Genomic DNA, 72,089 nt, shown 5'->3' with positions numbered 1-72,089 from the left:
GAAACAACAAGTTTAGTGAAATCAACATTTTCAGAAGAGGCAATGGGTTAATTTAAGGTAGACAATGGTGGGTTTACATTTATGACCTTTGCTTACACATGCGACAATATGTTGGCACTTGCAGTCATATGTTGGCAATCTCTTCAGCAACACTTCCTTCATACTGCAACAATGTCTGTGTCACTCCCTCAGCAGCTCAGCACACTCTCCCAGTTCTGGTCACTACATCAGTCATGATCACCTCTATTGACAGCAATGACCTGCAAACTGTACACACTTTTCTACCCTTCACAGTTACTACATCACATCGCCTTACACAAAGACACAAGTAACCTAGCTGTCTCTGTTGTGATACTCCTCTTCAAAATTAGTTGAAAGGTTTCTCTGGTTTCCCTGCTTATGGCCCCTCTTTGTAAGATAACCAAATATCGAGGTTATGTGATAGACTTATTGCAATAGAAAGATGATTTTATTAATCAATTTAATAAGCAAGATAAGATAATAAAAGATTGTGACCAACTTTGCCAGGCTCGCCCATTTAATTGTGCTTCGTTTTGACATTCTTTTTAATCTGCCAAAAACAATGGAGCAGATTATTTTCAAAAAATAGTCTATGGCTATTGGCTCATTTTCCCAAGTTTTCCCATTAGAAGGCGCTTCAGGAAAAGCTGGTGGTCATTTTCCTGAGACAAGTTTGTTGGGTTTGTCATCATTCTTGTGGCTGCCCTGCCACTGGCGTCTTTCTCTCTATACTGTCAATGATAGATTGGGTGACTTCTATGCAGAAGTCACTCAAAGAATGAGCATATCACTTCTTTAAACCGCTTTAGGATTTCTGAACCTTGAAGCAGTTAAAAGAAGTGACATAGGACAGAACATGTGCACAGCAAAATTGTTTTGACATTGCTGCGCACCATGTTCATTTTATTGGGTGCCTATGAGGACTAGAGAAGTGGACCCTCTGGGACACGGCTTCAGAGCCCCAGAGGGCGAGCAGACCCGATGGTGCCACCCCCTGTACAGAAGGCATTACGGACAGGCCCAAGGAGGGTGAAGCTGCAACTGCCAGAGCCAAAGGGACGACTGAGGATAGGACAGAGGGAGAACAGAAGACGGAGGGAGGTCGGAGCTATAGAGGAGACCAAAATGGCGGAGGCACAAGACAGACAGAGGCAGTGAGACAAAGTAAGATGAAAACAAACGTTAGATGGGCGGGGCACGACTGGAACACAGGACTGGCAGGAATGGCAGGAACACAGGACTGGTAAGTACAGCAGGAACACAGGACTGGTAGGTACAGCAGGAAACTCAGGACAGGCAGGAGCGGCAGGAACACAGGACTGGTAGGAAAGGCAGGAAACACAGGACTGGCAGGAACACAGGACTGGTAGGTACAGCAGGAACACAGAACTGGTAGGAACGGCAAACAGAGACAAGTAAGAGTCACAGCAAAGGATGCAGAGACCGGAGCCAAAGAACCTAAGGAGATGCTGGCAATAAGCCAGCGAACGCAATAGACTCAAAGGCGTCTAAGCAGGGCAGACGCTGGGAAGAAGTACCCGATGGGCGCCGCCATATTGGAGGCAGAGCCACCGCGTCACGACCTCCCAGAAGGCTCAGCGACAAGAGGAGCGCGTCTGTGCATGCAGGGGCGAGCGCCGGAGAAGCCAAAAGAAGGAGAGCAGGAAGGAGTATCGGGAGCGCGCTGGTCAGACAGGTAAGTATGAAATAGCGGCATAACAGTGCCCTTGTGGCACTTTTTCAGGCAGTTCTGGGTGGAACAGAGAGCAGGTAGCGGAGGAGTGGCTCAGACTTTTCACAGTGCTTCCTATGAAAAAGAAAATGGGGCACTGATGACAGATGGAGACAGCGATGTCAGAATGGAGTGCATTAGATTTTGTGACCATAGATTGGAAATATATAGTAACATTTAATATTGGGGGTGTAGGGTGACTTTAAATATATTTTATCATTACCTCTATTTCCACCCAGATCCATCTTTTCTGCTACAGTCTAGAGGACGACATTCACTATCGAAAGTTGCCACAACTATTGTCCATATTGCAGGAAAAATAACTTACCAAGTTAATGGAAATGTTATGCAGGTTGGTGTAATCTCTTTCTGTATTGGCAAAGTTAAAGAACATTTTTGTGAAATGAATTTGAAAAAAATAAAAACAGTGCTACACTTTTATGTATATTTGAAGAAAAAATGCTTAGTATATTGAGCCAGCAGCAAGAAACATACACATAATGTGACTCCTGCTCCTCATAGTAAGGTTAAGCCCTGCCCCAAGAGCTAAAGACCGCCCCCGAGGATGCACTGTACTTTACCATGCGGTGTAAAGCCCAACATTTCCATCTTTGAGATTCAGTGATTCAAATATTAGCTTCAACTTTTTGGTGCAATTTATTTTTGCTGTTTTATTGTATCATTTCTGGAATTATGTTTAGTATGTTTTCTCAGTTTGTAATACCATTCTCTGCAGCTCTTGTATGTTTTTGGACAGTAGCTGAATAGTTCTCATTTGGGAGTCTAATATGAATATTCTTATCCATTAAAAGCTTGATTAATTCATACTTTTCAGCCGAGTCACAAATGTATTGTTCAGGCTATAGTTGGTGGTAATGATTTTCCACTTGAGAATATTCTTGTTTATGTAAGATTTCTATCCACTTAGATATCTTACTCATTCATGCCTTAACTTCTGGCTCCTACGCCCAGTGATTCGACAAGTTATCTATTGGGGATGGGTGGTGTCCCAAAAATATCTTTAGTAGGGGAATATTCTTAAAAAAATTCTTTAGCTTTCTTTTTTTACAAGCAATAAATATTTTATAAGTAGATTTATGTGAAACTTGGGACCTCATCTTAAAAGGTTTAACACCCATTGACTTAATTTCTGTTATGCAATAATCTCCACACAGAACGGTGACCTTTATACAAAAACGAAGCAATAGCTTTATAAAATCTGTTGTCTATTAATGATAACATTACATGTATCATAATAAAGAAGAAAACGAAAAGTAGAGGACATGAACATTGTAAAACTGACGAAAACACGGTTGTCCGACCAACGGTGAAGCCAATTTTTTTGGGTGTCTGCACAAAAATAAACTATTAATCATTTTTTTTTTTGTTAGAATGTTGTCAGAGATGGTGGATGATAAATTACTTTTAATGCGTTGCTATAAACAATGGATCTGGAATACACACAAGCTGTAGTAGGAAAATGAAAGTATAAAAGTAATCATTATTAATATTATTTTTACAGTGTATAGCGATGATGGCACAGGATGATATAGGTAAATTGTTAGGCTCATCTGGTGAGGTGAAAACACAAAAAAGCACAGTAAAACCAAAAACACACTGTTGCAAAAAAATCACAGTGGACAGCAAGTGCCAGTAAAAAGATGGAAAAAACTGGGTATTTGGTTGATACGTTTTTTGCAAAAAATGTATATTAAACCACTCTACCAAACATCAAGGTATACCCATATCAGAGCAGTCCTAACTAATGTATGTAATCCCTATCTGATGTATTTAAAACCTGGTCATATGTACAAAACCTGTATGAGCAGGATTCAGAAAAGGAATGTCCATGTGGACACGCTGGACAGAACGGCTCCTGTGCGCACAGCTCAAAAAAAGAGGGGTGGAGGCCTCCCCAGTCTTGTGGATACAAGAAACCAATTATGTGAAACCAGAACACATGAGTTGCGTGCACAGACTGCTCTGATATGGGTATACCTTGATGTTTGGTAGAGCGGCTTAATATACATTTTTTGCAAAAAACGTATCAACCAAATACCCTGTTTTTTCCATCTTTTTACTAGCACTTGCTGTCCACTGTGATTTTTTTGCAACAGTGTGTTTTTTGGTTTTACTGTGCTTTTTTGTGTTTTCAAGTCTCTTGGTGGTGTTAACATGTATCTACGGGATTGTTCACTGTGCGCGCAGCTCATGTGTTCTGGTTTCATCTGGTGAGGTGTATCCTCTAAGCCAGGGGTGGACATATCAAAGGGGCCCAAAAGGTAAGGTGGCCCATTTCTACCTTCAAAGCAGGTGCATTTTTGTATTTTTAGGAGCTCTTGGGCTGCAAAGGGCCCATATTTTGATCTTACACAAGTGCATTTTACTGTCTGTGTCCGGCAGTGCTCTGAGCTACACATGGACCCCAGTGGTTGATACAGTGAAGCAGGGAGGCACGTGGAAAGCGAGGACTTGGCTCATTCAGGAATCTCAGGAGCAGCAGGATGGATGAAGATTAACCCAGCAGGGATGCAGGAAAGTTAAAGAACAGTATGCACAGAAGATGGAGCACACCAGACAGGGAAGTCTACAGTCTCACTCCCAAGTCACAGGTGTGTGTCTTAATGGGCCAAGAAAGATTATGTCATTGATCTACTCCAGGCAACTTGCAAAACCCGACATGGAGCACAACTAATAGCAGCCAACCAGGGGGAAGGAAGCGGATCCTAGAATACCAAGGACATGTGTGTGACACAAATATATAGGATTGTTATTTGGACCATGTAAGGCACCTGAAAATTTGATATTTAAACACCATATGGCATGTTTTTTTGTATATTGTGTGATGGTACATTGAAATAGAGGTACATAACGGCACCACATAAAAAAAATGCAACTTAAGTTTTAAAAATGTACGCTCTATGCACAATGCCATATTACACTACTACGTATGTACAACCTCCGAGTTTTATGTACTGTAACGCAGCACTCATGAAAATCTATGGTGCTCCAGACTTAGCGCCTGAATTGTTATTGTATTTGCTCATTTCTTTGTCTAGTTTTTGGTGTTTTTGTCCTGTTTTTGATTTGTGTCAAATTTTCCTTTTAATTTGCTCCTTTTATTACTCTGTTTTATATATGTTTCCTTTGTAATTCAGATCGGTGTGGATATTGCAAAATAGCGGCTTCTGGTCAGCATTTATGTAAACCATAATGTGCCGTCAAGAGTTTAAAAAAACATCCTTATACTCACCCCAACACTCCCTTCGCTCCCTTCATAGCTCACTGTCACCCATTCAATCCTCTCTGCATATTCTGATTGTCCGCCACTCACATTGGAGATCTCGGGTTTCTTACACTGTGCTGTGCATGCGAACAAGCAGATCATGGTGCACGTTGTGTCGCCGTTGACATCTCGCGAACTAGTGCAGAATCCTTCCAGGTGCCATCTCAGCTGGACGTCCGGTCTAAGTCCAATGTAAGAGGCCTGACAATTCCAACTCGAGTTTCGGGGATCAGGAGATGTGGCAAGGACCTACTCGGTAGCGGTGAGAAGTGGAAGGGCCACAGAGGTGAGCAGAGGGTGAGCTTAAGCATTATTTTTACTTTTTACATGTTATGTTTATTATGGAGAGAGCGCACAACATAATAAGGAACATTAGATTTTTAGCGAAGAATTTCTATGCGAATCGATATTCCTGAGAAATTCCACGCAAAATTATTTGGCCCCTTTAACTTAACACTTTGGTGCACCATCTTTTGCTGAGATTACAGCTGCAAGTCGCTTGGGGTATGTCTCTATCAGTTTTGAACATCGAGAGACTGAAATTCTTGCCCATTCTTCCTTGGCTCGAGCTCAGTGAGGTTTGATGGAGATCGTTTGTGAACAGTTTTCAGCTCTTTCCACAGATTCTTGATTGGATTGAGGTCTGGACTCTGACTTGGCCATTCTAACACCTGGATACGTTTATTTGTGAACCATTCCATTGTAGATTTTGCTTTATGTTTGGGATCATTGTCTTGTTGGAAGACAAATCTCCGTTCCAGTCTCAGGTCTTTTGCAGACTCCAACAGGTTTTCTTCAAGAATGGTCCTGTATTTGGCTCCATCCATCTTCCCATCAATTTTAACCATCTTCCCTGTCCCTGCTGAAGAAAAGCAGGCCCAAACCATGATGCTGCCACCACCATGTTTGACAGTGGGGATGGTGTGTTCAGGGTGATGAGCTGTGTTGCCTTTACGCCAAACATATCTTTTGGCATTGTTGCCAAAATCTTTAATTTTGGTTACATCTGTCCAGAGCACCTTCTTCCATATTTTAGGTGTGTCTCCCAAGTGGTTTGTTGCAAACTTTAAATTACACTTTTTATGGATATCTTTGAGAAATGGCTTTCTTCTTGCCACTCTTCCTTAAAGGCCAGATTTGTGCACTGTACGACTGATTTTTGTCCTATGGACAGACTGTCCCACCTCAGCTGTAGATCTCTGCAGTTCATCCAAAGTGAACATGGGCCTCTTGGCTGCATCTCTGATCAGTCTTCTCCTTGTTTGAGATGAAAGTTTAGAGGGACGGCCGGGTCTTGGTAGATTTGCAGTGGTATGATACTCCTTCCATTTCAATATGATCGCTTGCACAGTGCTCCTTGGGATGTTTAAAGTTTTGGAAATCATTTTGTATCCAAATCCGGCTTTAAACCTCTCCACAACAGTATCACTGACCTGCCTGTTGTGTTTCTTGGTCTTCATGATGCTCTGTGTGCTTCAAAGAGAACCCTGAGTGTTAGGACTGGCGGAACGCACCAAGACAGATGATATAGATGCGTTCGCAGTCCGGGGTCCACCGTGCAGGTGAAAACCTGCTGCTAGCAATTTGCAGACTATATGGCGGTACACTAAAGTATACACGCGTGGGTTAAACCTCACCCAGCGTGAAAGAAGCAATCCTGTTAAGTCACAGGACCGCGGTACCGCAACTAAAGCGCGAGCAAGTAGTCAGCGAACTCAACCCCAACTAGGATTGAAGTCCGATTAGACCCTTGCTGGCACAACACCGCAACTGGGTGTGTAAGGAAACTGAATAACAGTATTAAGACACAAGAGTGCATGCGGTGCCGCACTGACGAACGCCACTAACCACCCAGGCTTGGGTAAGGAAAGCACAGAGGAAGTGCACGGCGCCGTACTGGCGGTCACAGCAACTGGACGCTGTAATGTGTGATTCGTGCTGTAGGATAAGTCGGGCGCTGGATAGCAACCATACACCTTCCGCGAACAGACATTCAATAGGGTAGGGGTATCCAAAGACGACTTGCACTCACAACATACACACATTAGCAATTGTAAGACAATACTAGCGCATGGCCGTGCGGTCATGCGCAGTTTATATAGTTGCAGCACAGGAAGTGGCTACAGCACTTTTGCCCTTCCAAGACCTGCCAAGAGGACCAATGGAATGTGCTGCAGAGCCTGAGCACATGACCCTCGATCTCCAACGGGAGATCTTACCCTGGGCATGCTCAGTACGTGCAGACAAGGACTTAGTCCCAGAGAAGTCCGATCGCTGCTGACCAGTACTGACTTTAATGGCAGAGACTGGAGAAGCAGCGGTAACTCTCAGAACAGAGTGAGAATGAGCAAGATGCTGGGACCGACGTCTTTGCTGAGCAGACTCCACTGCGGCTGGATAAGAATGGGAGACCACAGCGGAAGTGGTTCGAGATTCCCCCTGAGCAGAAGCGGGAACTCGACCCCTAACATTGCCCCCCCTCCTTGGGCCTCGCTACGTTCGAAGGCAGCAATGAACTGCGGAGCCTGAATGTGCTCAGCAGGCTCCCAGGATCTATCCTCAGGACCGTAACCCCTCCAGTCCACCAAATAAAATTTTTTGCCACGAACCACCTTGTACCCCAAGATAGCGTGCGTAGACGAACCCGACGTCCCAGTAGATGACTCAGAAAACCGGGACATGTAGATGGGCTTAAGGAGGGACACATGAAAGGTGTCGGTGATACCTAGGCGTGGAGGAAGGGCCAGACGGTAAACCACAGGATTAACCTGTTCGAGGACCTTAAAAGGACCTAAGTAGCGAGGTGCAAACTTGGTAGACTCAACTCGCAGCCTGATGTTACGGGCGGAGAGCCACACTAAGTCGCCAGGAGCAAAGGTTGGAGCGGGGCGCCGATGTGCATCGGCGGAGGACCTCATTCTCTCCTTGGAAGCCTGAATGGCATCCTGAGTGCGATCCCAAATGTCCCGTGCCTCCACAGCCCAGTCTGCCACCCTGGAATCGGCGGAAGACACGGGCATGGGCACATGTACTCGCGGATGCTGACCATAGTTAAGGAGGAATGGAGTCTGTCCAGTGGAATCAGCGACAGCATTGTTAAGAGCAAACTCCGCCCATGGTAGCAAAGATGCCCAGTCATCCTGCTTAGCAGAAACAAAATGTCGCACATATGTGACCAAGGTCTGTTTGGCTCTCTCTACCAACCCATTTGTCTCGGGATGATAAGCCGAAGAGAGATTCAACTCGATACTGAGAAGACGACAAAGCTCTCTCCAGAACTGAGACGCAAACTGGGGATCTCGGTCACTGACAATTTTGTCTGGCATACCGTGAAGACGAAAGATGTGTTTGACAAACAACGCTGCCAAGGCCCGTGCAGAAGGTAACCGGGGAAGCGGCACCAAATGCACCATTTTAGAAAAATGGTCGGTGATTACCCAAATAATTGTACAGCCACGAGACTTGGGCAGACCCACAACAAAATCCATCCCGACCATCTCCCAGGGCCTGTCTGCCACCGGCAGAGGGTATAACAAACCAGCTGGCCGTTGTCGGGAAGACTTATTCTTGGCACAAGAGACACATGCCTGAACGTAGTCTCCGACGTCACGAACCATATGTGGCCACCAGTACATTCTCGCCAGTAACTCAGATGTCCTTTTTGCCCCAAAGTGTCCACCCACTCTGGACGAATGAGCCCAAGAGAGAACCTCCGGACGCAAATTGATGGGAACAAAAGTCTTGCCCGGGGGCACAGACTCTAGCGAAACCGGAGCTACAGTTCTCAGACTCTCCGAAGGGACAATGAGCCGAGGCTCGTCCTCCTCCTCCTCAGCTGACACGAAGGAGCGAGAGAGAGCGTCAGCACGAATGTTTTTCTCCCCGGCGAGATAATGTAGGGTAAAGTGGAACCGGGAGAAAAACAAGGACCATCTGGCCTGACGAGAATTCAGCCGCTGGGCTGTTTGTAAATAGACCAAATTCTTGTGATCCGTGAAAACTTGGAATGGGAACCGAGCACCCTCCAAGGGATGTCTCCACTCCGAAAAGGCCAACTTCATTGCCAGCAACTCCCTATCCCCGATGGAGTAATTTCTCTCCACTGGTGTGAAGGTCTTTGAGAAAAAGAAGCATGGGTGCTTCTGACCCTGAGCATCCTTTTGATAGAGGAGTGCTCCAGCACCAACGGATGAGGCATCCACTTCCAAAAGGAATGGCTTACCCACATCGGGACGATGTAAGATGGGAGCGCTAGCAAAATGGGACTTTATAGAAGTGAAGGCCTTGGAGACCCCTTCGGACCACGATTTGGGATTCGCTCCCTTCTTGGTGAGGGATACCAAGGGAGCTACCAAAGTTGAGAAGTGGGGAATGAACTGACGATAGTAATTTATGAACCCCATAAAGCGCTGCACCGCTTTAAGAGAATGGGGTTCCTGCCAGTCCATCACTGCTTGTAGTTTGGCAGGATCCATAGCCAATCCCTGGGCCGAGATGATATAGCCCAGGAAAGGCAAGGACTCCTGCTCAAACACACACTTCTCCAACTCTGCATATAAGGAATTCGCCCGTAAGAGTTCGAAGACTCTGCCAACATCTCTCCGGTGGGAGTCAATATCTGGAGAGAAGATGAGAATATCATCCAGATAGACTACGACCGAGGTAGAAAGCATATCCCGGAAGATATCGTTGACAAAGTCCTGAAAAACGGCTGGGGCATTACAGAGCCCGAAAGGCATCACCAGGTACTCATAGTGCCCATCCCTGGTATTGAAAGCCGTTTTCCACTCGTCCCCCTCACGGATGCGAATCAGATTGTAGGCACCCCGCAGATCTAATTTGGTGAATATTTTAGCTCCCCTTAATCTGTCAAAGAGCTCCGATATCAGGGGCAACGGGTATTTGTTCTTAATAGTGATAGCATTGAGACCCCTGTAATCGATGCAAGGACGTAACTCCCCGTTCTTCTTTTGCACGAAGAAGAATCCCGCCCCTGCCGGAGACACTGACTTCCTTATAAACCCTCTTGCCAAATTCTCCTGAATGTATTGAGACATAGCCTCCGTCTCAGGGAGAGAGAGGGGATATACCCTTCCCCAAGGAGGTTCGGCTCCAGGCAAGAGATCGATAGGACAGTCGTAAGGGCGATGGGGCGGTAGAGTCTCAGCAGCCTTTTTAGAGAACACGTCTGCATAACACCAATAATACCTGGGAGGTGATGAAAGATCTGCGGGTACCTCGGTAGTAGAGACCTGTACACACTCACTCACACACCTGCCCAAGCAAGACTTACTCCAACCCAATATTCTCCCTGAGGACCACTCAATATGTGGGGAGTGGAAACGGAGCCAGGGTATTCCCAGCAAAATCTCATCCATTCCCTCAGGAAGGACAAGAAGGGAAATAATCTCCTGGTGGGAAGGAGATATGGACAGTGAGAATGGAACTTTCTGGTGTGTGATTTGCAGTGGGAGTGTCGCCCCATTCACAACTCTAACCGTTATTGGTTTGGCGAGCATGACTAGTGGTATAGCATGACGTGTAGCAAAAGCAGAGGACATGAAGTTTCCCTCTGCTCCTGAATCCACACAAAGCTCGACTGTTAGAGTGGAGGAGCCTAACAGGATTGTCCCTTTAAAGGACAGTTTGGAGGAGAATGCTGCTGTGTCTAGTGAACCTCCCCCAATGGTTACTAGACGCGATCGTTTCCCGACCGCCGCGGACATTTATTGGCGTAATGTCCATGTTGTTGACAGTTATTACAAACCACGGGTACTCGAGCGGCTAGAGATTTAAGTCCCGCTCGAGAAACCTCCATGGCCTCATGGGAATCTGACGCCAAGACAGGGGATTCCAGAGGTCTGGCGAAAGTTGGAGCCAGCCGAAACCTCTGCCTACACTGGGTCCGCTCCAACCTCTGCTCGTGAAAACGGAGGTCGATGCGGGTAGACACAGAAATAAGTTCCTCCAGTGTGGCCGGTATCTCCCTAGTGGCCAAGGCGTCCTTCACATGGTCTGCCAGTCCCCTCCAGAACACCGGAATAAGAACTTTGTCTGGCCACTCTAACTCAGAAGCTAGAGTCCAGAACTGGATGGCAAACTGGCTGACCACGGACGTACCCTGTGTAATAGACAACAATTGGAGTGCGGTATCGTGGGTAACCCGAGGCCCTAAAAAGACCTGCTTCAGAGTGTCCAAGAAGAGAGGAGCACTCTGTACCACACGATCATCTCGCTCCCAGAGTGGCGTTGCCCACTCCAATGCCCTACCCGACAAGAGAGATAGGATAAATCCCACTCTCGCCCGCTCCGTAGGAAAACGTGACGCCAGGAGCTCAAGATGTATAGAGCACTGGCTCACGAATCCGCGACAATGTTTACTGTCGCCAGCAAACTTGTCAGGAAGCGGGAGACGGGATAAAGTCGGAGCAGGGGTGGCAGCGGACAAACTGGCTGCGGCTACACTTGCAGCCTGAACAGCTACAGCAGTGACATCCACAGCTGAGGTTGTACGCTCAAGAGCCGCCAACCTTCCCTCCAGCTGCTGGATGTACCTCTGTAAACGCTGGTCGTCCGCCATTTTACTAGCCAGACCCTGGCACTAGTATTCTGTTAGGACTGGCGGAACGCACCAAGACAGATGATATAGATGCGTTCGCAGTCCGGGGTCCACCGTGCAGGTGAAAACCTGCTGCTAGCAATTTGCAGACTATATGGCGGTACACTAAAGTATACACGCGTGGGTTAAACCTCACCCAGCGTGAAAGAAGCAATCCTGTTAAGTCACAGGACCGCGGTACCGCAACTAAAGCGCGAGCAAGTAGTCAGCGAACTCAACCCCAACTAGGATTGAAGTCCGATTAGACCCTTGCTGGCACAACACCGCAACTGGGTGTGTAAGGAAACTGAATAACAGTATTAAGACACAAGAGTGCATGCGGTGCCGCACTGACGAACGCCACTAACCACCCAGGCTTGGGTAAGGAAAGCACAGAGGAAGTGCACGGCGCCGTACTGGCGGTCACAGCAACTGGACGCTGTAATGTGTGATTCGTGCTGTAGGATAAGTCGGGCGCTAGATAGCTACCATACACCTTCCGCGAACAGACATTCAATAGGGTAGGGGTATCCAAGGACGACTTGCACTCACAACATACACACATTAACAATTGTAAGACAATACTAGCGCATGGCCATGCGGTCATGCACAGTTTATATAGTTGCAGCACAGGAAGTGGCTACAGCACTTTTGCCCTTCCAAGACCTGCCAAGAGGACCAATGGAATGTGCTGCAGAGCCTGAGCACATGACCCTCGATCTCCAACGGGAGATCTTACCCTGGGCATGCTCAGTACGTGCAGACAAGGACTTAGTCCCAGAGAAGTCCGCTCGCTGCTGACCAGCACTGACTTTAATGGCAGAGACTGGAGAAGCAGCAGTAGCTCTCAGAACAGAGTGAGAATGAGCAAGATGCTGGGACCGATGTCTTTGCTGAGCAGACTCCACTGTGGCTGGATAAGAATGGGAGACCGCAGCGGAAGTGGTTTGAGATTCCCCTTGAGCAGAAGCGGGAACTCGACCCCTAACACTGAGACTATTACAGAGCAGGTGCATTTATACGGAGACTTGATTACACACAGTTGGATTATATTTATCATCATTAGGCATTTAGGACAACATTGGATCTTTCAGAGATCCACAATGAACTTCTGGAGTGAGTTTACTGCACTGAAAGTAAAGGGGCCGAATTATATTGCACGCCCCACTTTTCAGTTTTTGAATTTCCACAAAAATTTAAAATAAACAATAAATTTCGTTCAACTTCACAATTGTGTTCCACTTGTTGTTGATTCTTCACCAAAAATTTTGATTTGGTATCTTTATGTTTGAAGCATGATATGTGGGAAAAGGTTGAAAAGTTCCAGGGGGCCGAATACTTTTGCAGGGCACTGTATGTACTCTAGGGGAGCTGAAGTTATTGTATGTACGTCAGAAATTTTTGTGTACATTTTGCGACTATTGGAATGGAATGGGGAACTATTGGTCTAAAAAGGCACCAAAAGGTACAATACGAAAAATGAATATTTTACATTTTGTACAAAATTTATGAACCACTAGCGCCATTCTGATGAATTTGACGCTTAAAACTTAAGAATGAATACCTCAGGATAAAATAAGAAAAGGGACTTAAAATTCCCCGCGACTGATGAATCGGGCTCTTGGTAATGTTATAGAAAATCCAAGGTGGTCGATTCCATACTCTGGTCTCAGACATGGTAAGTTCATAAGGATGACAAATACACGTCTGCAGGGATAATGGGTCAGAGATAGGAAGAACCTACCTGGCTTACAGAACATACATGTCTATGATATTGTACAGGTGCCCGACTTCGTATATTACTACCACCACTTACCGTATATACTCGAGTATAAGCCGACCCGAGTATAAGCCGACCCCCCTAATTTTGCCACAAAAAACTGGGAAAACTTATTGACTCGAGTATAAGCCTAGGGTGGAAATGTAGCATTTACCGGTGAATTTCAAAAATAAAAATAGATCATTATTTCCCCATAGCTGTGCCATATAGTGCTCTGCACCGTTCATATTGCCCCATAGATGCTGCACAGATGCCCCATATAGTGCTGTGTGCCGTTCATACTGCCCCATAGATGCTGCACAGATGCCCCATATAGTGCTGTGTGCCGTTCATACTGCCCCCATATAGTGCTGTGTGCCGTTCATACTGCCCCCATATAGTGCTGTGTGCCGTTCATACTGCCCCCATAGATGCTGCACAGATGCCTCATATAGTGCTGTGTGCCGTTCATACTGCCCCCATATAGTGCTGTGTGCCGTTCATACTGCCCCCATATAGTGCTGTGTGCCGTTCATACTGCCCCCATAGATGCTGCACAGATGCCTCATATAGTGCTGTGTGCCGTTCATACTGCCCCCATATAGTGCTGTGTGCCGTTCATACTGCCCCCATAGATGCTGCACAGATGCCTCATATAGTGCTGTGTGCCGTTCATACTGCCCCCATATAGTGCTGTGTGCCGTTCATACTGCCCCCATATAGTGCTGTGTGCCGTTCATACTGCCCCCATATAGTGCTGTGTGCCGTTCATACTGCCCCCATATAGTGCTGTGTGCTGTTCATACTGCCCCCATAGATGCTGCACATAAATCTGTGCTGCCGCTGCTGCTGCTGCAATAAAAAAAAAAACCACATACTCACCTCCCTTGATTGCAGCTCCCAGCGTCCGGTCCCGGCGCCTCCATCTTCCCGGCGTCTCTGCTCTGACTGATCAGGCAGAGGGCGCCGCGCACACTATATGCGTCATCGCGCCCTCTGCCTGAACAGTCAGAGCGCAGACGCCGGGAAGATGGAGGCGCCGGGAAGATGGAGCGACGCCCGGCGGCTGGAACGCGGACAGGTGAATATAACATACTTACCTAGTCCCAGCGATCCTCGCGCTGTCCCTGCCTTCCTCCCCGTCTTCTGTGCTGCAGCATCTTCCTGTCAGCGGTCACCGGCACCGCTGATTAGAGAAATGAATAGGCGGCTCCGCCCCTATGGGAGGTGGAGCCGCTTATTCATATCTCTAATGAGCGGTCCCACGTGACCGCTGAAGAGGGGAAGACGCTGCAGCACAGAAGACGGGGAGGAAGGCAGGGACAGCGCGAGGATCGCTGGGACTAGGTAAGTATACCTCAGCGCCCTCTCCCCCTCACCCGCCGACCCCACCACTACCGTGACTCGAGTATAAGCCGAGGGGGGCACTTTCAGCCCAAAAATTTGGGCTGAAAATCTCGGCTTATACTCGAGTATATACGGTAATCGATTCTTCTCTGTAAATACTACACCAAATGTGTGACATTGTAAAATTATGTCCTTAGCATCCTATATATTAAATTAAAATATATATTCTTATTTGCATAATATTTGCATATTTAAAATAACATGAAACTTTGAGAAGCACTGACAAATTTAGGAGTTCTTGGATGGATCTACTACTCACAAGACCTAAAAGGAACTAAATCTCCAGTTGCAAGATACTGACTTGGCAGGGTAACAAATTCGACCAAGATACTGCCTCCTGGTTTCCCAAAAACCACCAACACCTACAGTTGAAGGGGGGGTACAGGGCCAGTTGCTGTGGACCAGATCTGAGTTCTCTTTGCCCTGAAACCCCTGTTCTAAACAGGAATCAGAGTTGAGTGTGATGTGTTATGAGATGCTTTCTTTACTCACTGCTTGTTCGGAGTCCTTGTTACCTCTCAATCCATGGGACCGGTTACAGCTACAGATAATACAGGAGACCTTAGGTCCAGTTCTAAATGTTCGGCTTTATTGTGCTATTTGAATATATGTGGTTCCAGCACACGGAGTGAGACAGAAATGCCTCCGAATGATGTTCCCTTTGTCCAGTGTACTATCAGTCCTTGGCTCCATTCTGCCCGACCTGCCCCAGCCTCAACAGCTTCTGTTGGTACAGGAACCTTCTATCTGGCATAGCATCTTCCCTGAGGCCCACCATCTGTCCCTTTCACTGAGACCTGGTCAACATCCTCCTCACAGAGGAAATAGAGATATGACACTCAATACCTCTTCCGGGTCCTAGGCCCAAGACTGCCCTGGAGTCCTCATGAAGCTTAAGATGTGTCCTCATACTGTTTGGAGACCAGCACTGACAGGACTTTCGCCTCTGCTGCATCCGCTTTCTTGGAATCTGTTCAATGCTGTCACTATCTAGCACCTCCTTTGAACTCCACGCATGTACTTGACTCTGAACCTTACTCTCTCCTAAACTCCACTGACTAAAGCAGGATGTACTTCCCTTAACAAATGATCTACCCCTTCCAACTAGTGGGCTAATCCCAAGCTGTTAACTGTACACTACTGTGTGCGATGCATACTAAATCCAATGTTTTGTAATTGTTCACCTAGTGGACAGACCTCCCAAATCCCCCAGAACGGACTTGAGGCAGAGCTTCCAGAAGAACCAAGCCACAAACTATCCATAAGGATAAAATGCAAAACTCTTTATCAAACATGTAAGCATAAATCATTCATTCTTGCCACAACATCATCATCTACTCCCCAACACAGTGACCATACCTTTGAAAGGTCCCTACTAACTTAATAATAGCCATCCATGATCTCCTTGATCCCAGCTCATGTGATTGGTGATACAAAAAAATCCAAAGCCATCACATCACCAACCAACATATCTATTTCAGGAAATAGCATCAGGCAGGTTGCTTGCTGGTCCGTGGGTCCATGAGTGGGATTCTGCAGCTCCACCTCTTCTTTATAAAAGTACCCATGACCATCCTTTTCTCCTAACCTTTTCTATGCTTATGTTAGAGAAAAGAAGGGGTTAATGTAGTCAGGCCTGCAAAATCTCACAGTTAGGGCTCATGCAAAAGACCGTATTTTTGGTCCGAGTTCTGTCCATAAAAAAAAAGACCGCACTCGGTCCAGTTTTATTCAAAGGGGAAGTGCAGATGAGCAATTTTTTTTCACTGACCGATTCTGCGTGTGAAAAATTATTTGCAGCCTGCACTAGTTTCTTCCTTAAATCGGATGAAACTCACCCACTCAAGTATATGGGTGCGCAAAAAAACAAAAGTATAGCATCTGTTTCTTACGGACACATTGCAATTCTATAACAATGGAAATTGTAAAAGGTCCTGTCGGTCGTTGTAAAAAAATATGAGAAAAAATCGTCACGCTTATCAGGATCAAACTCTCAATGAGTTTTTATACGAACGAGTATTTTTTTTGTTTTACTTAATATGAAGCATTGACTTTTACTTTTTGGTTTCATGTACCAACATGCCTACATTTAAGTACACAACTATTCATGAAGGGTATAAATACAAGGACACTCCCGAAGTCCTTGGAGATTATTGGAAATCACATGCTTACGTATTTCTTCTGTTCTCACTAGCGGTAAACTGGTTCTTAGATTTCCAAGTTGAAGTGGGAGCAACTCTAACACCAATAAGCATTTTCTTATCTCATCCCATAATATTTTCTAGCCTATCCCTTCCTCGAAGTCTAAATTACGCCCTTCTTGATGTCTGTCCCTTATTTTAGCTAACACGTGGCAGAGACTGTTGTTGACACTTTTTGAAACTGTGCTATTCCAACCTTTAGGAGACTTTATCACAATTTACAGCACTTTCGCAAGAAGAAAAAGCCATTTTTTTTCCTTTTCTTTTTTTAAAATGCGGGTTGATCTTAACGGGAAATTGTATGCCCTAACACAGCCCAACAAATTAATTTAAATTCATGGTGTAAATTATTTTAGAAGCATACTCATGTCTATGATTGAAGTACATTACTGTTCCTGGCACAGAGCAGCTGAAATTCATTGAGATGCCTACAAAAGGTATCCATGTCCTAAAAGATTAGGGGTCGGGTATTGATATTCAGCCCCAAAATGAGGTTTAAATTTATATTTTTGCATTCTATGGGTCCTTCCCTGTATTGCATACGACCCCGACTGCATGGATTCAATGTTCCACTACACAACTTCCTTTGCCCAAATTTGTCGAGAGGCCCATGACAGATATCTCTGTCCAAAAGCTTTAGGGGGCAGATATTGTTATTCAGCCACAAAATGATGTTTCATTAGACATTTTGGCTTGCTATAGGGCCATCCCTGACTTATGTATAACCCCGACGGTATGGATTCAATGTTCCGCAATACAACCATGGCCTGTATCCAATCTGTGATGAGATCCACTCATGTTTTGGCACGAAATATACAGTACATAAGGCCAACATGTAGATACCCAAAAAAGATGTCAATTCAGCCTAGGAAAAATTGTAGAAACCAATCAAGATGGGACGAAAAGTAAGAGTTTTTCAGTACGTTATTAACATAATATACAGTATATTTATATGACCAAGCAGTATGAGGGAGTTTTAGGCAAGTCGCTTAATGAGATTTCTCTTAGTCATTGGTAAAACTCTAAGAAATTTTAACAACTGTTATTAACATTATGCTAACCAGATGCAAGATATTTCCCAATGTATGATGATGTATGGCTGAGGAAGATAAGCAGAGAATGAAAGCTTTAACCACAGAATTCTATACTCCCTCTGAGGAACACTGTCCTTCACTGACCCGGATGATGGACCGTTTCTCTACTTATTCTCCGAAAGCTATATAACACCTCCTTAGATAAAGCATCTTTATACTTGTACACATGGAGCAGAATTATAGTAGTTATTTTCTTGTACATAGGGGCAGTATTATAGAAGTTATATTCTTGTACATAGGAGTAGTATTATAGCAGTTGTATTCTTGTACATAGGGGCAGTATTATAGTAGTCATATTCTTGTAGATAGGAGCAGTATTATAGTAGTTATATTCTTGAACAGGGGCAATATTATAGTAGTTATATTCTTGTACATAGGAGCTGTATTATAGTAGTTATATTCTTGTACGTAGGAGCAGTATTATAGTAATTATATTCTTGTACATAGGACAGTATTATAGTAGTTATATTCTTGTACATAGGGCAGTATTATAGTAGTTATATTCTTGTACATAGGAGCAGTATTATAGTAGTTATATTCTTGTACATAGGAGCAGTATTATAGTAGTTATATTCTTGTACATAGGAGCAGTATTATAGTAATTATATTCTTGTACATAGAACAGTATTATAGTAGTTATATTCTTGTACATAGGGCAGTATTATAGTAGTTATATTCTTGTACATAAGGGCAGTATTATAGTAGTTATATTCTTGTACATAGGAGCAGTATTATAGTAGTTATATTCTTGTACATAGGGGGCAGTATTATAGTTGGTATATTCTTGTACATAGGAGCAGTATTATAGCAGTTATATTCTTGTACATAGGGGCAGTATTATAGTAGTTATATTTTTGTACATAGAGGGCAGTATTATAGTAGTTATATCCTTGTACATAGGAGCAGTATTATAGTAGTTATATTCTTGTACATAGGAGCTGCATTATAGTAGTTATATTCTTGTGCATAGGAGCAGTATTATAGTAGTTATATTCTTGTACATAGGAACAGTATTATAGTAGTTATATTCTTGTACATAGGAGCTGTATTATAGTAGTTATATTCTTGTACATAGGAGCAGTATTATAGTAGTTATATTCTTGTACAAAGGGCAGTATTATAGTAGTTATATTATTGTACATAGGGCAGTATTATAGTAGTTATATTCTTGTACATACTGGCAGTATTATAGTAGTTATATTCTTGTACATAGGAGCATTATTATAGTAGTTATATTTTTGTACATAGGGGGCAGTATTATAGTAGTTATATTTTTGTACATAGAGGGCAGTATTATAGTAGTTATATTCTTGTACATAGGAGCAGTATTATAGTAGTTATATTCTTGTACATAGGAGCAGTATTATAGTAATTATATTCTTGTACATAGGACAGTATTATCGTAGTTATATTCTTGTACATAGGGCAGTATTATAGTAGTTATATTCTTGTACATAAGGGCAGTATTATAGTAGTTATATTCTTGTACATAGGAGCAGTATTATAGTAGTTATATTTTTGTACATAGGGGGCAGTATTATAGTTGTTATATTTTTGTACATAGAGGACAGTATTATAGTAGTTATATTCTTGTACATAGGAGCAGTATTATAGTAGTTATATTCTTGTACATAGGAGCTGTATTATAGTAGTTATATTCTTGTGCATAGGAGCAGTATTATAGTAGTTATATTCTTGTACATAGGAGCAGTATTATAGTAGTTATATTCTTGTACATAGGAGCTGTATTATAGTAGTTACATTCTTGTACATAGGAGCAGTATTATAGTAATTATATTCTTGTACATAGGACAGTATTATAGTAGTTATATTCTTGTACATAGGGCAGTATTATAGTAGTTATATTATTGTACATAGGGCAGTATTATAGTAGTTATATTCTTGCACATAGGGGCAGTATTATAGTAGTTATATTCTTGTACATAGGAGCATTATTATAGTAGTTATATTTTTGTACATAGGGGGCAGTATTATAGTAGTTATATTTTTGTACATAGAGGGCAGTATTATAGTAGTTATATTCTTGTACATAGGAGCAGTATTATAGTAGTTATATTCTTGTACATAGGAGCTGTATTATAGTAGTTATATTCTTGTACATAGGAGCAGCATTATAGTAGTTATATACTTGTACATAGGGGCAGTATTATAGTAGTTATATTGTTGTGCAGCGGAGCGGTATTATGGTAGATATATTCTTGTGCATATGGGACCATAAGGGGCATTACAAGAGGTGCTGGCTATGGGGACATAAAAAGAGGGGCTGACTATGGAGGCATAAGGGGCTCGCTATAAGGACGTAAGGAGCTGCCTATGGAGACATTCCAAGAGGGGCTTGCTATGGAGACATAACGGGCTGTGGGGGCATTCCAAGATGAGTTGGCTATGGGGTCCTTAATGGCTGGCAATGGGGACATTACAAGAGGGGCTGGTTATATGGACATAAGGGGCTGACTATGTGGACATAAGGGGCTGGCTATGGGGACGTAAGAGTTGGCTATATGGACAATACAAGAGGTGCTGGCTATGGGGACAAAAGGAGCTGGCTGTGGGCAGGATTTGGGGACATAAAAAGAGGAGCTGGCTGTGGAAGCATAAGGGGATGTCTATGGCGACATTACAAGAGGGGCTGGTCATGGAGACATAAAGGGCTCACTATGGGGAATTTACAAGAGGGGCTGGTTGTGAGGACATTACAAGAGGGGCTGGCTATGAGGACATTACAAAAAGGGCTGTGGGGACATAACAAGTGGGTGGCCATACTGTATTTGGTGCTGTTGGGGACCTAATATTGGGGGATGTGATGATCATACTGTATAAGGGATTGTGTGGGACATTATACTGTGTTTTTGGAGATGACAAAGTGGTGGACAGGATGAGGACATAGTGTTTGCATGGCGAGGGGACAGTGCGAAGCTAGAGAGAGTGTAAGGGAAAACAAAGGAGAGGGGACAGCCATGGTATAGGCCGTGGTTCATAGGGACTAACGGTGTGGCGGTTATAGCTGATAATGGCAGACAGCAGGGCAGTTATAGTTCATTAAGGCGGACAGTGTGGCGGGTGTAGTTCATAAGGGCAGACAGTGGGGTGGTTATACCTCATTAGGGCGGACAATATGGAGACCATATACCATAGGAGGCTTATTTTGGTCATAATATGGACATTTTATGCAGAGGGCATTTAACACTCTTATTTTAAGGACACCATATCATAATGTGCTGCAGAAGTCCAGAGAAAAGGGAAGTCTGCAGAGAAGAGCTATGGTTGTGAAAAGTTCCCATGACATCTGGACAAAATGGGGACAAAAAGAAAGAAACTAATCAATCAGAGAAAATGTCACTCATAAGGTCCCTGGATGTAAATGTTTACTTGTTGGTTCTGAATACATCTCATCAGTAGAGTTGAGTGAATTTCTTCGGGTTCCCTCTGCAGCTTATTCGGCATGCGCTATAGCTTGCCGAATAAGCTGCAGAGGGAACCCGGCATCCTGGATCGCGCCAGCTGATCGGCGCCGCAACTGTATGTGTCATGACTGTGTCACTGTCACAGCACATGCATGGAGAGCCCACACAGGCTCTCGATCAGCTGGCGCGATCCAGGTGCCTTGGTTCCCTCTGCAGCTTATTTGGCAAGCACTATAGCTTGCCGAATAAGCGGGGACCTAAAGAAATTCGCTCCCCTCTAGTAATCAGTACTGTTTTAGTGTGGTCCACAGTCCGATAATTAATGATAACAACAACTCCCAGCATCTTCTTACTATTAAGGTATACTGGGAGTTGTAGGTTCATGAGATAGTAATGTACATGAGCCTGACATGACTTTACATTTGATTGCTGTACTAAGCTTGGCGATGTATTCATGTACTAATGGTGATTCTGGTAATGTATTCATGTATTAATGGTGGTTCTGGTGATATATTAATGTACTGATGATAATAATAATAATAATAATAATAATAATCTTTATTTATATAGCGCCAACATATTCCGCAGCGCTTTACAGTTTAACAGTTTCAAACACAAAAGTCATAAGTAACAATGTTAACAATACAATAATTAAAGCAAAATAAGACGACCCTGCTCGTGAGAGCTTACAATCTACAATGAGGTGGGGGAGATACAAAGTACAGGTGTGTGTTTACAATGGTGTATTTACAATCATGGTCCAGCCATCTTCCGGGGTTGGGGAATAGATGGGGATAGTGAATGGGCTACACACACACACACAAACATAACATAACTTTGATTAGTAAACGTGATAGGCCGCTCTGAACAAATGTGTTTTGAGCGAGCGCCTAAAACTATGCAAATTATGGATGGTCCTAATATCTTGGGGTAGAGCATTCCAGAGGATTGGCGCAGCACGGGAGAAGTCTTGGAGTCGGGAGTGGGAGGTACGGATTAGTGCAGAGGTTAATCGAAAGTCATTTGCAGAGCGCAGTGGTCTGTTAGGCTGATAGATAGAAATGAGGGAGGAGATGTAAGGGGGTGCCGCACTGTGGAGAGCTTTGTGGGTGAGAACAAGTACTGGTGTTGTATTTATTTACTGACAGTGGTTCTTGTGATGTACTCATTGTGACAATTCAAAGAGGGAAAACGGAAAGTGGACCCTCTAGACCGCGACAACGAACCCCTCACCGACAAGCTGACCAGATAGACAGCCCCCTATACAGGCAGCGTTAGGGGCAGGAGGACACGCCACGGAAACTGGAGGACAGGAGAAGAGAAGACCAAGAAGAGGCAGAGATAGTAGACCACAGGATAGGAGAGTACTGCGGAGACACAGAACTGGCAGGTATAATGGAAACACTGCAGTGACACAGACCGTGCCTAAGCAATGCAGAGACACAGGGACTGACGGAGGTAAAGCAGTGGCACAGGGACTGATGGAGGTATAGCAGTGACACAGGGACTGACGGGTGTACTGCAGCAGAACAGGGACTGATGGAGGAATTGCAGGGACACAGGGACTGACGGAGGAATTGCAGGGTCACAGGGACTAACGGGTGAACTGCAGCAGTGCAGAGACTGACGGAAGCACTGAGGGAACGCAGAGGCTGGCAAGGTACTGGAAAGACAGGATTAACCCTAAATCAGAGGGAGACGAACTCACAGAGACCAGGGGTGGCCAGGAGCACATGAAGGAACAAATGATAACCAGGCACAGTGGGACGGCAGGAAGCAGTTTAAATAAATTAGGGCAGCGGAGCACTTCTGGGTATCAGTCCTCCAGAACCATAGAGAGGACAATAAGGAGCGCCGACTTCCGGGGACTAGTCCTCCAGGACCATAGAGGAGATGGAGAGGAGCGCCGACAGAAGATCAGAAGTGCGCGCGCAGCACTGAACCTGGTATGCGCGCGCGCAAGAGAAGCAGAGACCGGGAGCGAGGGCGGAGGGAAGGACGCCGCAGAAGGAGAGGCGTGCCGGGACGCCGAAGACAGGTAAGCATGACAGGGCAGGGGAGGCGGAAGCAGTGGTATGATACTCATGTAGTGATGGAGATTCTGGTGATGCATTAATGTACTTATAGTAGTTCTGGTGATGCATTTATCTACTTATGGTGGTTCTGGTGATGTATTCATGTCCTGATAGTGGTTCTAGGGACCTATTAATTTACTGATAATGGTTCTGGTGCCATTTTTATGTACTGTTAATTGATTTGGTGATGTATTTACATGATGATGATGATTTTGGCTTCATGTTCATATACTACTGATGATACGGGTGATAAATACTGTACCAGAGCCAATCAATAATACATGAATTTTGCACCAGAACAACCATCACTACGTGAAGATGTCACCACAACAACCATCAATACAGGAATATGAGACCAGAATTACTATCAGTACATTAATATGTCACTTGAACCTCTAACTATACTGGAACATAGCACCAGAACCACCATCAGTTTTGTTGCAAACTGTATTTGTTGTATGACGGATAATAAAACTACCATACGAATCCCTATATAATAGGGTCTGCTTAACTTCTATTGGAGTATCCGCCAAATGCTGCACCCCTTAATCGAAACCACACGGCTCCCATTATAGTTAATTAATATTAGCTTAAATGACTATCCTTGGGTTTGACATTTAAAATATAGGATGTCTGGGATTAATATCACTATTTTTCCCTGGTATCATGTAAATGATCTGCAAGCAATGAATGATTCCATATCTATCTATGAAAACACAATACCCGCTGAGCGTCACCATTAAATTACGGTACTTTTTAACTTTTGCTGGTATTTGTTGGTGAAAAAGGTAACAATTCTAGTAGTAGTCATCAGAACTTATTACCTGACCTATCAAAAGCGATTGCATTAGATGTCCCTTTACCTTAATCTCTGGCTCATTCCGTTACATGGGGACTGAGGGTTCATGTGAGTGGGCGCCATCGGTTTCATCTGCCTAGGGCACCAAAATACCTTGTTCCTGCCAGATCTGGAAGCTTTAGTCTCTAAAAGTAAAATAATATGATGCATATTTCTTTTGGTCTCTCGTTCGCCTTCAGCAATCCTCTATAAAAATAGTAACAAACCAAAACCTGGATAAAGTTGAATAATACATATGCTGATAAAAAGGAACCTGGCCTATCAACTCTACATCCCATAAATTCAGAAAAAATGCACAAATCCATGGCTCTAACATTGTGTATGACACAACCAAACATCCATGTACTGCAATGCCATCAAAATGGTGCTGAGCAGTGCCACTCCTTTAAAGCTGATTGCCAGTTATTGTGTCTATATGTGGTTATATCCTGAAAAAAAACACGTCAATAATAAATTTTCCTCATCATTCTAATTCTGGTCTAGCAATCTGTGGATCTGCAGCAGCCAACTACCTTTAAATTCCTCAATTTTGTTGTGTGTTACACAACCGCACCAGGTTAGCAAATCTCCCAATTTACTATTTTTATGCTACTGATAAGACCCTATTGCGCTTATCTGCTCCCTAGCTCCTGCATATTGAGTGTGTATGTAACACCCCTTTAAGCTGTCTCTGTGGGTAGGGTGTCCAGTAATTCTCACCTCAATATGGTGCAGTGCCTCCACTCGAGTCTTGCTGGGAGCTATAGCAAAATGCAGGAGGGTCTTCCTCTTTTGCCAGCGGTCAACTCAGGAGAACCCCATCTTTGCTCCATACACAAGAGAGGAAATTGAAACATTTAACTGGTTTAATTGTATGAGTATAAATTATGAAATATGCAGGGGGCATAACAAGGAACAACATAATAAATAATATTACACAATCTTTGTTTCCTATTTCTCCTGAGTACACTGATACACCATGTGTGGGGGGAAAACTACTGTTTCGGCACATGGCAGGGCTCAGAAGGCAAAGAGCACTTGTTGACCGCAAAAATGGCTGGAATCAAGAGCAGACAACATGTCGCATTTGGAGAACCCCTGATGTGCCTTCAAAGTGGAAAACCCCCACAAGTGATCCCATTTTGGAAACTAGACTCCTCAAAGTACTTATCTGGATGTTTTGTGACCACCTTAAACCCCCAGATGTTTCACAAAAGGTTATAATGTAAAGTTGTGAAGCTACAAAATATCACACTTTTCAACAAAAATTTTCTTTAAACTCTAAAATTTAAATTTTCACAAGGGTAACAGGAGAAAATGGACAACAAGGTTTGTTGTGCAATTTCTCCTGTTTATGTTGAGGAAAACTACTGTTTGTGAGCATGGCAAAGCTTGGATGGGAAGGAGCACCATTTGACTTTTTGAAGGCAAAAATGGCTGGAATCAAGTGCAGACACCATGTTGTGTTTAGAGGGCCCTTGATGCGCCTAAACAGTGGGAAAAAAAAGTGACCCTATTTTGCAAACTAGATACCACTCTCGCCTTTTTTTCTTCTTGATCACATTTTGGATCCACTGAGCCCCTCCAGCAGTGGGCCCCCAGGGCTCCTCTGTTATGGACCTGGTGGTTAAGAGCACCCGGAACGACCTGATGGTTAAACTCATACAGGACAAGCTCTGGGAAGTGGGAACTCTGCTGACCGCAACCCCTAATCCTGTCACACAACTAGAAATAGCCGTGGAGCGTACCTAACACGACCTAGACGCCTCTTCACAGCCTAAGAGCTAACTAGCCCTAGAGATAGAAAATAAAGCCTACCTTGCCTCAGAGAAATTCCCCAAAGGAAAAGGCAGCCCCCCACATATATTGACTGTGAGTTAAGATGAAAGTCACAAACACAGAGATGAAACAGGTTTCAGCAAAGAGAGGCCAGACTTACTAAACAGACTGAGGATAGAAAAGGTATCTTTGCGGTCAGCACAAAAAACTACAAAAAACCACGCAGAGTGTGCAAAAAGACCTCCATACCGACTCACGGTGCGGAGGTGCCACTCTGCATCCCAGAGCTTCCAGCTAGCAAGACAAAATCATGATAGCCAACTGGACAAGGAAACAATGAACAAATAATTAGCCAGCAGGGACTTAGCTTCTGCTGGAGTAGACAGGTCACCAGAAAGATCCAAGAGCGAACTGAACCAGTACAAGAACATTGACAGCTGGCATGGAGTAACGATCTGAGTGGAGTTAAATAGAACAGCCAGCCAAAGAATAAACCACGTCACCTGTGGAAGGAACCTCAGAAGCAGCAGCTCCACTCACAGCCACCAGAGGGAGTCCATGGACAGAACTCGCCGAAGTACCATTCATGACCACAGGAGGGAGTTCGAAAACAGAATTCACAACCCCTTGAGGAGGGGTCACCAAACCCTCACCAGAGCCCCCAGGCCGATCAGGACGAGCCAAATGAAAGGCACGAACTAGATCGGCAGCATGAACATCAGAGGCAAAAACCCAGGAATTATCTTCCTGACCATAACCCTTCCACTTGACCAGGTACTGGAGTTTCCGTCTCGAAATACGAGAATCCAAAATCTTCTCCACCACATACTCCAACTCCCCCTCGACCAACACCGGGGCAGGAGGATCAACGGAGGGAAACAGGCGCCACGTATCTCCGCAATAACGACCTATGGAACACATTATGGATGGCAAAAGAAGCTGGAAGGTCCAAACGAAATGACACAGGATTAAGAACTTCAGAAATCTTATATGGCCCAATGAAACGAGGCTTAAACTTAGCAGAGGAAACCTTCATAGGAACATGACGAGATGACAACCAAACCAAATCCCCAACACGAAGTCGGGGACCAACACAGCGCCGGCGGTTAGCGAAACGTTGAGCCTTCTCCTGGGACAATGTCAAATTGTCCACCACATGAGTCCAAATCTGCTGCAACCTGTCCACCACCATATCCACACCAGGACAGTCCGAAGGCTCAACCTGCCCTGAAGAGAAACGAGGATGGAAACCAGAATTACAGAAAAAAGGCGAAACCAAAGTAGCCGAGCTGGCCCGATTATTAAGGGCGAACTCAGCCAAAGGCAAGAAGGACACCCAATCATCCTGATCAGCAGAAACAAAGCATCTCAGATATGTCTCCAAAGTCTGATTAGTTCGTTCGGTTTGGCCATTTGTCTGAGGATGGAAAGCCGAAGAAAAAGACAAATCAATGCCCATCTTAGCACAAAAGGACCGCCAAAACGTCGAAACAAACTGAGAACCTCTGTCCGAGACGATGTTCTCCGGAATGCCATGAAAACCAACCACATGCTGGAAAAACAATGGCACCAAATCAGAGGAGGAAGGCAATTTAGACAAGGGTACCAAATGGACCATCTTAGAGAAGCGATCACAAACCACCCAAATGACCGACATCCTTTGAGAGACAGGGAGATCTGAAATAAAATCCATGGAAATATGCGTCCAGGGCCTCTTCGGGACCGGCAAGGGCAAAAGCAACCCACTGGCACGAGTACAGCAGGGCTTAGCCCGAGCACAAATCCCACAGGACTGCACAAAAGAACGCACATCCCGTGACAAAGAAGGCCACCAAAAGGATCTAGCCACCAAATCTCTGGTACCAAAGATTCCAGGATGACCCGCCAACACCGAACAATGAACCTCAGAGATAACTCTACTAGTCCATCTATCAGGGACAAACAGTTTCTCCGCTGGACAACGGTCAGGTCTATCAGCCTGAAACTTCTGCAGCACGCGCCGCAAATCAGGGGAGATGGCAGACAAAATTACCCCCTCTTTGAGAATACCCGCCGGCTCAGGAACACCCGGAGAGTCAGGCACAAAACTCCTTGACAGGGCATCAGCCTTCACATTCTTAGAGCCCGGAAGGTACGAAACCACAAAATCAAAATGGGAGAAAAACAGCGACCATCGAGCCTGTCTAGGATTCAACAGTTTGGCAGACTCGAGATAAGTCAAATTCTTGTGATCCGTCAAGACCACCACGCGATGCTTGGCTCCTTCAAGCCAATGTCGCCACTCCTCGAATGCCCACTTCATGGCCAACAACTCTCGATTGCCAACATCATAATTGCGCTCAGCAGGCGAGAATTTTCTAGAAAAGAAGGCACATGGTTTCATCACCGAGCCATCAGAACTTCTTTGCGACAAAACAGCCCCTGCTCCAATCTCAGAAGCATCAACCTCAACCTGAAACAGGAGCGAAACATCTGGCTGGCACAACACAGGGGCAGAAGAAAAACGACGCTTCAACTCCTGAAAAGCCTCTACAGCCGCCGAGGACCAATTGACCACATCAGCACCTTTCTTGGTCAAATCAGTCAATGGTTTAACAACACTAGAAAAATTAGCGATGAAGCGACGGTAAAAATTAGCAAAGCCCTGGAACTTCTGCAGGCTTTTCACAGATGTCGGCTGAGTCCAATCATAAATGGCCTGAACTTTAACAGGGTCCATCTCGATAGTAGAAGGGGAAAAAATGAAACCCAAAAATGAAACCTTCTGAACCCCAAAGAGACATTTCGACCCCTTCACAAACAAGGAATTCGCACGAAGGACCTGGAACACCATTCTGACCTGCTTCACATGAGACTCCCAATCATCCAAAAAGACCAAAATATCATCCAAATATACAATCATGAATCTATCCAGGTACTCTCGGAAGATGTCATGCATAAAGGACTGAAACACAGATGGAGCATTAGAAAGCCCGAATGGCATAACCAGGTACTCAAAACTGCCCTCGGGCGTATTAAATGCTGTTTTCCATTCATCGCCCTGTTTAATTCGCACAAGATTATACGCCCCTCGAAGATCTATCTTGGTGAACCAACTAGCCCCCTTAATACGAGCAAACAAATCAGACAGCAGCGGCAAAGGGTACTGAAATTTGACTGTGATCTTATTAAGAAGGCGTTAATCAATACAAGGTCTCAAAGAGCCATCCTTCTTGGCCACAAAAAAGAACCCTGCTCCCAACGGTGATGACGACGGGCGAATATGACCTTTCTCCAAGGATTCCTTTATATAACTCCGCATAGAGGCGTGCTCTGGCACAGATAAATTAAACAGTCGGCCCTTAGGAAACTTACTACCAGGAATCAAATTAATAGCACAATCGCAATCCCTATGAGGAGGTAAGGCACCGGATTTGGGCTCTTCAAATAGATCCCGGTAATCTGACAAAAACTCAGGGACTTCAGAAGGAGTGGAAGGTGAAATTGACAGCAATGGAACATCACCATGTACCTCCAGACCACCCCAGCCTGACACAGACATAGATTTCCAATCCCATACTGGATTATGGACCTGTAGCCATGGCAACCCCAAAACGACCACATCATGCAGATTATGCAACACCAAAAAGCGAATATCCTCCTGATGTGCAGGAGCCATGCACATGGTCAATTGAGTCCAGTATTGAGGCTTATTCTTGGCCAAAGGCGTAGCATCAATTCCTCTCAATGGAATAGGATACTGCAAGGGCTCCAAGAAAAAACCACAGCGCCTGGCAAACTCCAAGTCCATCAAATTCAGGGCAGCGCCTGAATCCACAAATGCCATAACAGAATAGGACGACAGAGAGCAAATCAGAGTAACGGACAAAAGAAATTTAGGCTGTACCGTACCAATGGTGGCAGACCTAGCGAACCACTTAGTGCGCTTAGGACAATCGGAGATAGCATGAGTGGAATCACCACAGTAAAAACACAGCCCATTCCGACGTCTGTGTTCTTGCCGTTACGCTCTGGTCAAAGTCCTATCACATTGCATAGGCTCAGGCCTATGCTCAGAGAATATCGCCAAATGGTGCACAGCTTTGCGCTCACGCAAGCGCCGATCGATCTGAATGGCCAAAGACATAGACTCATTCAGACCAGCAGGCATGGGAAATCCCACCATGACATCCTTAAGGGCTTCAGAAAGACCCTTTCTGAAAATTGCCGCCAGGGCACACTCATTCCACTGACTAAGCACAGACCACTTTCTAAACTTCTGACAGTACACCTCCGCTTCATCCTGACCCTGACACAAAGCCAGCAAGATTTTCTCTGCCTGATCCACTGAATTTGGTTCCTCATAAAGCAATCCAAGCGCCAGAAAAAACGCATTAACATCACGCAATGCAGGATCTCCTGGTGCAAGGGAAAATGCCCAGTCTTGAGGGTCACCACGCAACAAAGAAATAATGATTTTTACTTGTTGAACGGGGTCACCAGAGGAGCGGGGTTTCAAAGCTAGAAACAGTTTACAATTATTTTTGAAATTCAGGAATTTAGATCTATCCCCAGAAAACAAATCAGGAACTGGAATTCTAGGCTCTAACATCGGATTCTGAACCACAAAATCTTGAATGTTTTGTACCCTTGCCGTGAGAAGATCCACACAAGAGGACAGACCCTGAATGTCCATATCTACACCTGTGTTCTGAACCACCCAGAGGTTAAGGGGAAAACAAAGACAAAAAACACTGCAGAGAAAAAAAAATGGTCTCAGAACTTCTCTTATCCCTCTATTGAGATGCATTAATACTTTGGGCCAGCTGTACTGTTATGGACCTGGTGGTTAAGAGCACCCGGAACGACCTGATGGTTAAACTCACACAGGACAAGCTCTGGGAAGTGGGAACTCTGCTGACCGCAACCCCTAATCCTGTCACACAACTAGAAATAGCCGTGGAGCGTACCTAACACGACCTAGACGCCTCTTCACAGCCTAAGAGCTAACTAGCCCTAGAGATAGAAAATAAAGCCTACCTTGCCTCAGAGAAATTCCCCAAAGGAAAAGGCAGCCCCCCACATATATTGACTGTGAGTTAAGATGAAAGTCACACACACAGAGATGAAACAGGTTTCAGCAAAGAGAGGCCAGACTTACTAAACAGACTGAGGATAGAAAAGGTATCTTTGCGGTCAGCACAAAAAACTACAAAAAACCACGCAGAGTGTGCAAAAAGACCTCCACACCGACTCACGGTGCGGAGGTGCCACTCTGCATCCCAGAGCTTCCAGCTAGCAAGACAAAATCATGACAGCCAACTGGACAAGGAAACAATGAACAAATAATTAGCCAGCAGGGACCTAGCTTCTGCTGGAGTAGACAGGTCACCAGAAAGATCCAAGAGCGAACTGAACCAGTACAAGAACATTGACAGCTGGCATGGAGTAACGATCTGAGTGGAGTTAAATAGAACAGCCAGCCAAAGAATAAACCACGTCACCTGTGGAAGGAACCTCAGAAGCAGCAGCTCCACTCACAGCCACCAGAGGGAGTCCATGGACAGAACTCGCCGAAGTACCATTCATTACCACAGGAGGGAGTTCGAAAACAGAATTCACAACACTCCTCCAAGCACGCGCTGTGGGTGCCAGACAGAACTGGTGTGGGTGAGAAGACACAGGTGTCACCAACACTAGAGATGAAGGTGCAGTTGGGAGATGGAATGCAACCAGAGAGGATGGTGGGACCACAGGAGGCGAAGGAGCAGGGGCCAAGATGACAGGTCGGTCGGGTGGTAGTTCCCTATTCACTGCCGCTATGTCCAGTGACAATCTTCTTGCGCGACCGTGGGAACCGGTGATCACAGTCGCAACTATCCCCCTCAGGGCAGCCTCCGGCGTCTTCCGGGCCCTCTCTGGATCCAGTTTGGGCGTCTCCAGTCCTGCAAGATCCTCATTCTCCACTGGCTGCTGGTCTGGCTGCCAGAAAGCGTACCACTCCTCCAGCTCCTCCGTCCACCAGGCCTCAATGTCCAGGCCTGTCTCCGCCCGGGCCACAGACTGCCTCCGCTCCTGGCATCCGATGCTGACATGAAATGACATGCTGCGCCTCTGCATAATATCCAGCAATGTCACCTCTTCTTCTGACATGCTGTACTGCTCTGTCAGGCTCCTCCTGTTCATGGGCGGAGTCTCTTCTGACAGCTCCACCTGTTTCCTAATACTTTGTTGTACGGGCGGCAGCCTTCCTTTACCCGCATTACCCGCACCCCCATTTTGGGCAGGCCTTGCTCACAGTGGGACATGGCTTCCTTCCTTCTGGGGTCAAGTTTCTTCCAAGATGCTCAAGAAAGGCAGCACCATCCTCGGCTTTCTCGCCAACGGCCACCATATTCTCGGCAGAGGTCGGCGCCGTCTTTAAATCATCAATAGCCTCCATCTTTGACTATTTCATGGCAGTCACAAATTAACAAATCCCAGGAATCGTCTGTATCAGTCTTGCAGTTGCAGGGCTGCTGGGGTAGATCCTGCTGGCTACGCCAAATGAAACAAAGTGGCACGGGGTGGTGGTCATCGGCAAGTCTACTAAGGGACAGTCAGTGAGTACCCCAGCCCCTTGCACATAGAACGACGGATAAATTGCTGTATGCGCACAGCAGAGCTGTGTACTGTAGTGCTATATGCGCGCAGTAGAGCTGTGTGTACTGTAGTGCTGAATGCGCACAGTAGAACTGTGTGTACTGTAGTGCTGTATGTGCACAGCAGAGCTGTGTGTACTGTAGTGCTGTATGCGTACAGCAGAGCTGTGTGTATTGTCATGCTATATGCGCACAGTAGAGCTGTGTGTACTGTAGTGCTGTATCTGCACAGTAGAGCTGTGTGTACTGTAGTGCTGTATATTGTAGCATGGCTAAAGGGTTTGTAGTCGATGGGAGGCATGTGCCACATAAGTGCCTGGTTGCTGTAATGTAGCCCGGAGTATTCCTTTCTTGCACATAATCTTGTATATGTGTTTCAGGACCTGTGGTAATGTCAGACCACATGGCTAATCATGTGATGGGTTACTGGGTGGGGTTAGCTCTTTATAAGACTGGCTAATCCTTTACACAGCAGATATGTGTGGAGGTGAAACCCTCCTGAGTGTGTTACGGCTTCAGGACTGAGCCGGATGAACTGGACACTTGCTTTTCTTTGCCTGAACCAAAGGCCCATTTTGCTTTCTGTTATTTGCCACATGGTTTATGAAGCAATAAACCCAGTGAACTTTAAAGGAACACGTCTCCTGAGTGTCAGCCATCGCAGCTGAGTGAGTGAAATCCTTACAATTGGTGGTAGACGTGCGAGCAGCGTTCCCAGCGGAGACGTGAGTTTATTTTTGAATGCCCTGGGTCAAGGCTGTTGCAAGCCAGCAAGCATTGCCGGAGAAAATGGAGGACCTGCTGAAACACTTGGTCCAGATGCAGTCACAGCAGGAGAAAAGGCAGCAAGAGACCAACAGGCTGTTGATGCAGCAGATACAACAGAGCCAGCAGGAGCAACGGCAGAGTCAGCAGGAGCAACGGCAGCAGATGCAGCAGAGCCAGCAGGAGCATCAGCAGCAGATGCAGCTTCTGGCAACCGCCATCCAGGGCAAGGCGAGCGCCCCAACCCCAGGTTTGGCTGATGACACCCACGTCCGGAAGACGGTAAGACGCGCATTGCAGAAAATGACTCCCGGGGATGATGTTGAGGCCTTCCTGACGGTGTTTGAGAGGGTCGCTGAGAGAGAAAAACTTCCGCCAGAGCAGTGGGCAGAGGTACTTGCGCCATACCTGACGGGAGAACCCCAGAAGGCGTACTATGATTTGACCTTGCAGGATGCCAAAGAGTATCACAAATTGAAAGCCGAGATTCTCGCACGTTTGGGGGTGACACTGACTGTCAGGGCACAGCGAGTTCACTCCTGGGGCTATCACCGGGACAAACCACCTCGTTCCCAAATGTTTGATCTGTTGCACCTGGTCCAGAAATGGCTGCAGCCAGAATCCTCTGCGCCTGCACAGATGGTAGAACGGGTGATGATGGATCGGTTTGTCCATTCCCTCCCGAGGCCTATACAGTCTTGGGTTGCCCAGGGTGATCCCCAGAATGCCGACGAGCTGATCGGACTGGTTGAGAGATACCAAGGGTTGGAAGGCTCCTTCGGGAGGCAGCCCATGCCGTACTGGGGGTCCCAGAAGGCAGCTGAGTCCCAAAAAGGGGTGGTGCGTCCAAGGTCACAAAGGGCGGGGGAGGTGGTGCCCAAGGTCCCCACGGGTGATATTATTTGTTGGAGGTGCCACAAGCCAGGACATATAGCTGCCCGTTGTTCCCAAACCACTGAGCAGATGGACTGCAGCATGGGACGCCGTTGTTCATACTATGCGTATCCAGCCTGTAGAGTGAACTCTCCATCCAACGAGGGACCTCAAGCGTGTCCCGTAAAGGTGAACGGTCGAGCAGTAACGGCACTGTTAGACTCGGGGAGCCTAGTGACCCTGGTGAGGGCCACTTTTCCTCTCCACCTGCTCCCAGGAAAGAAGGTCGGAGTGCGGTGCATACATGGTGATGCAAAGGACTACCCTATGGCCAGAGTGGACATTGAAACGGCATGTGGCACTGAGTCCCACATAGTCGGCGTGGTTCAGGACTTGTTGCACCCTATAATTATTGGCCGGGATTTCTGTTTGTTTTGGGATTTGTGGGGAAATGGTTCTGAGCTCCCTGGCAGGGAACCAGTGAACCCTGGAAGGGTATCGCCACACCCAGAGGCAGACAGTTTTCCTTTTTGTGTTCTGGTTGGGGATGAGGAGGAAGTATCCCCTACATCTGACATTCTGGAGTTAGAAGTTACCGGTGAAAATTTTGGGACTGCCCAACATAGGGACCCCACTCTGAGGGAAGCCTTTAATAATGTCACAGTTATTGACGGGGTGGTACAGGAGCCGGGGGCAGACACAAGATTTCCCCATTTTCTGTTGAGGGGGGAGTTGTTGTACCGTGTCACGAAAATACGGGAGGAGTTGGTAGAGCAGTTGATAGTGCCGGGTCCGTATAGACGGAAAGTGTTGGACATGGCCCATTCACACATCTTGGGTGGACACCTGGGGGTGGAAAAAACGCAGGAACGGGTTGTGCAGAGGTTCTATTGGCCTGGGTGTCACCGGGAAATAGTGAACTATTGCAGGTCCTGCCCTACATGTCAGCTAACTGCTCCCACTCCTCATTTCCGGAACCCCCTTGTGCCACTGCCCATTATTGAGGTACCGTTCGAGAGAATTGCCATGGACTTGGTCGGTCCCTTAGTTAAATCAGCTCGGGGCCATCAGTATATATTAGTCATCCTGGACTATGCCACACGCTATCCTGAGGCAATTCCCTTGAGAAATTCTTCCTCAAAAAGCATAGCCCGCGAGTTGGTCCATGTCTTTTCCCGGACAGGTCTGCCAAAGGAGATCCTGACTGACCAGGGTACACCTTTCATGAGCAAGGTGATGAGGGAGTTATGCAAAGCCCTGAAGATCTCCCAGTTGAGGACCTCGGTGTACCATCCCCAGTCAGATGGCCTTGTTGAGAGGTTTAACAAGACACTAAAGAGCATGCTGAGAAAAGCTATAGAGAAAGACGGTAGAGACTGGGATTGTCTCTTACCCTATCTGATGTTTTCCATTCGTGAAGTTCCACAGGCCTCCACAGGGTTCTCACCGTTTGAGCTTCTATATGGCCGACATCCACGAGGACTCCTGGATATAGCCAAGGAAACCTGGGAGGCCGAAGTCACACCCCACAGAAGCGTCATTGAGCATGTGGCCCTGATGCAGCAGAGGATTGCAAAGGTGATGCCTATCGTGAAAGAACACCTTCTCCAAGCACAAGAAGCTCAAGCCAGGGTCTACAACCGGTCTGCAAGAGTGAGGCAGTTCAATCCGGGAGACCGAGTTCTTGTGTTAGTTCCAACGGTGGAAAGCAAGTTCTTGGCCAAATGGCAAGGGCCATATGAGGTTGTCGAGAAACTTGGTGAGGTAAATTATAAAATTCACCAACCAGGAAGACGGAAACCATTCCAAGTTTACCATGTCAACCTCATCAAGCCATGGCAAGATAGAGAGCCGACAGCAACTCCATCATTGTTAAGCAACCCAGAAGGTGAGGTTGGAGCGGTTACTATAGCAGAGATGCTATCAAAGACCCAGAAACAGCAGTGCCGGGAGTTACTCCAGAAAAACAGGGACCTGTTTTCAGAATTGCCAGGATACACGAAGGTCATAGAGCACGAGGTCCTAACAGAGCCACATGTGCGGGTGAATGTGAAACCTTATCGTATTCCTGAGGCTCGTCGAGAAGTTATCTCCAAGGAAGTGGAGCGTATGTTGAGGCTTGGGGTCATTGAGGAATCCAAGAGCGGTTGGTCGAGCCCAATTGTCCTGGTCCCAAAACCTGATGGAGAGTGGAGGTTTTGCAACGACTATCGGAAGTTGAATGAAGTCTCCAAGTTCGACGCTTATCCCATGCCCCGTATTGATGAGCTCATCGAAAGGCTTGGGCACGCCAGATATATATCCACCTTGGATTTGACAAAGGGGTATTGGCAGATCCCCATGGCACAGGAAGCCAAGGAGAAGACGGCCTTTTCGACACCTGATGGATGCTTCCAATATGCCCGGATGCCGTTTGGCCTACAGGGAGCTCCGGCGACCTTCCAGAGGGCTATGGATAGAGTCCTTGCACCCCATAAGGCCTACGCTGCTGCGTACCTAGATGATATCGTCATCTTTAGCCCGGACTGGGAGAGTCATCTGGAGAAAGTCCAAGCGGTGTTGGATGCTATAAGAGAGGCCGGATTTACTATAAACCCGAAGAAGTGCGCCTTGGGTAAAGAAGAAGCTAAGTACCTTGGATACATAGTGGGTCATGGAGAAATAAAACCCCAAATCAATAAAGTGGAGGCAATCCAAACATGGCCAAAACCAGTTTCCAAGAAACAAGTTAAAGCCTTCCTGGGAATCGTGGGATATTACAGGAGGTTCATCCCAAACTTCGCCACGATGGCTGCGCCTCTGACTGACCTGCTAAAAGGGACAAAATCAGTAATGGTTAAGTGGTCCGAAGAAACAGAGTCAGCCTTCCAAGAAATGAAAAACGCTTTGTGTAAGCAACCCGTTCTGATGGCCCCAAACTTCAAGAAAGAGTTTATTCTTCAGACAGATGCCTCAGATGTTGGGGTGGGAGCAGTCCTTTCCCAAGAACTACATGGGGAGGAGCATCCTGTTCTCTATCTGAGTAGGAAGCTGTCCTCATCTGAAAAGAACTACTCAGTCGTTGAGAAGGAGTGCTTGGCCATAAAATGGGCAGTGGACACATTGCGGTACTATCTGCTGGGACGTAAATTTAGACTGGTATCTGACCATGCCCCGCTTAGGTGGATGAGAGAAACGAAAGGAAGAAATGCTAGAGTCACCCGTTGGTTCTTAGCCCTGCAGGACTTCAGTTTCCATGTGGAACATAGGGCCGGAAAGCTGCACGGTAATGCGGATGCCCTATCGAGAATCCCTTGTTTAGTGGGGGAAAGTGCCAAGCCCCACGGCTTTAGGCAGAGGGGGGAGGTATGTAGCATGGCTAAAGGGTTTGTAGTCGATGGGAGGTATGTGCCACATAAGTGCCTGGTTGCTGTAATGAAGCCCGGAGTAATTCCTTTCTTGCACATAATCTTGTATATGTGTTTCAGGACCTGTGGTAATGTCAGACCACATGGCTAATCATGTGATGGGTTACTGGGTGGGGTTAGCTCTTTATAAGACTGGCTAATCCTTTACACAGCAGATATGTGTGGAGGTGAAACCCTCCTGAGTGTGTTACGGCTTCAGGACTGAGCCGGATGAACTGGACACTTGCTTTTCTTTGCCTGAACCAAAGGCCCATTTTGCTTTCTGTTATTTGCCACATGGTTTATGAAGCAATAAACCCAGTGAACTTTAAAGGAACACGTCTCCTGAGTGTCAGCCGTCGCAGCTGAGTGAGTGAAATCCTTACAATATGTAATAGTATGCAGGTACTGAGTGTGTCACCACGGAACAGACAGACCAACAGTTGAGGGGTTTATTAACAGGAATCAGGTTCTCCTCGCAGGGAGGAAGCAATGGAAAATAACTAACAATATAACAGTGCAAAAATATGGGAGTCAAACAGTGTAACAGAAGTAAACAGAATTTCTTGAGAAAACACTTATCAGTCTGATGAGGACTTGCTTGAAGGGTCATCTTCACCTACATAGGCGCCGAGAAACAGCGGCACTTGTCGTCCCTCTGTTGTCCGTGGGCTGAGTTGTCTCTAGGGACCTGCTGCCTGGGGTTTCGGGAGTTAATGTGATATATACCGACTCTGAGTCTTTAGCTTTTACAGCACAGCCTATCTAGGGAAAACGATGGGCAGTCTACAATTAAGTCTCTCAACAGGAATCAAGGGCTCTGCACTGGTACCGTCGGTATCAGGGGTCACAGTCTCTGCACAGGCCACTGTCTCCGTATGGGTGTCAAGGCGCCCCTCTCCAGTCACAGCAGAGTCTGCTATCATGTACTCACAAGATGCAGTCTTTTTGTGCGATCTCCCTGTATTTGTCTTCTGACCGGGAGCTCTCTCTCTTTCCCGGGGCACAGCTGCGTCCTGCTCTGACCGCTGCTCACGCTGCTCTGACCGCTGCTCTGACCGAGGCTCACGCTGCTCATGCTGCTCAGACCGCTGCGCGCTCGCCTTTTCCGCTCTCTGCCCGGCTTCCATCCTGTCCCGGTCTCTAAGTCTGCCCCCTAGGGAACCTGTAGCACAGCTCAATTGTTCCAGGCACAGAGCAGAGAAGGTAACCGCCCCCTGACTCTTCTTGTGCTTCACCTCCTTACAATCACCCCTCTTTCTGCTCGCCATTCCACGGGCGAGATTTTCAGGAGTTCCTGTTGGCAATCTTCCAGTCCTTGCACAATATGCTGTCAGATGAACTCGTCCTGATTGTAGCGAACGGGGGGTACATGAGCCGTTGAACGTTCAGAGCATCTCAAATCAGCTGGGGTGGTGGTGTCAACTGCTGTGGGAGTAGTGGGAGTCGAGGTTTCCTCTGATATATTGGTAGTTTCAGGCACCAGCTCTGTTTCTGGGTTCCCTGGGAGAGATTGGGAGTCTTTCTCATCTTCCACATCAACATTGATCACTGGCACAGCCGGTGGGGGCGCTGGGGCCAATTGGACTGATTCAGGATCTCGAGACAAACATGGACACAACATATTCCTGTGCAGTGTACGGGTGGGAATCCCCTCTTCCGCTTCGGGCTGGACCTCATAAACGGGACTCCCGTTGCCCAGCCGCCGCATCACACGGTTTGGCCTTTTCTCCCACCGGTACTCTAGTTTGTTGTGTGGGCACTTCTCCCTCACTAAGACTCGGTCTCCAGGCTGCAGGGCTGTCCCCTTTTGGGGCGCTACCTGGAGATGCTCCAATTCTTGCAGCCGGTTCTGCATTAGACGATGAATTGTCTGCAGCTGAACACGATGTTCTTGAACCCAGGAGGAGTACACCCCCATCCGTGGGTAGTCCTCCTCGGGTTCCAGCTCCAGCTCTGCCAGCCACTTCCTGAGTCGGCCAAAGAACAAAGAGTAGGGGTTGAATCCGGTGGTGCTGTGTTTCGATTGTTATACGCCCACACCAATTCAGGGACGGACTCAGTCCACTTCGCCTTCTGGTCCTCTTCCAGTGTCCTCAGCATTTGAATCAGAGTGCGGTTAAATCTTTCACTAGCCCCATTCTCCTGTGGATGATAAGGGGTGGTCTGGGACATATTGATTTTGTACAGCTGGTGCAGCTCCTCCGTCACTCTTCCGAGGAAGCAGGCCCCTTGATCAGAATGGATGCGCTTGGGTCACCCGTACACCTGTATGAAGTGTTTCGGCGGTCTGGTCCCGTGTGGGTGTCACTATGGCAAATTTAGTAAAGTGGTCTATCATCACTAAACAATGCTCATAGCCTTGGTGTGCTGGTCCAATTGTCAAGTAATCTATTGCCTGTAGGTCCATGGGGCCAGAAGACTTCACCGTCTCTGTGGGAGCTTGTTGTTCTGGTGGTTTGACCAGCTCACAACATCTGCATTGCTGACATACTTTCTCCACAATGTTCCTTAGGTGGGGATGATAAAATAGGTGCTGTAACCACTGGAAAGTTTTTTTCTGGCCCAAAGTGTACTCCTTTCTCATGTGCTTCCTTAGCCACCTGATCTATCACGGAGGAGGGAATCACCTTCTGCCATACAAGACTGAGTTCTGTTTGCAGGAATACCTTCAGATACAGGATACCATCCCGCAACTGGACCCTCTCCCACTGGCGTAACATCTTTAGTACTTTAGATGACATGGACCTCCTCTCGTGCCGATTGGGCATTTGTTCAGACATGACCCACCTTCTCAACTGAGCTAGTTCCTGATCCTCCTGCTGTACCCGGACCCACTCATCGCGGGGCTGCTCCATCAAATTCACACAGACCCTCTTCCTGTTCAGTTTCCCGCATTGCTGTCACCGTCCTGGCAGTCTCTCCAAAACCTGGAACCTCTACATCTTCCAGTTCTTCATCCTGGTTGGGTGCTGGTTTGCGATAGTTTACTCGGGAGAGGGCATCCGCATGAACATTCTCAGCTCCACTTTTATATGAAATTCTATATCGGAACTTGGCCATTCGGGCTACCCAACCTTGTTTTAGGGCCCCTAACTTGGCATTCTCGAGATAGGCCAACGGATTGTTATTGATGCGTACATGAACTTCTAAGCCAGCCAGATATTCCGCAAACTTCTCAGTCATTGCCCACACCAGCGCCAACAACTCCAGTTTAAATGAACTGTAGTTTTCTGGATTCTTTTCCGAGTCATGCAAAGAACGACTGGCGGATGCGATGATGCGCTCTTTCCCGTCCTGCATCTGCGATAGTATGGCCCCGAGGCCCTGCAGGCTCCCATCAGTGTGCAAGAAGAATGGCTGCGTGAAGTTGGCGTAGGCCAGCACTGGGGCCTCCGTCAAAGCCTTCTACAGAGCCAAGAATGCCTCTTCCTGACGCCTCCCCCACTGTATGTTCCTGTTTTTGGTGCAAGATTGCACTCTCCTCAACAACTCCTGGAGTGGATTAGCAAGGCGGGTAAAGTCTTTCACGAAGCATCTGAAGTATCCTGTGAGTCCCAAGAACGCACGCACATCTTTCACAGTTTTTGGAGTTGGCCACTCTTGTACCGCAGCGATCTTCTCCTGGGAAGGCCTCACACCCTCAGCGGAGACAACGTGTCCCAAATATTCAATCTCGGTACGGAAGAGGTGACATTTCTGGGACATGTCTTTCTTTCTCACCAAGACTATAGGGGCAGCATATGGGCTCTGACTCTCGTGTATAACTCCCTTCTTCAACATATGTGAGAGCATTCCCTTCACCTCCTGGTACATCTGTGGGGGTATTTGGCGGTACCATTCCCGGATTTGTCCAAAGTCATCTTCATCTTTGGCGAACACCTCCTGATATTTCTCCAATAAGGCTTCCACCTGAGGTACCTGCTGCGGAGTAAGTTCTGAGAGCTCTGCCCTCATGTGTTCCAGTATCCGGCGCCCTTCTTGCAGTAATCTGGGGTCCGGAGCTGCCTCCTCTTTCACGTTCACCAGCCATGGATTTTCTGGCCTTGCGGTCAGCTGCACCACCTCAGATGGGACCAGCTCATCTGGGAGGCCCAGGACTTGGGCAACGTCGCTTCTGTGGGGCTAAGTTGCATCTGTCTCCCCCAAATTTATGCAGCGCAGGACAGTTCCGTCCTGCATGGTAGCCAGGGACCGCGCGACCAATATTCCTGACGACAGCTGGTCGACTCTGCTGGGCTCAATTTGGACTTTGACCCCTTCCAGCAGGAAGCCAGTTTGTATAGGCAGGGGAAGCACCGTCTGCCCAGGGGCAACACTCGATTGACTGAGGCGGGGGCGATGACCTTGCCGAGTTCCTTTCCGTCGCTGTATGCTTCCCGAACCTGGGCGGTCCGTATCAGTTGTTGAAAGACCCTTCTCTGGGAGGTTTGGTTACTCCATTGTTGCAGGAACTGTTCCGGGGACTCGTTGAAAGCCAGGCTCCTAAGGTCTTTTAACACATTCATGCCCAGGGTCACGGTATGGTCTTTAGCTACCTCTCCATCCACCAGTACCACTCTTCTTCTCCCAAAATCTTTTCCGCAGACCTCTATGTTCATTCATACCACCCCTGCAACCGGGATGGACAAGTGATTGGCCGCCATATGTTTGATCACAGGGCCCCATTCGGGCCATAGCGCCTCTGTGAAGTGATGGCGGAAATATCTCTCAGGCATGTTGGTCACTTGAGAGCCAGTGTCTATCAGGCACCGCACTGCTCTTCCATTGATTTCTGCCCAGACCAGAGGGCACGTGGAAACAAGGCTGGGGGGACTTTTACTACTCTTCTGTTCTTCACGCTCCAAGTGGTGTCCCTCAAGCTCAGAGCCGGGGATAGTCAGCTCCGCCGGGGACACCATCGGGCAATGTGGCCGGGTTCTCCACAGGTGTAGCGTGTAAGAGGGCTTCTCCTCCTGGTAGTTTCACCCTCCCTTCGGGGGGCAGCTTCTCTGTTTCGCACCAGAGGGCCGATGTTGTGAATTCTGTGGCTGAATTCACTCCTGTGGTCACAAGTGGTACTGCAGCTTCTGAGCTTCCTCCCTCAGGTGTTCTGGTGAGCTCGTTAACTGCTTCATTACTTAACTCCGCCTGATGCTGCTATCCTTGCTCCTTGTCAATGTTTCAGTGTTGGATCTGAGCTTCTCCTGATTGTTCCTGTGACCTGCTGCTCTGTATACTAAGTGCTTTTTGCTTTTTTGTTGCTTTTTTTCTGTCCAGCTTGTCTTTTGTTTTGCTGGAAGCTCTGAGACGCAAAGGGTGTACCGCCGTGCCGTTAGTTCGGCACGGTGGGTTTTTTTTTGCCCCCTTTGCGTGGTTTTGCTTTAGGGTTTTTTGTAGACTGCAAAGTTCGCTTTACTGTCCTCGCTCTGTCCTAGAATATCGGGCCCCACTTTGCTGAATCTATTTCATCCCTACGTTTTGTCTTTTCATCTTACTCACAGTCATTATATGTGGGGGGCTGCCTTTTCCTTTGGGGAATTTCTCTGGGGCAAGTCAGGCCTATTTTTCTATCTTCAGGCTAGCTAGTTTCTTAGGCTGTGCCGAGTTGCCTAGGTAGTTGTTAGGCGCAATCCACAGCCGCTTTTAGTTGTGTTTAGGATAGGATCAGGTGTGCAGTCTACAGAGTTTCCACGTCTCAGAGCTCGTTCTTGTATTTTTGGGTATTTGTCAGATCACTGTGTGCGCTCTGATCGCTAAGCACACTGTGTTTCTGGATTGCCTTCATAACACCTGTCATTAGCAAACATAACACTGCTGCCAGGATCATATTCCTCACCAACCGTTACACCGATGCCTCTACCTTGTGCCAGTCATTACACTGGCTACCCATCCACTCCAGAATCCAGTACAAAACTACTACCCTCATCCACAAAGCACTCCATGGCTCAGCACCACCCTACATCTCCTCTCTGGTCTCAGTCTACCACCCTACCCGTGCCCTCCGCTCCGCTAATGACCTCAGGTTAGTATCCTCAATAATCAGAACCTCCCACTCCCGTCTCCAAGACTTTACACGTGCTGCGCCGATTCTTTGGAATGCACTACCTAGGTTAATACGATTAATCCCTAATCCCCACAGTTTTAAGCGTACCCTAAAAACTCATTTGTTCAGACTGGCCTACTGCCTCAATGCATTAACCTAACGATCCCTGTGTGGCCTATTTAAAAAAAAACAAAAAAAAAACAGGTTCCTCGCATTATGTTCTCATTCACTTTATAACACCTGTCATTAGCAAACATAACAGGCCGAGCCCTTCTGCCAGAGTTCTTCTGGAGGCCGCTATTTCTTCACAGACCTGTCTTATCTCCATTCTCAGGTCCTCCACCCACTGGGGAATATTGTCTGCGGTGGTGGTTACCTCCCCGCTCCGCACCCTTCCCACCAGCCCCGTCACTCCCTGTTCTTGTTCTCGCACCTGTGCCTCACTGCCAACCTCAGAGAAAGTCATGTCTGGCTTTACTCGCATGCTCTCTCGCAGTGCCTGTTTCATCATTGCATCACGCAGTCCCGTCACCAGCTGATCCCTGAGCACCACATCAACCGACCCAACCCCTACACCGTCCTTTCATCTGATAGCAGTGTAAAGTTCTTGTAGGGCATTCATGAATTGGGTCACGGTCTCCCCCTCTCATTGTACCTGGTGAAACAGTTGCATGCGAAGTTCCCCTACGTCAGTGGGGTCCCCATGCGTCTCCTCAATTATGTGCAGCACTTTGTCCAGGGTATCTCTCTCCCAGGGGGACCTATGCATGACAGAAGCCCACGCCTGCCCCTCTAAGGCCATCAATGCAATTTCCGCCTCCAGGGCTGGTGTCATGGGATGCATCCGCATCATTCCCCGGTTATGCTCCGTCCAACTCCACAGCATTACATTGTTCCCAGTGAACCTGGGCAAATTATTCAACATGGCTCCCAGGGAAGTGCTAGACCTGGGAACTTCCCCAGCTGCTTGGTTTGCCCTTTCCGCACTACCATGTGACATCCTGCCGACTACACCAAGTGTAATAGTATGCAGGTACTGAGTGTCACCACGGAACAGACAGACCAACAGTTGAGGGGTTTATTAACCGGAATCAGGTTCTCCTCACAGGGAGGAAGCAGTAGAATATAACTAACAATAAAACAGTGCAAAAATATGGGAGTCAAACAATGTAACAGAAGTAAACAGAATTTCTTGAGAAAACACTTATCAGTCTGATGAGGACTTGCTTGAAGGGTCGTCTTATCCAACGTAGGTGCCGAGAAACAGCGGCACTTGTCGTCCCTCTGTTGTCCGTGGGCTGAGTTGTTTCTAGGAACCCGCTGCCTGGGGTTTCGGGAGTTAATGTGATATACACCGGCTCTGAGTCTTTAGCTTTTACAGCACAGCCTATCCTGGGGAAACGATAGGCAGTCTATTATTAAGTCTCTCAACAGGAATCAAGGGCTCTGCATTGGTACTGTGTGTATCAGGGGTCACAGTCTCTGCACGGGCCACTGTCTCCGTAAGGGTGTCAAGGCGCCCCTCTCCAGTCACAGCAGAGCCTGCTTTATGTACTCACAAGATGCAGTCTTTTTGTACGATCTCCCTGTATTTGTCCTCTGACCGGGAGCTCTCTCTCTTTCCCGGGGCGCAGCTGCGTCCTGCTCTGACCACTGCTCACGCTGCTCTGACCGCTGCTCTGAACGCTGCTCACGCTGCTCACGTTGCTCAGACCACTGCTCACGCTGCTCTGACCCTTGCGCGTGCGCCTTTTCCTCTCTCTGCCGGGCTTCCTTCCTGTCCCGGTCTCTAAGTCTGCCCCCTGGGGAACCTATAGCACAGTTCAATGGTTCCAGGCACAGAGCAGAGAAGATAACCGCCCCGGACTCTTCTTGTACTTCACCTCCTTACATATGCGCACAGTAGAGCTGTGTGTACTGTAGTGCTGAATGCGCACAGCAGAGCTGTGTGTATTCTAATGCTGTATGCGCGCACAACAGAGCTGTGTGTACTATAATGCTGTATGCGCACAGTAGAGCTGTGTGTACTGTACTGCTGTATGCGCACAGTAGAGCTGTGTGTACTGTAGTGCTGTATGTGCACAGCAGAGCTGTGTGTACTGTAGTGCTGTATGCGCGCAGCAGAGCTGTGTGTATTGTAATGCTATATGTGCACAGCAGAGGTGTGTGTAAGTTTGTGCCCCCATCGCTCCAACCATCCCTCCATCATGTAGTGCTGTGTGTGCACAGCAGAGCTGTGTGTATTGTAGTGCTATATGCGCACAGCAGAGCTGTGTGTACTGTAGTGCTATATGCGCACAGCAGAGGTGTATGTAAGTTTGTGCCCCCATCGCTCCAACCATCCCTCCATCATGATCTTGGGGCACCAATTGGTGAAGGCATCCTTTACTGCCTACTTCATTACTCCTACTAATGTTTGTCATATATACCGCCATAGAGTAGGTCTGAAATATAAATACAGAAGTGATCAATCACAGTTCCCCTATGAGGATTAAGAACAAGGTGTAATGTAAAAAAAAAAGCTTTAAAACCGGAAATAAAAAATAAAATAACATAAAAGCTTGAATCACCCACTTTTCACAAAAAAAAAAAAAAGAAATTAAAAAGAAATGAACGTATTCGCACAGTTTGCAAAAGCCATTACAAGACCTGCTAGGATCGTGGGGCACTCGGAATGGGGTCGGATGATTCTTAAAGGGGTGGTCATGGCAGCGGTGACCGGGTCTGTGGCCCTGGGAGCGCAATAAAAGGGATGAGAGAATGTTTGTAGGGGATTGTTCATGATGCCACCTGTGGTAATCAGCTATAAATGGCCGACGCTGCTTAGAGAGTCCACTGGGGCCGATGGTGATGCAGCTGGGATGGTTCTGCTCCCCACAGGCAGAGCGGGGCCCCAGGGCTACCGGTACAGTTTTGTAAGGGAATTGTGGAAGTTGGGGTGCAAGACTGAGGGTACGGGAAAAGGAGTAGAGGACACAAGGGCTGCAGTTTTCTTTACCTTTAATTCCTGGTCAAAAGTGCAGTCCGAAGCACAGGTAACAGGTGGTATTGGAAATCTGGCCAGCCGGTGTCCGGTCCTTGGCGCTCAGTCCTAGGGTGAGCTCAGTCGCAGCTCCAATCCCTCAGGTTCTCCCCACTTGCTTCCTCTTCCTCAGACTTGCTTTGACTGACTATCCCCGCCTCCAGACCTGAACTTATCAGGGAAGCGCCCCAGGTGTTAGAGCTCCCCCTTCTGGTCTGAAGCCAGGAAAGTGTTGCATCCTGATGTACCTGCTAAGGGAATCCCTTCTTGCTTCCAAGCATGACATCACCCCCTGCGAGGGACTCGTGGGGTGCAACACCAGCCTATGAAAATAAAAAAAAGACTTATGGATGATTATGCAAAATAGAAAAAATAAAATAAAAGTGAACAATTGAGGGGCTTTAATCTCTGCATCCCCCCCCCCCACACACACACACACACACACACTCACCATCAAATAAATAAATTTTAAAAATCCATATTTAGGGGTGGCGTTGTTTCTGGAAGAATGTAGTTATCCTGGACAATCCCTTTAAATCCCATTCCTCCATCATTAACTGTAAATTATACTTCACCAGTTAAGCCAACCACTGTAAGTAGCCTCAATTATCAATGAAAATTACAAAACAGAAGCCATTTTTCAGTCATTTTCATGTTTTTTTAGACAAATATCAGCTTTTTGGCCAAGTTTATCAACATATTCTGCCAATAGTGTCGAAATCGATATTCGGTTCTGCTGCGATGAGATTCCAAATCTGTCTGGTGTAATTTGTTTTAATATGTTATGTGGAAAATTGAGAGAGAAAAATGAATTCTATGACTGGAATGAAAATAACATAACTAGGGAGGAAGGATGGAGATCCAATCCTGGTAGAAGCAAAAACACTCACAAAAAAAGTCGCTCTCCACCAAAGATCGTGCTGACTCCGGGAAGGATTTGTGGCTGGCAATATGTGAAGATTGTGCCTGGATTCTGGCGGTGGTATCGATGTCCAAGTGGACATAAAAAGGTTTCCTGCTACCGCTGATACCCAAGTACTGGCGCCAACTTGTATCAATGATATCAGAGACTTGTCATGTGCGCATTACTTTTAACACCACTTTTGTCCCAAAGGGCGAAACATATTTTTTCATTTTTGCCTCCCTGTGTTGAAGAATTTTTTTAATTATTTTTTACATACAAGTCTAGTATGTTTGCATTTTGTGGAGTACTTTTTCATGCTTTAATACATAAGTATACACATTTAATTTATATTAATTTTGCACAAATAAACTCAACATTGTTTTTTATATACGGTACTTCTTGTTTGCATTTTTTTTATCTGTTATGACTTTTATGTAACAAAAATTATTAATACCGTTTTTTTTCTTTTGTTTTGATTGTTTTTATTTTTTTATATTATTATTGTGATCAAGCATTTTTTTGCACTGAAACAAAACGTCAAAGTAATCATTGAAAGCGATATTGAGAACTGATCACGTGTGGAGAGTAGGGTTGAGCGACCTTGACATTTTTACAGTCGAGTCGGGTTTCGCAAAACCCGACTATCTCAATAGTCGGGTCGAGTGAAATCGGCCGATTAAGACGTAAAGTCGGGATCGACCGAAACACGAAACCCAATGCAAGTCAATGGGGCAGCATAGTCGGCAGTGAGTGGGGGCCAGGAAAACACCTAGAGTGCCCATTTTAATGCCAAAACCATGCATTCTTCTTAATGAAGCTTGTTAATCTTAATTTCCCTTATAATAATAGTTAAGGTAATGTAAGTATTTAAACTTTGCAAGTGCTGTGATCCTGAGCAAGCAGGGGGGGCCCACTCGTTGGCATTGGCACTGGCACAGGGCCCCTCAAAGTACGGCGGTGTGTTTGCACGGCGGGGGCGCCTCCCACCGGCAGCAACACTTTTGCGTACTATGAGGGGCCCTGTGCCAGTGACGTCGCCAACGAGTATTCCTCCCCCCACCTGATGAAGGAACCTGCACTTTCATCTGCACCTTCCTCTTTGTCCCCGTGTAAGGTGGTATGGTATGCGGGAAGAGGAACCTGACTTTCAGCAGGGTCACAATCTTGCTGTGTAGCGTGCACGGGGAATGTTGCGTTATGAGTCAATGTACCAGCAGACTCATCTATCACTGGCTGGGCAATGGGCAGGATGAGGAGGAAACACAGATATAGGCCCAAAGAATAAAGTGGTTTAAATGCAGTTCAAAATTGGTTAGAGGACTAACCAGGGGGCATTGCTTTGTTCAGTGGAGGACAACTGTAATGAGAGGCTGACACAGTGAGTAGGCCCAAATCAGTAAGTAGGCTAAATGCAGTTCGAAATTGGCAACAGTAGTAAACAGGCGGCACAGCTTTGTTCAGTGGAGGAGAACAGCAAGGAGCGGCAGACACCAATAGTAGGCCCCAACCCAACTAGTAGGCCAAATGCAGTCTAACATTAACAACTACTTAACGAGAGCCTGAAAATGGAATTTCAGGACAGGAAACCAGGAGAACAGCAAGGAGCGGCAGACACTGTTAGTAGGCCCCAACCCAACTAGTAGGCCAAATGCAGTTGTTCCATTTAACAACTATTTAACAAGAGCCTGAAGATAGAAGCTCAGGAAAGACAACCTGGAGAACACCTTGGAGCGGAAGACACCGTCTCTACAACCCAGACCCAACTTGTAGGCCGAATGCAGTGTTGTTTTCAACAACTACTTAAGAAGAGCCTCAAGATTGAAGCAATGGAGAGGCAACCTGGGAAACACCTTGGAGTGGAACACACCGTCTCTACACCCCTGACCCAACTTGTAGGCCGCATGCAGTGTTGTTTTCAACAACTACTAAACGAGAGCCAGAAGATTGAAGCAATGGAGAGGCAACCTGGAGAACACCTTGGAGCGGCAGACACTGAAATGTTGAGTCCTTTTCCGTCCCTGGCTTCCTGGATGTAGGGATCCAAGTAAATGACACGCAGCACAAAGGTTGTGTGGTCATAAACAGGGGTAGCCCCGGAGCACGCCTGCCTCACTGGGTGCTGTCCCTTCTTTATATAGTAAAAAGTTAGGCATTTACAGACATGCGCACATATTTCACAATCTCTTACAAAACAAGTCTATATTAGTGAAATGTTACAATATCTGGTATGTGGGTGAAGGACTATGATAACAAGAAGGAATGCGCGCGTGATTACTTCCATAAAAGGAAATGTCAAGTTTGCTGTTTAGAAGCAGATTTCTCAGGAGGAAGACAAGATGGATTCTTTGGTTCAGTCTGGTCTCCACAATTCCCCCCTTTGACATATTCTTTTATAATCTATCATAAATTCTTGCATGAAGTCTGTGCATTCTCTTCTTTATACGGCAGTATACTAAAACATTACAAATTCAAGCATAAAAAAAAAATGACAAGGATTAATATGACGATTGGATAACATATAAAAAACTTTATATTCTCGTATCAATTACACAAAATTTATTTGTGCATACCGAGATACCCTTGAGTACAACCTTGAACAATACATATATAATTACAATAACAATAACTATATGTATTAGGCTTTGCATAATTCCGGTAACCCACCCACCGATCCCTCTGAACCAATTGGCCGGGTTAAGAAAAGAAAAGGTATCTGACCACCAGCTATCCTTATTTTGGTCATTGTCTTTGTCATACTGATCCCTGAGTCGTTGTACGTCTTTTAATTTAAATATCATACTCATAGTACTATTAGGGTCTATATAATGACAGCAGGTGGGTCCGATGATTTGACACATACCCCCTTGTGAGGCAGTTAGGTAATCCAATACCAGGGTATGTTGGTTAGTGACTATTATAAGCTGATTCTGTACAGCTATACTGGTATTTAATATGTCCAATATGTCCCAAATCTGATCATCTAGATAATCCGTGGCTCTAACTAATTTATCCCACATTTGTGTTAACATAGGATAAATAAAAATGGTACTAGCAATTTTGTTGGGAATTCCCATTTGTACTATATGCGGCCTCCCCGAGGGACGTGGTGAGTTATCCGCAGCTCTTTTATACAGTGTGTGCTTGGGCACGGCTTGCATATTCACTTGTTTATTTGAAATTATGAAAGTAGCCGGGGTTAGGCGTCCTAATGTACAAGTACCCTTTATACCTACGGGAAGCCATTTATATGCTCCTTCTTCGCATATCCAAAATGTACCCTCAGGCAGATCCCACAAAGCTGAGTGCTGCAATACCAATCTGTGAGCCAAATCCACAAAACTAGATACATTCTGAAGCATACACCAAGAGGGTTTTTGTCCCAAGGGGCTACAGTACCCGGCTGCGGGATTCCCACATACATGCATTCCGTTGACATACTCATTGGATTCATTACAAACCAGGTTCCCCAGCTTACTTGTACAACTGTCTGCATCACCTTGGGGGAACAACTCAGAATGTTCCCATTTTCTATTATGTATGTATCTTTCCAATACTGTAGGTTTGAAAGCATCAGAGGAAGGGGTGGTTGTACTGAAACTGAGCTGTAGATTTTCAGTGGGGACCTGTCCTAACTCAGTTAATCCAGTCTTATTCCTAGGTACCCAGGCCCCACCCTTATAGGCCAAATATTGTAGATGTGTACTACTTCCTGAGAGATTACCTTGCCACCAAGGAAATTCTACCCATCCCACAATTGGTATGGCGATTGTAGTATTCCATAGCCTAGTATTACCAGTTTGGTTGTTGGCCAGGTTGTCTGAACAATTAGGCCAAGCGAATATCTCTTCAGCTGACACGGGAACTGCTAGAAAAGGTATACTTGTGGCTGATACTGGTGAATGGGTACAGATCCAACAATCTGCCAGGGGTTGCGTATTATTTAACAAGTCATGCACTAATTTTCTATGATGTTGCACGAATCTATTGTTAAAAGGGGCTAGAGAATTCAGTCTTTCCCATGCCTCCGTTGAGGTTAACATTATTAACATCAATATCATGAGTTTATACTGCCTTTTTGCAATGACTTGCATGTATCCATGATGCCTTTCCTTCAAGCTTGACTGATGTAGGTGTTGTCAATAGGACTTGGAAGGGTCCGTAAAATCTTGGTTCAAGAGCCTTTCTGGTGTGTCTTTTTACATAGACTTGATCACCTGGTTCCAACTTGTGACTTCCTTCAGTGTTGTCAGGATCTGGAAGGGAAGCAAAAACTTGTGCATGCACCTTAGTTAATTGTTTCTGAAGATTTTGCACATAAGAAGTCAATGACTCAATATTTAACACAAGTTGCTGTGGAAAATAACATCCTAAATTGGCAGTCCTGCCAAACAAAATTTCATATGGAGACAGTTTAGTCTTACCCCTTGGGGTATTGCGTATTGAGTAACGGGCCAGTGGAAGGCATTCTGTCCAAGGCTTTCCTGTTTCAGCCATGGCTTTCTGTATTTTTAATTTTAAAGTTCCATTCATGCGTTCCACCTTACCAGAACTTTGAGGATGATACGGAGTGTGTAACTGACTTTCAACACCCAACATTTTCAGTACATTTTGAAATATTTCTCCAGTGAAATGAGTACCCCTATCTGACTCGATCACTTCAGGGAGACCATAACGGGGCACCAGTTCGGCAACTAGCTTTACAGCAGTGTTTTTAGCTGAAGCCTTCCGAACTGGATAGGCCTCTGGCCACCCCGAGAACATGTCCACACACACCAACACATACTCATACCCATTACTCTTTGGCAGCTGGATAAAGTCTATCTGCAACCGTTGAAACGGGTAGAGAGGTCGGACGTGGTGCTTCATAGGGGTCTTGGCTGTCTGTCCGGGATTATGTGTCAGGCATATAGCGCATGCAGCACAATAGTCTCTTGCGTAGTTGCCAAAACCTGGAGCCAACCAGACTTGCTTTGCCAGTAGTGTCATTGCATTTGCAGACACATGCGTAGGGTGGTGCAATCCACCAACTACAATCGGGTACCAGGCTCTAGGTAGACATATTAGTCCATCTTTCTTCCAAATTCCCGCTTGTTCTTCTGCCCCTTCCTTTTTCCACCTGTCCCTCTCCTCTTCTCCTGCATCTTCCTGTGCTTGTCTCAGTCTATCTTCAGTATTTTCCGTGGGATTTACAGTATGGACCTGTTGTAAGGGTTTGACTGCTGCTGCTTTGGCTGCTTTATCAGCCCTATCATTTCCCCTAGATTCCCTAGTGTCGAGTCTCACATGTGCAGCTACCTTGATTACTGCTACTTCTTTTGTTTCTTGTGCAGCCTCTAAGATCTGTTTGATCAGAGAAGCATGTTTTACAGGTTGTCCTGACGCTGTCATGTAACCTCTAGCTCTCCAGATTACTCCAAAATCAAACACAATACCATGTGCATACCTAGAATCAGTGTATATATTAGCTGTCTGATTCTCAGCTATTTTTAGAGCTTCAATCAATGCTGTTAGTTCTGCTTCTTGTGCAGATTGTTTCGGTGGAAGCGGTTCTGCTTTGAGAGTTTCAGATTCTGACACAACTGCATACCCTGTATGGAAGTTACCTGTGTCATCTGCAAATCTACTACCATCTATAAACAGCTCTAAATCTGGATTTTGAAGTGGTGTTTCGGATACATTGGGTAAGCCTACCGTTTCTTGTAAAATGAGCTCTGTACAATCATGTGTGTCTGTAGGGAAAAAATTTGCATATGGATCAGTGTCCTTATTCCCCCCTTCAGACTCGAGAGGTAGCAGTGTAGCTAAATTGAGAGTCTGAAGCCTAGCAAATGTGATAGTAGAGGGGAGCAACAAAGAACACTGTAGCCGCAAATGTCTGGCCATGGAGATGTGTTTTGGTTGGACCTGGTTTAATATCCCATAAACATCATGTGTAGTTTGAACTGTGAGTGGATGCTCTAGGACAATTTCTGATGCTTTGTCCAACAATAGTGAGACAGCAACAACTACACGTACACAGGTTGGCGCTGCTCTAGCTACGGGATCTAACCTTGCTGAAATATATGCAATTGGTCTTTGTTTCCCTGCATGCTTCTGGGTAAGAACTCCTGTAGCATGGGAATCAACTTCTGCAGCCATAAGCTGAAACGGTTTGGTGTAGTCTGGTAGCCCTAACGCTGGAGCTGAAACAAGGGCATCTTTTAATTGTTGGAACGAAATCTGACCTTCTTTTGTCAACAAATAAGGTTCACTTTTTACACAGTCATACAGTGGTTGCATTAGTTGACTGGCATGTATAATCCATTGTCTACAATGAGACACTATTCCTAAAAATGCTCGTAGCTGTTTATGATTTCTAGGCTCATTCATCTGTCTTATTGCTTCAGTTCTTTGAGGTGTAAGATGCTTTTTACCTTGAGAAATGCAATGACCTAGAAAGACCACTTTGGTCTGACAAACTTGTAGCTTTTGTCTATTCACTTTACACCCTTCTTTTTCTAGAAAACATAGTAAACTCACAGTGGACCTTTCTGCAGTTTCTAGATCTGGGCAGCAAAGTAGTAGGTCATCCACATACTGCAAAATTACTACCTGTGGTTCGGGTTCAAACCTCTGGAGGACTGTTTGTAGGGCATTTGAATAAAGAGTAGGGGAGTGTATCATTCCCTGTGGAAGGCGTGTCCACGCCAACTGTTTGCCCTTAAATGTAAATGCAAACAAATGCCAACTATCTTGGTGTAAAGGAACCGAGAAAAATGCATTTGAAAGATCTATTACAGTAAACACTTGAGAACTGGCTGGTATCTGTGATAGTAACGTATGAGGATTGGGTACAACTGGGGTGATTGGATCTAGAACTTTGTTTATTTCTCTTAGATCATGTACCATACGATATTTGGGCATAGAACCCTTATCAAGAGTTCTCTTCTTGACTGGATACAGAGGAGTGTTAGCAGGTGATTGTATCTCTACCAAAACTCCTTTCTCTTTATATCCCTCTATCTGTTTTGTAATCGCTAGTTCCTGCTGGGCACTCACAGGGTATTGTCTGAGCTGTGGGAGAACAGTTCCTGGTTGCACAGATAGTTTTACAGGAGAGATATGCAATAGTCCCACATCGGTGTCACCCTGTGCCCACAGTGTTTCTGGGACCGTTGAGAGGTCTAGATCTGTGGTGTACTCTTTTTCTTCAGCATAATCCTCAAAAGCCTGAATTCTAACATATTGTTCTAATGTTTCTGCATCATCAGGGATAGTCAGTATAACTGTGCCATCTTCCCTAAAATTGATGTTAGCTTCTAATTTCTTTAGAACATCAGTTCCCAACAAACATGTTGGGGCACCTCTGGCATACAAAAATCTGGATGCAAAACATTTAGGTCCTAATGAGACCTCTAGGGGCACAGTATATGGCAGTGTTCGAATTACCCCATCATAACCCTCAGCCAAAGTTGTTTGCTGTGAAACATCTTCTGGGTTCGGAAGAAAATCTTGATTCAAAATTGAGGAAGTTGCACCTGTATCTATCAAAAATGGAATCTCTCTTCCCCCCACATTCACCTGTATTATAGGTCTTCTAGCTGGTAGGGAAGTTTGTAACACATTGAGTCAATCTGAGTCTGGTATGGGACCAGCCACTATGGATGTCTGTTGGGTGTCTGAGGGCTTATTCTTTGGTACAAATTTTCCTGATTTTTATGTCTGCCTGCTTCTTTCTACATTCTCTCTGGAAATGTCCTGGTTTCTTGCAGTAATGACAGGGAAAATTATGTCTTGCCCTTCCACCTGTTGTGTTTGCTTGCGCTATTCTGACAGGTTTTTTCTTTTCTCTTAAATCCATAGCAATGCCCATACATCTTTGTTTCACTATCTGTGGTTGTTCTAGAGTTCTCCAATCTGGCGTAGCTGACTTGAATCTTTCCTTAATGCCTGGTTCAAGTCCCTCAATCAATTGTTTAGTATAGAGCCGGAGGACTCCTGGATCAGCAATATTTAATCCCTCATCCCTAAAGCTATCTTCCAGCTCCCGGGAATACTCATCTATGGATTGACCTGCTTTCTGCATAACTATGCCTGTGGATCCTCTCTCCCTCTGTTTTCCTTGCATGAACTGATTTAGAGCCTCTACAAACCGGTTTCCTGACTCTATCACAAAAGGTGCTCTTACATTTTCTCCTGGTCTTTGAGCCTGTGTTGCTACAATCAGCTCCTGAAACATTCCCGATGGCATTTTTAGCCTACATAATTCCATTCCATCCATCCATGAACCATTATGTGTGCAAATTATTTGCTCTATATAACTAGCAAATCTATTTGGGTATCGAGTTGGATCTGGTGCATTCATAAGAAGAGACATACCCTCAGCTGGTGTCCATGGAAAATACTGCTGTGTTTCAATTTGCCTAGTAATTCTTTGATTAGGATTCTCGGGATCAGCTTCTCTCACTCCCTTTGTTATTATCCTAACAGGTGCTAATAACTGATGGCCTTTAGGGGCCCCACAGGCGGAACACTCAGTTCTCCAATCCGGATTCTGCTGGCCACAATTTTGGCATACCCATCCTTCCACCCCGCTTAACCCAGGATATAAATTTGGTATGGGTTTCCCTCCCTCTGTACCTCCTGATGGTACAAATGGTTGAACATTCGGATCTAGATAAGGAGGAGGAACTGAATGAGTCGTAGCACAACATTTTCTCGTACCCATACTCCATTTGGAAGTGTCTGGATCATACTTCCAATTCTCCTCTTTAGCTGTTTTTGAGACCTTTATCATACAGTGTATGATTTCTTTCCACCCATTATCCCTGATAATTCCACCTCGTTCTTTACTCAGTCTTTCCCATTCAGTGCTAAACATAAGTGCTTCTGAAATTCCCAATTTTTTTCTTACCCTTCTGATCTGCCTTCTGACTGTCCTTCCACATCTTTCCTGTATGATATCTTTTGCTTCTACTTGTCCTAAGACGGTTTTTGTCTGTTTATTTCCCATTTTTCTTTTCAATAATAGCTACACTTATCCTAGGTGACGTTTGGACAACCACCTCTCTGGAGTGATGTCTCGTTGCCTTCTTCCTAGGGAGCTAAAATATTGAAGGGCTGATCTGCTCCGTTCTTTCTAATGTGCAGAATAAACTTGATTCCTACAATGCACGCAAACAGGATCAGCAACACCAAACAGATCACCAAACTTTCCGTCTCTGTTATCATACTTGTCCCAGGCTCATGGACCCGTGTCCTGGGCTCATTCTATCAAACTCTTATCCAGAAATGAAGAAACAAGTTCTTAGAGAGAGTCAAGCATGGGCGGAGGTCTCCCCGAAAGGACGCAACCACATGACCCAGTTAGGCTGACTTCACTAATAAGACTTGTCCTAACAATTTCGGCTTACTGTTTTACGTACTTTTATCCTTCTTTCATAACATGCCACAACCTTCACACTGTTCACACACTGTTCACACACTGTTCACACACTGCCAGGGACAGGACTCATAAATCTATACAATATGGTAACCCGAGTTTTATAGGTATCTACTCACTACTAGACTAACCCAGCGTGACACGGCTCGTAGAGATCTTTCGGATAATACAGGGCAGATAAAAGAGAACTAATAATGTCTCTTACCTGGCCAGGTTTTTCAGTTCATTTGCCGTCCATTATCCCAGATCTCCGTTGTTCGTATCCGCAGGTGAATCTCGAGCAGATACTCTCGCCTCGGGTCCCTGTTTCGGGCGCCAAGAAATGTTGAGTCCTTTTCCGTCCCTGGCTTCCTGGATGTAGGGATCCAAGTAAATGACACGCAGCACAAAGGTTGTGTGGTCATAAACAGGGGTAGCCCCGGAGCACGCCTGCCTCACTGGGTGCTGTCCCTTCTTTATATAGTAAAAAGTTAGGCATTTACAGACATGCGCACATATTTCACAATCTCTTACAAAACAAGTCTATATTAGTGAAATGTTACAATATCTGGTATGTGGGTGAAGGACTATGATAACAAGAAGGAATGCGCGCGTGATTACTTCCATAAAAGGAAATGTCAAGTTTGCTGTTTAGAAGCAGATTTCTCAGGAGGAAGACAAGATGGATTCTTTGGTTCAGTCTGGTCTCCACAGGTAGTAGGCCCCAACCCAAGTACTAGCCCCACTGCAGTTAGATTTACAAAAAAATACTAAACGAGAGCCTGAAGATCAAAGCTCAGAAAAGGCAACCCGGAGAACACCTTTGAGCGGCAGACACTGGTAGTAGGCCCCAACCCAAGTACTAGCCCCACTGCAGTTAGATTTAAAAAAACTACTAAACGAGAGCCTGAAGATCAAAGCTCAGAAAAGGCAACCCGGAGAACACCTTGGAGCGGCAGACACTGGTAGTAGGCCCCAACCCAAGTACTAGCCCCACTGCAGTTAGATTTAAAAAAACGAGAGCCTGAAGATCAAAGCTCAGAAAAGGCAACCCGGAGCAGGGCCGGCGTCAGCACCCGGCACCACTCATGCTGTCATAGATACAGCTGGGAGAGCAGAGCAGGAGATAACATGCTCTCTCCCCCCACAAAGTCACTGCTGGCTGTGTTCTCTTAACCCCTATGTGCCAGCTCTGACACAAGCATCTTCTCACTCAGTCAGTGCAGCCAGGCAGGCACACATAGGGGTTAACAGAAGGCAGCCAGTGTGACATTGTGGGCGGAGAGAGCACTTCTCTGCTCTCCCCCCTGGGTGGCTGCAGACAGTGCTGAAGTTTATCAGGCAGATTCCGAGGAGCTCCGTCCTACCAGTGACTGAGTGAGTGTTATGGTATCCAGCAGTGGTTGCAGTTGTGGCTCAGTCTGCTGCTGTCTGTCTCCGCTGCCTAAAAATGTGGGTGATGTCTGGAGGAGCAGCTGGTGGGGTGCAGCCTGTAGCCGCCCAGCTCACCCCGAATACATGCATGCTGCACCAAACCTGCACCAGTGGGGTAGGAAGAAGCTTAACCCCTTCCCATCTGTATGAATGTTATTGCTGAACCTTAAAGATAACAATCCGACCCGCATAAATGGGGTTAACCAGATGCCAGGAGGAAGGGGAGCTGCTGCCATGGATAAATCTGAGCTGTGGGCTGTAGGTTGGGGTCCCGTGGCCCCAGGCTGGTGACTGCAGGGACTCTGCCCAGTGCTAGCATGTGGGTGATTTCTGCTCCGGAGTCTCAGCTTCTCTCCTCCAGGTCACACTGTGCAGTTACAGCAACATTGGTTGTGTCTGTCCAGGTCCCAGCAGCTGCCACTGCTCCCACCAAAGACATGGCATCACTTAACCCTTCACCTGCAGCCACCAGCAACAAATCCACATTATTCCTTGATTAAATCAGGTTCCAACCCAATAGAGGAGCAGACATTTCCTGCTGCCATTAGGGTCCGGGAGGGGGTGACATTGGCTGCCCTGCTACTCTGTAGTGGGGGGTGACAAGTGTAACATGGGGTAACGATGACAGAGAAATGCACAGGATAATAGTGAGAGCGACAGAGGGCAGTGTATGGTATGGAGCAGTCACGGGTGGGCTGCAGGATCCCCCCATACTGCACATGACTGCTCGGGACAGGGAGGCGTTTAATGAGGTTCTAATGACGAGGCATTAATTCGGTCATTAGGGTTTGTGGAAAGGATTCAGCATCAGGTCCTTCATTAATGCCCGAGCCGCCTGTTACTTTGTAGCACAGATCTGTTGGGGCCGCAAAACCAAACAACGTTGTTTATGTAGAAAAGTCTTTGTTTCATAGAAAAACTCAAAACAGAAAAGCACCTCTCCTGTATATATACACTGCACAGCACCTTTCCTCCTCTATATATACACTGCAGAATCTACAATAGCTGTCACTCATGTAAGAAGTGAAATCTGGCATTGTACTATACATTTCTCTGCCGTATCTGTGCATCATAAATCGGGGTATGTGTTAAAGGGGGGGGCCCACTGAGACTCTTTCGCCCGGGGCCCTCGAAAACCTGGAGCCGGCCCTGACCCGGAGAACACCTTGGAGCGGCAGACACTGGTAGTAGGCCCCAACCCAAGTACTAGCCCCACTGCAGTTAGATTTAAAAAAAACTACTAAACGAGAGCCTGAAGATCAAAGCTCAGAAAAGGCAACCCGGAGAACACCTTGGAATGGCAGACACTGGTAGTAGGCTTTAAACCCAAAATTTTGGTCAATGGAGTTTATAAAATGTTACAAAGGTACACAGGCAGCATTGGTGTGGTAAGTGGAGGACAATTTCTATTTGGGACTGCAGACAGACTTAGTAGGCTGTCCCCTGTGGACCATGCATCCACAACATTAACCCAGTGCGCCGTAATGGACATGTAACCTTTCGTGGACATGCCTACTGGTCCATGCATCTGTTGTCAGGTGCACCTTTCTACTATTAGATAGCCTGAGAGCATGGACAATGCGGATTTTTACATGATGGTGGAGGGCTGGGATGGCTTTTCTCGCAAAAGAAGTGACGACTGGGTAGCTCTTACCGTGGTACAGCGTAGTCCATCTGGGCTTTATCATTATAAATGAAAGAAAAAAAGTAGGCTGTATGCACTTTGAAATAGGTTCCAGGGGTACACGGGCGGCAGTGGACTGGTCACTGGAGGACTAGTGGAAGGAGGGACCGCAGACAGGCGTAGTAGGCCTAACATTATAAAATTGGGCTGTAGGCACTTTATAATTGGTTCCAGGGGTACACGGGCAGCATTGGTCTGGTCAGTGGAGGAGTAGTAGAAAGAAGGCACCGCAGACAGGCTTCGAAGGCCTAACATAAAAAACTTGGGCTGTAGGCACTTTTAAATAGGTTCCAGGGGTACACGGGCAGCATTGGTCTGGTCAGTGGAGGAGTAGTAGAAAGAAGGGACCGCAGACAGGCTTCGAAGGCCTAACATAATAAAATTGGGCTGTAGGCACTTTATAATTGGTTCCAGGGATACACGGGCAGCAGTAGACAGGTCAGTGGAGGCCTAGTGGAAGGAGGGACCGCAGACAGGCTTCGAAGGCCTAACATAAAAAAAATTGGGCTGTAGGCACTTTAAATTAGGTTCCAGGGGTACACGGGCAGCAGTGGTCTGGTCAGTGGAGGAGTAGTAGAAAGAAGGGACCGCAGACAGGCTTCGAAGGCCTAACATAAAAAAATTGGGCTGTAGGCACTTTTAAATAGGTTCCAGGGGTACACGGGCAGCAGTGGTCTGGTCAGTGGAGGAGTAGTAGAAAGAACGGACCGCAGACAGGCTTTGAAGGCCTAACATAATAAAATTGGGCTGTAGGCACTTTATAATTGGTTCCAGGGGTACACGGGCAGCAGTAGACAGGTCAGTGGAGGCCTAGTGGAAGGAGGGACCGCAGACAGGCTTCGAAGGCCTAACATAAAAAAAATTGGGCTGTAGGCACTTTAAAATAGGTTCCAGGGGTACACGGGCAGCAGTGGTCTGGTCAGTGGAGGAGTAGTAGAAAGAAGGGACCGCAGACAGGCTTCGAAGGCCTAACATAAAAAAATTGGGCTGTAGGCACTTTTAAATAGGTTCCAGGGGCACACGGGCATCAGTGGTCTGGTCAGTGGAGGAGTAGTAGAAAGAACGGACCGCAGACAGGCTTCGAAGGCCTAACATAATAAAATTGTGCTGTAGGCACTTTATAATTGGTTCCAGGGGTACACGGGCAGCATTGGTGTTGTCAGTGGAGGCCGATTGTAATGAGTGTCTGCCAGTTAGTAGTCCCAAACAATAAATAGATGTTAATCTCTCGCATGACAACAAAACGAAACCACCAAAGGGTGCAATCATTCGGTACTGGGGTGGGCTCCTCTGCGGAGTTTCAGACCTAGTAATTTGGCGCAAAGTATTTACTTGGGTAAATATAGGACACTGCCCGGGACGATGTTAAGTACCATCATACATGTCAATACAATGGTATTGTCAGTGGCTGGAATTTAAGGATGTCAGCGCATAGACTAAACATTGGTGGAACTGTGAGAGATAATTGTGCAAGTGGTTTAGCAATGTTTGAGCTGGGGGTGGGGGAACTCTCTTGTGGCCGGCGGTACAGGCCCAGGGCCCCTCATGTTACAACAGTGTGTCTGACGTTGGGTGCGCACCACCACCGCCAGAGACACTTTATTGTACTATGAGGGACCCAGTGGCAGTGCCGTCGACCAAAAACGGGCACACCCACCTCTTCAGACAAACAGCACTCTCACGGGTGCTGGCACAAAGTGGCGATACCACGGCCCCGTGTGGGGAGTTTGGCCATTTAGGGAGGTGTAAACATGTCGTATGCTGGACAATCAGGTGCTGCAAATTACGAGATTGGAAAAGTCATTCAGAATAGTCCACAGGCAAGACCTTTTCATAGGAAAGCAAGGTGTCGGCCGGGCAAGGTGGGGCAAAAGATTTCGAAATCCAGTTGTGGTTCATTTTAATGAAGGTTAGATCATCTACATTTTGGGTAGCAAGACGAGTCCTTTTTTTGGTTAATATTGAACCTGCAGCACTGAATACTCTTTCTGATAGGACACTAGCTGCCGGGCAAGCAAGCTCCTGCAATGCATATTCTGCCAATTCTGGCCAGGTGTCTAATTTGGATGCCCAGTAATCAAATGGGAATGACGGTTGAGGGAGAACGTCGATAAGGGATGAAAAATAGTTAGTAACCATACTGGACAAATGTTGTCTCCTGTCACTTTGAATTGATGCTGCAGTACCTGTCCTGTCTGCGGTCATAGCAAAATCACTCCACAACCTGGTCAGAAAACCCCTCTGTCCAACGCCACTTCTGATTTCTGCCCCTCTAACACCTCTGGTCTGCTGGCCCCTGCAGCTCGTGTGAGAACGATCACGGGCGCTGTGTGCTGGGAATGCCTGAAGCAAACGGTCAACAAGAGTTGATTGTTTGTTGCTAATATTAGTTCCAAGTTCTCATGTGGCATTATATTTTGCAATTTGCCTTTATAGCGAGGATCAAGGAGGCAGGCCAACCAGTAATCGTCATCGTTCATCATTTTAGTAATGCGTGTGTCCCTTTTCAGGATACGTAAGGCATAATCCGCCATGTGGGCCAAAGTTCCAGTTGTCAAATCTGCGGTTGTGCTTGGTTGAGGGGCAGTTTCAGACAAATCTACGTCACTTGTGTCCCTCAAAAAAACAGAACCCGGCCTTGCCACGCCACCAATTTCCAGTGGCCCCGGAAAAGCTTCCTCATTAAAAATATAATCATCCCCATTATCCTCCTCGTCCTCCTCCTCCTCTTCGCCCGCTACCTCGTCCTGTACACTGCCCTGGCCAGACAATGGCTGACTGTCATCAAGGCTTTCCTCTTCCTCTGCTGCAGACGACTGATCCTTTATGTGCGTCAAACTTTGCATCAGCAGACGCATTAGGGGGATGCTCATGCTTATTATGGCGTTGTCTGCACTAACCAGCCATGTGCATTCCTCAAAACACTGAAGGACTTGACACATGTCTTGTATCTTCGACCACTGCACACCTGACAACTCCATGTCTGCCATCCTACTGCCTGCCCGTGTATGTGTATCCTCCCACAAAAACATAACAGCCCGCCTCTGTTCGCACAGTCTCTGAAGCATGTGCAGTGTTGAGTTCCACCTTGTTGCAACGTCGATGATTAGGCGATGCTGGGGAAGGTTCAAAGACCGCTGATAGGTCTGCATACGGCTGGAGTGTACGGGCGAACAGCGGATATGCGAGCAAAGTCCGCGCACTTTGAGGAGCAGGTCGGATAACCCCGGATAACTTTTCAGGAAGCACTGCACCACCAGGTTTAAGGTGTGAGCCAGGCAAGGAATGTGTTTCAGTTGGGAAAGGGAGATGGCAGCCATGAAATTCCTTCCATTATCACTCACTACCTTGCCTGCCTCAAGATCTACAGTGCCCAGCCACGACTGCGTTTCTTTCTGCAAGAACTCGGACAGAACTTCCGCGGTGTGTCTGTTGTCGCCCAAACACTTCATAGCCAATACAGCCTGCTGACGCTTGCCAGTAGCTGCCCCATAACGGGAGACCTGGTGTGCAACAGTGGCAGCTGCGGATGGAGTGGTTGTGCGACTGCGGTCTGTGGACGAGCTCTCGCTTCTGCAGGAGGACGAGGAGGAGGAGGAGGGGGTGCGAACGGCTACAGCCAACTGTTTCCTAGACCGTGGGCTAGGCAGAACTGTCCCAAAATTGCTGTCCTCTGTGGACCCTGCATCCACAACATTCACCCAGTGTGCCGTGATGGACACGTAACGTCCCTGGCCATGCCTACTGGTCCATGCATCTGTTGTCAGGTGCACCTTTGTGCTCACAGATTGCCTGAGTGCATGGACGATGCGCTCTTTAACATGCTGGTGGAGGGCTGGGATGGCTTTTCTGGAAAAGAAGTGTCGACTGGGTAGCTCGTAGCGTGGTACAGCGTAGTCCATCAGGGCTTTGAAAGCTTCGCTTTCAACTAACCGGTAGGACATCATCTCTAACGGGATTAGTCTAGCTATGTGGGCGTTCAAACCCTCTGTACGCGGATGCGAGGCTAAGTACTTCCTTTTTCTAACCATAGTCTCATGTAGGGTGAGCTGGACTGGAGAGCTGGAGATCGTGGAACTAGCGGGGGTGCCGGTGGACATGGCAGACTGAGAGACGGTGGGAGATGGTATTGTTGCCGCCGGTGCCCTAGATGCAGTGTTTCCTACTACGAAACTGGTGATTCCCTGACCCTGGCTGCTTTGGCCTGGCAAAGAAACCTGCACAGATACTGCAGGTGGTGCGGAAAATGGTGGCCCTACACTGCCGGAAGGGATGTTGCGTTGCTGACTAGCTTCATTGGCCGAGGGTGCTACAACCTTAAGGGACGTTTGGTAGTTAGTCCAGGCTTGCAAATGCATGGGGGTTAAATGTCTATGCATGCAACTTGTATTGAGACTTTTCAGATTCTGACCTCTGCTTAAGGTAGTTGAACATTTTTGACAGATGACTTTGGCTGATCAATTGGATGTTGTTTAAAAAAATGCCAGACTGCACTCTTTCTAGCATCGGATACCTTTTCAGGCATTGCAGACTGAGCTTTAACCGGATGGCCACGCTGTCCTCCAACAGGTTTTGACTTTGCCACGTGTTTTGGGCCAGATACGGGCCCGGCAGATGGATCCTGTTGCGATGTTGATGCCTGCTGCGGCCCCTCCTCCTCTGCTTCAGAACTACTGCCGCCTGCACCCTGTTCCCCCAATGGCTGCCAATCGGGGTCAACAACTGGGTCATCTATAACCTCCTCTTCTAGCTCGTGCGCAACTTCGTCTGTGTCACCGTGTAAGTCGGTGGTAGAGCGTTCGTGACGGGGCAACATAGTCTCATCAGGGTCTGATTCTGGATCAGTACCCTGTGAGGGCAATGTTGTGGTCTGAGTCAAAGGACCAGCATAGTAGTCTGGCTGTGGCTGTGCATCAGTGCACTCCATGTCAGATTCAACTTGTAATGGGCATGGCCTGTTAACTGCTTCACTTTCTAAGCCAGGGACGGTATGTGTAAAGAGCTCCATGGAGTAACCCGTTGTGTCGCCTGCTGCATCCTTCTCTGTTGTTGTTTTTGCTGAAGAGGACATGGAAGCGACTTGTCCCTGACCGTGAACATCCACTAACGACGCGCTGCTTTTACATTTACCAGTTTCAAAAGAGGAGGCAAAAGAGCTAGAGGCTGAGTCAGCAAGGTAAGCCAAAACTTGCTCTTCCTGCTCCGGCTTTAAAAGCGGTTTTCCTACTCCCAGAAAAGGGAGCGTTCGAGGCCTTGTGTAGCCAGACGACGAACCTGGCTCCACAGCTCCAGAATTAGGTGCAATATTTTTTTCCCACGACCACCTGATGCTCCACCACTACCACTACCCTCATTACCAGCTGACAATGAACGCCCCCGGCCACGACCTCTTCCACCAGACTTCCTCATTGTTTTAAAAACGTAACCAAACTAACGGTATTTGTTGCTGTCAAACAACTTACACGGTGAGCTATAACTTCAGTATGATTTAGATACCCCTTTACAGGTGGGTGAGACCGCAAGGAAAAGCAAGCACAATGTTACACACTCTGTTTTTGGTGGCACCAAATGAGAGAGATGCCACACACGCAGGACTGTCACTCAAGCACAAATGTCAATATTAATCTCCCACTGTTTGTTTTTATTTTTTCAGGGAGAATTTAGAAACCCCCCCCCAAAAAATGATTTTTTTAAGGAAGAATTTAGAAAACAAATTAAAAAAAGTGATTTTTTTCAGAGAGAATTTAGAAACCAAATAAAAAAATAAAAAAACAAATAGGCTTTCTATGACCCACTATCTGAGAGAGAGAGATGGCACACCCAGGAGTCAGGACTGGAACACAAGCAGAAAGGTCAATATTAATCTCCCACTGTTTTTTTTATTTTTTCAGGGAGAATTTAGAAACCCCCCCCAAAAAAATGATTTTTTTTTAAGGAAGAATTTAGAAAACAAATTAAAAAAAGTGATTTTTTCAGAGAGAATTTAGAAACCAAATAAAAAACAAAAAACAAATAGGCTTTCTATGGCCCACTATCTGAGAGAGAGAGAGATGGCACACCCAGGAGTCAGGACTGGCACACAAGCAGAAAGGCCAATATTAATTTCCCACTGTTTTTTTTTATTTTTTCAGGGAGAATTTAGAAACCCCCCAAAAAAATGATTTTTAAGGAAGAATTTAGAAAACAAATTAAAAAAAGTGATTTTTTCAGAGAGAATTTAGAAACCGAATAAAAAACAAAAAACAAATAGGCTTTCTATGGCCCACTATCTGAGAGAGAGAGATGGCACGCTCAGGACTGGCACACAAGCCCAAAGGCCAATATTAATCTCCCACTATTTTTTTTTTTTTTTTGCAGGGAGAATTTATAAAACCAATAAAAAAAAAAAAATAGGCTTTCTATGGCCCACTATTTGACAGAGAGATGGCACGCTCAGGACTGGCACACAAGCCCAAAGGGCAATATTAATCTCCCACTGTTTTTTTTCTTTTCAGGGTGAATTTATAAAACCAATAAAAAAAAATAAATAGGCTTTCTATGGCCCACTATTTGAGAGAGAGATGGCACGCTCAGGACTGGCACACAAGCCCAAAGGGCAATATTAATCTCCCACTGTTTTTTTTTTTTTCAGGGAGAATTTATAAAACCAATAAAAAAAAAAGAAATAGGCTTTCTATGGCCCACTATTTGACAGAGAGATGGCACCCTCAGGACTGGCACACAAGCCCAAAGGCCAATATTAATCTCCCACTGTTTTTTTTTTTCAGGGAGAATTTATAAAACCAATGAAAAAATAATAAATAGGCTTTCTATGGGCCACTATTTGACAGAGAGATGGCACGCTCAGGACTGGCACACAAGCCCAAAGGGCAATATTAATCTCCCACTGTTTTTTTTTTTCAGGGAGAATTTATAAAACCAATAAAAAATAAATAAATAGGCTTTCTATGGCCCACTATTTGACAGAGAGATGGCACGCTCAGGACTGGCACACAAGCCCAAAGGGCAATATTAATCTCCCACTGTTTTTTTTTTTTCAGGGAGAATTTATAAAACCAATAAAAAAAAATAAATAGGCTTTCTATGGCCCACTATTTGAGAGAGATGGCACGCTCAGGACTGGCACACAAGCCCAAAGGCCAATATTAATCTCCCACTGTTTTTTTTTTTTTCAGGGAGAATTTAGAAACCCCACAAAAAAAAAACAGAAAAAAAAATTAGGCTTTTTATGGCCCACTATGTGAGATGGCACACACAGGGATGGCACTCGAGCAGAAATGCCAATCTTAATCTCCCACAGCTTTTTTTTTTAGGGAGAATTAAAAAAAAACAAAAAAAAACACACAGGGACTGTCCTACAATTACTATCTCCGTGCAGTAATCTCAGCCAGTTATGGCAGGCAGCAATAAGGAGTGGACTGCTGCACAAATTAAATAAAAAGTGTGGACAAACAAACAAGATAGCTGTGCAGAAAGAAAGGAACAACAGGATTTGTGCTTTGAAAAAAGCAGTTGGTTTGCACAGCGGCGTACACACAGCAATGCAGCTATCAGGGAGCCTTCTAGGGCAGCCCAATGAGCTACAGCGCTGAGGAAAAAAAAATGTAGCTTCCACTGTCCCTGCAAACAAAAGGTGGTGTTGGGCAGTGGAAATCGCTACAGCACAAGCGGTTTGGTGGTTAATGGACCCTGCCTAACGCTATCCCTGCTTCTGACGAAGCGGCAGCAACCTCTCCCTATGCTCAGATCAGCAGCAGTAAGATGGCGGTCGGCGGGAACGCCCCTTTATAGCCCCTGTGACGCCGCAGACAGCAAGCCAATCACTGCAATGCCCTTCTCTAAGATGGTGGGGACCAGGACCTATGTCATCACGCTGCCCACACTCTGCGTCCACCTTCATTGGCTGAGAAATGGCGCTTTTCGCGTCATTGAAACGCGACTTTGGCGCGAAAGTCGCGTACCGCATGGCCGATCCCGCACAGGGGTCGGGTTTCATGAAACCCGACTTTGCCAAAAGTCGGCGACTTTTGAAAATGAACGATCCGTTTCGCTCAACCCTAGTGGAGAGATCTAAAAATTGCTGTTGGGAGAAGTTTGCAAAAGAAAAGAGGTCCAAAATTCCAGCTGAGAGGTGTAAGAAGCTTGTTGGTGGTTATAGGGAGTGATTGATTGCAGTTATTTATTCCAAAGGGTGTGCAACCAAATATTAAGTTGAGGGTGACAATTATTTAGCCCATTTTGGGGGGTTTGTGTGAAATTATGGCCAATTTGCCTTTTTTTCTCTGCTTTTTGTGCTGTTCCAATACACACAAAGGAAATATACATGTGTATAACAAAACATGTGTAACTGCAATTATTATTATTATTAGTTATTATTATAGCGCCATTTATTCCATGGCGCTTTACATGTGAGGAGGGGTATACATAATAAAAACAAGTACAATAATTTTGAACAATACAAGTCATAACTGGTACAGGAGGAGTGAGGACCCTGCCCGCGAGAGCTCACAATCTACAAGGGATGGGTGAGGATACAGTAGGTGAGGATAGAGCCGATCTTGCAGTGGTTTGATCGATCGGTGGTTACTGCAGGTTGTAGGCTTGTCGGAAGAGGTGGGTCTTCAGGTTCTTTTTGAAGGTTTCGATGGTAGGTGAGAGTTTGATGTGTTGTGGTAGAGGGTTCCAGAGTAGGGTGGATGCGCGAGAGAAATCTTGTATGCGATTTTGGGAAGAGGAGATAAGAGGGGAGTAGAGAAGGAGATCTTGTGAGGATCGGAGGCTGCGTGTAGGTAAGTACCGGGAGATGAGGTCACAGATGTATGGAGGAGACAGGTTGTGGATGGTTTTATACGTCATGGTTGGGGTTTTGTACTGGAGTCTCTGGGCAATGGGGAGCCAGTGAAGGGATTGATAGAGGGGAGAGGCCGGGGAATAGCGGGGGGACAGGTGGATTAGTCGGGCAGCAGAGTTTAGAATAGATTGGAGGGGTATGAGAGTGTTAGAGGGGAGGTCACAGAGCAGGAGGTTGCAGTAGTTAAGGCGGGAGATGATGAGGGCATGGACTAGGGTTTTTGCAGATTCTTGGTTTAGGAATGTACGGATCCGTGAAATATTTTTGAGTTGAAGGCGGCAGGAAGTGGAAAGGGCTTGGATATGTGGTTTGAAGGAGAGATCAGCGTCAAGGATTACCCCGAGGCAGCGAGCTTGTGGAACTGGGGAGAGTGGGCAGCCATTTACTGTAATGGATAGGTTCGTTGGGGGGGTCACGTGAGATGGGGAAAAGATGATGAATTCTGTTTTGTCCATGTTAAGTTTCAGAAATCTAGCGGAGAAGAAGGATAAAATAGTGGACAGACATTGAGGGATTCTGGTTAGTAGGGTGGTGATATCTGGTCCAGAGATGTAGATCTGTGTGTCGTCAGCATAGAGATGATACTGAAAGCCATGAAATTCTATGAGCTGTCCCAGGCCAAAGGTGTAAATGCAGAAGAGCAGGGGCCCAAGGACTGAACCTTGTGGGACTCCGACAGATAGGGGGCGAGGTGAGGAGGTGGTGTGTGAGTGGGAGACGCTGAATGTCCGGTCTGTTAGGTATGATGAGATCCAGGATAGGGCCAAGTCTGTCATGCCAAGGGCAATCATTTTCTGGGAGAAATACTTTATTTTCTGGAGGAATTTCAAGGGTGCCAACACTTTCGGCCATGACTCTATACATATGTATTTTTTTTATTTTAATTTTATTAATATTTTTTATAATTTATATAATTTTTTATTAATTTTTAGACTTGTTTTAGTTTTTATGTTTGTTTCTATGTCCAGTTCAGTCGTTGGGAGGAGAGATGTTTGTTATTGTTCCTCTTAGTTTTCTTATTTTAGCTGTAATACTTTAGAATATCTAAAAAGTCTGTAAAAGTAATTTCTCCATTTCATAGAGAATTTATAAAGCAAAACAAGCTATATATTTTTTTTTTTTTTGCATAATCTTTTTTTTTTCTTTTTTGAAAGGACGCCTAGGTAAGCCTATTTTCCTAGACAGTGAAATAATATAAGTGGCGCACTTCCACAGGAGAACCTTTCCTGGCTGTTCACGCTTTGTCTGAAATGTTTGTGTTGGACAAGGGAACGCCATGTTCTTCGAGTTACAGCGCAGAATTGACGGCTGTTGTTCCTGGCATGTACTGGTTAATCAGCCTGACACTGAAGCCTGCAGTTATTAGTGGGGTTAGGAGGATACTAGCAGTGAGGGACCTCCGCTGTTGGTATACACATTATATCTGCTTGTACAGATGGAGCAATAAGACACACAGGGGCCTCTGTCTTCCGGAATTATTGAGAACGGCCCATCTGGGATATAGGATTTGGCTCTCGCTGACATAACTGAAGCTTCTTCCCTTCTCCCTGTTATTAAATGTTTGTTTGGATTTGTTTGCTTTTTTTGCAAAAAATCAATACAAGCAGGGAATATAGGTTATAAAACAGTGATTACAATTTATAGATATTATTATTATAGATAGGTGGAATTGAACTCTACTTGAAGTTTTCAAAAATTCCAGAATACAGAATTTTTTTGTAATTCGTTGCTCGTGAATTCAGCAAAGTGGCAGTCAGCTGTGGACCCCATTTTGCTGAACTGTAGACTGCTAGGAAAGGGTTAAAAAATGAAAAAATAGAACATAATGCTCACCTCACCGATCAAGTGTCATGGTACCCATGGTGCCTCCAGTGTCAACTACGCTCTGTCTGATCCTCAGGACCTCTTTTTTCCGCAGTCGAGCACCAGAGTCTTCACTCCAGAACTGGACCTCCAGCCATGACTAGGCCTCGGGTATAACAGCACGTCATAAGGTCGTGACCTCTGAGGCCTAATCGCTGCCGGAATTCCTGTTATACAGACACTGGCAGAAAGAAGAGGTCCTGTGGACCGGACAGGCAGGCAACGGACACCGGCGACAGCGGAGCAGAGTTATCAACTGTCCTGAAATTTAAGGACAGTCCATAAAAAAAGGCACTTTTGTTACCACGGACATCAAAAATGTGAACTTTTTTTAGGTTGCAAAAACTTCTATAGATTATTTTGACTGTAATTATCATTTTCCAGTGAATGCAGCTGATGTCTTCATACCAGAATTATGGGCGGTAGGTATGTAACACTGATAATCAGAATTATTTATTAAGCGTTTTCCAAAGTGCCCGTAAAAAATATTGTCTGTCCATGATTTTTTTGATAGGCTGTCCAGAAAGGATAAAAAGTCAAAATTGGCAACCCTGCAGTGAAGGTGCTGGGACAGGTGAACAGGGAGGTGAGGATTAGGGGTTTTCTTATGTCTTACATGTTACTTGTATTGTGCTCTGGGGTCTGGAGAGACCTCCGCGCCTAAAAGGGAACATTCAATTGTCGGTGAATACCTTCGCCGCAAATTGTATTTCCCGGTAAAAATCTTCACAATTTGGAGAATCTGAATATTGTCAGATCCGCTCATCTTTCAGTATTATTTATTAGCCTAGTATGAAAATTAGCAGGTTTGGTCTCTTAATACAGTGGGAAAATCTGGTACCTAGCCGGCGATTTTCCCTATAGCAGAAACAGATGTAAAAGTGGGATATTTAGCGATGAGCGAATTGATTCACAGGACCTGTGCCATTATTTTGTGGCCATCGGATTGGAGTCCTGGTTCACAGCTCCAGTTCCTATTTTTACTAGTAGTCCTGGCACAACATCATGCATGTATGCATCATATTTATTTATTACGCATTGTTTATA

The sequence above is a fragment of the Ranitomeya imitator genome, chromosome 6 (assembly GCF_032444005.1).
Source record: "Ranitomeya imitator isolate aRanImi1 chromosome 6, aRanImi1.pri, whole genome shotgun sequence".
Lineage (NCBI taxonomy): Eukaryota > Metazoa > Chordata > Amphibia > Anura > Dendrobatidae > Ranitomeya > Ranitomeya imitator.
This window is presented reverse-complemented; position numbering follows the sequence as displayed.